The 72,089-nt window shown below is 42.1% G+C and overlaps 1 protein-coding gene and 1 long non-coding RNA gene across 2 annotated transcripts; both read left to right on the forward strand.

Moving 5' to 3' along the window:
• Window positions 1-13,754: 13,754 nt before the first annotated feature.
• LOC147629899 (uncharacterized) lies at window positions 13,755-50,927 on the forward strand. Its single transcript, XM_086811411.1, has 4 exons — window positions 13,755-13,984; window positions 14,058-14,140; window positions 14,227-14,282; window positions 50,609-50,927. Exons 1-4 carry the CDS (start codon window positions 13,813-13,815, stop codon window positions 50,685-50,687), a joined length of 390 nt encoding a protein of 129 aa, XP_086667537.1. The 5' UTR covers window positions 13,755-13,812; the 3' UTR covers window positions 50,688-50,927.
• On the forward strand, window positions 26,459-30,629 carry LOC147629900 (uncharacterized). Its single transcript, XR_015267761.1, has 2 exons — window positions 26,459-29,841; window positions 29,872-30,629. It is a non-coding gene; the product is annotated as an uncharacterized LOC147629900 (long non-coding RNA).
• Window positions 50,928-72,089: the final 21,162 nt, after the last annotated feature.

A 72,089-nucleotide genomic window follows, 5' to 3' on the forward strand; every position in this document is an offset into this window, starting at 1 on the left:
TGAAAAACCTTGAAAGACTAGGTTTTATGGAAACAGGGAATGACACTGCTCATCACATTACCCATGTTGGAGATGTGCCATTGTCTATGCAGGATGGCAAAGTGAAGTACCTTGCAGATGTACTTCATGTTTCGAACATAATAAAGATCTGGTTTTAGTTGGCCAGATGATTGAGTAGGTTTTGCAGGTTCGATTTAACCCTGATGGTTGTTACGTTAAAGACTTTAAAGACAAGTGCAGGTTAGTTGTTGCAAAAGGCAACAGAGTGGGCAGAATGTTTACATTGAATGTAAACATGCCTGAAGTGAGTGCTGCGATGTTTGCAAATGGTTCAAGAATTGTTGCAAACACAGACATTTGGTATAAAAGAATTGGACATGTGAATGAAGTCTATGCAGACTAAAGGAATTGTGACAGGGCTGCCAAAGTTTAAAGTTGAAGGTAGAGAATGAAGTCTATGCAGACTAAAGGAATTGTGACAGGGCTGCCAAAGTTTAAAGTTGAAGGTATGCAAAAAAATATATGAAGCATGCCAATTTGGAAAGCAAACAAAGCATGTATTTCCATGTGACAAAAATGTGAGCAGAAATGCACTAGATGTTGTGCATTCAGATGTATGGGGTCCTACGAAGACCATGTCTATGGGAGGCTGTAAGTATTATGTGACATTTATTGATGACCACACAAGGAAAGTGTGGGTATACTTCATGAAGAAGAAGAGTGAGGTGTTCACTCATTTTCAAAATTTCAGAGTTATGGTTGAAAAGCAAACATGGAAACATGTAAAGTGCCTAAGGTCAGATGGAGGGGGAGAGTACTTCTCCAATGAGTTCTCTGAAATTTTATAGAGAAGAATGGTATTTAGAGACAGTTTACATGCAGATACACTCCGCAGCAAAATGGAGTTGTTGAGCAGAAAAATAGGCACATTGCTGAGATTATTGTGCTGGCATTGATGGGAGAGAAGAATATGCCGCATAGCTATTGGGCTGAGGCTGTTTCTACAACAGTTTACAGCACATGACTCCAACTGCAGCCATACATGATGTAACTCCAGAGGAGAGGTTTACTGGCAGAAAACCTGATTTGTCTCATCTGAAAGTCTTTGGATGCATTGCATATGTGCATGTGCCAGATGAGCTGAGAACTAAGTTGGATCCAAAAGCTAAAAAATGTGTTTATTGGGTATTCCCTTGAGAAAAAGGGATACAAGTGTTATAACCCTGCTACACGTGAGTTGAGGGTAAGCAGGGATGTTGTTTTTTATGAGATGATCAGCTGGTATGCTACTGAAAAAGAAGCTGTTGTTGGGGATGATGTGAGTGGAAATATGGTTGTACAGAATGCAAGTCAGCAATCACAGTTTTTGAGTGGACCAGGAGATTCCTCATCTAGTGGTTCAGCTGATAGACCATGGAGTGGTAGGCTGCGTCATAATACTAGTACTACAAATGTGATTAGTACATCACATAAAGGCAAAGAGAAAGTGGTTGAGCCCCTCAGTATGCCTGACATTTCTGTAGGGCATTCTCATGTTGATGGGGAGAGTCTAGTGGCTCAGAGATGAGCCTTGATGAGGATCTTGGGATACCAGCTATGAGAACACCTGGTGTAAAGAAGGCTATGGAAGCCATAAATGCAAAGCTGCGAGAAGATCTAGGAGAGTGAAGAATCCTATGCAGAGGTTTACCTATGATGGTTATGTGGCACATCACTATGCATACATGGCAAAAGTTATACAAGTTGTAGAGCCCACATGCATTGATGAGGCTGTTGGAAATGTGTGTTGGGAGAAAGCTATGGATGAGGAGATGGATGCACTATATGGAAATGAGACTTGGGATTTAGTGCAATTACCTGAAGGCAAGAAATTCATTGGATGCAAGTGGGTGTACAAAGTAAAACATAACAGTGATGGAAGCATAAGCAGGTACAAGGCTAGATTGGTAGCTAAAGGATATGCGCAGACATATGGCATTGATTATGAGGAAACTTTGAGCCCAGTTGCCAAGATGGCAACATTGAGAGTTGTGATAGTAGTGGCTACGTCAAAGCAATGGTCTTTACATCAGATGGATATAAAGAATGCATTCTTGCATGGGGATTTGGAGGAAGATGTATATATGTTGCAGCCACCTGGTTATGAGGATGTGAGTCACCCCGAGCATGTTTGCAAGTTGAAGAAAGCCTTGTAAGGCTTAAAACAAGCACCAAGAGCATGGTCTGATAAGATTTCTGAATATCTTGTCACTATTGGCTTTCATGTAGCCAATGCAGATTTCTCGCTCTATGTGAGACACAGTGATAGAGGGGTTGTGCTTGTTGTCATCTATGTAGATGACCTGATCATTACGGGGGACCATGATGCAGAGATCTTTGATGTAAAGATCTTGCTTAGACAGAAGTTTGAGATGAAGGATCTGGGGGAGCTCAGATATTTCTTGGGCATTGAGGTGATTAGGTCACCACATGGTATTGGATTATTGCAGAGACAGTATGGCTTGGACATGTTGTCCAAGTATGGTATGACAGGCTGTAAGCCTATCTCAGTGCCATTGGATCAGAATGGCAAGTTGAGTGCAGATTCAGGAGAGATTTTGGAGGATCCTACTATGTGTAGCCGCATAGTAGGAAGCTTGATCTACATGACGATCACTAGGCCAAATTTGAGCTATGCTGTTGGGTTAGTGAGTCAGTTTATGCAGGTTCCTCAGAAGCCGCATTTGGATGCATTGAGACGCATACTGAGATATGTGAGGTCTACTTTGCATTTGGATGCATTGAGACGCATACTGAGGTATGTGAGGTCTACTTTGCATTGTGGACTATTTTATGAAGCTAGGACAGAGCTATGTGTACATGGATAAATAGATGCTGATTGGGCTGGTAGTATCTCAGATAGAAGATCTACTAGTGGCTTCATGTTTTCTTTGGGGAGTGCTGCTATGACTTGGAGCAGCAAGAAGCAGCCTACGGTTGCTCTATCTAGTACAAAGGCCGAGTATAGAGATGCTGCTATGGCAACATGTGCGGTAGCTTGGTTGAGAAAGCTACTTGCAGATTTGGGTCTATCGGTGAGTGACAGACAAGTTATCATTTTCTGTGACAACATTAGCAGTATACAGTTGGCCAGGAACCCAATTTTTCATGCTCGCACAAAGCATATAGAGGTCCACTACCATTTTGTCAGAAAGAAGGTTTTGGCAAGAGACATTGACCTTGTTTATGTCAGCACACAGGATCAGGTCGCTGACATCTTCACCAAAGCATTGGGTATAGAGAAAGCTACTTGCAGATTTGGGTCTATCGGTGGACAGACAAGTTGTCATTTTCTGTGACAACATTAGCAGTATACAGTTGGCCAGGAACCCAGTTTTTCATGCTCGCACGAAGCATATAGAGGTCCACTACCATTTTGTCAGAAAGAAGGTTTTGGCAAGAGATATTGACCTTGTTTATGTCAGCACACAGGATCAGTCATCGCTGACATCTTCACCAAAGCATTGGGTACAGAGAAGCTCCGCAAATTTAGGGCTTCGCTTGGTGTACATGAGATGGAGTTAAGCTCGAGGGGGAGTGTTGAGATATCGAGCTCATCTAGTGAGGCGGTGGACACTGATGACCCGCCTGGGGGATAGGCCCCACACTTACACCACTAGCATGGTTGGTGAGATCATGGGTGATATGCGGCTAGTGGGATGACATGTTGTGTGACAGCCATTCTAGAGACTAGCATAGTTATAGTGCCAGCTCATTTAGTTGGGTTCACATTATAGAGAACCTTAGTATATATTTGGTTGAGTATCTTTTCATATAGTGTCTACTCTTATCTTTGTATATGGTGTCTACTCTTATCTTTTCATATAGTGTCTACTCTTATCTTTGTATATGGTGTGTTGAGTGTTGTGTGAAAAAGAAGAAGATTTTCAGCCTCTCACCTTGTGTGTTCTCTTTTAGGGTTTTGTGAGTGTGTGTGTGCTTGCAAGAGCTCAAGCTCTCTTCTCCCTTGCATCTTTTCAATTATTGGGGTGTAGGATTTTGAGGGAAGATGCCTTTATTATTGACATTATTATTTTAAAAAAGGTATTTTTTTTGTTTGGTACAAAGGAAGAGTACACCTCTCCCACTACTATAAATACACAAATAGCCTCTATACAACTTTGTTAACCACCATTTAGCTTAGCATTCTTAGTAAAGCACACCACCCCAAAACCCTCCTTCATATTTTTTGTGATAGCCTTATCAAAAATTAGCATTGAAGTTGTTGTTGCACGTATTGCTAGGGAGGCCACCAATGTGGAGGTCAAAAACAAGACCGTAGATGGTGCACAATCATGGAAAGCTCTCACATCCTTACCATTTCTTAGTGATGATGATATTTCTCCAAAACAGACCAAAGTGGTGGAATAAATTATTATATGGTGAGCCCATGGTTTTATTTGATGATGCGTCCAAGCGTCTCTTCTTAGAGGAAGTGCAAAAGGGAATGAACACCGTTCGCTTACTCTGTGCCTTTACCCCAGCGGATAAGCGACGCCCATAGAACTCTCAATGGTAGTGAACAACAGTTATGATAGAAGAGTTGTATTTAGAAGAGTTGTGAATGAGCTTGGTTTTATTTGTAATTGAAATTAGTATTTTTTATCCTGAGGATGTAATGTTGTCATATTGTTCTCTCTCTTACTCCCTCTCACTGTTGCTCCCACTCTCTCCCTCCCTCTTCCTCTCAAATAATTATGCCATGCCTCTCTTTCCCTCTCTCTCCCACTCTCTTTGCTCCTCTCTCTCTTGATGGAGGGGGGAGGGAATCTCTTTATTTCAAAAAATCAAGTGGGAGTGGGGGAGAGAGAGAAAAAGAGTGAGGGATAGGACAAAGAAGGAGAGAGAGAAGAGGGTGGGAGAAGGGGAGAGAGAGGGAGAGGGCAAAGAAGGAGAGAGGGAAGAGGGTGGGAGAAGGGGAGAGAGAGGGAGAAAGAAAGGACGACGTTGGGAGGAGGAAAGAGGGATGAGGGTGGGAGAAGGAGAGGGATGAGGGAGAGGGAGAGGGGGAGAAAGGGATGACGCTAGGGGAGAGAGAGAGAGAGAGAGAGAGAGAGAGAGAGAGGGAAGAAGAGCAATTGAGAGGGAGGGTGGGAGAGAGATAGAGGGAAGAAGAGAGATTGAGAGGGAGGGTGGGAGAGAGATAGAGGGAGAAAGAGTAAGAGGGAGAGAGAGAGAGGGGGGGGAGGAGGAGAGATTATGCACAGGGAGAGGGAGAGACAGAGGGAAGAGGAGAGGAGAGATTATACATAGGGGGGGAGAGAGAGAGAGAGAGAGAGAGAGAGGAAAGTAGAGATTATGCATATGGAGAGGGAGAGATAGAGAGAAGAGGAAAGGAGAGATGATGCATAGGGAGGGACAGGGAGAGAGCAAGAGAGGGTGGGAGAAGGAGAGAGAGAGAGGGGAAGAGAGAAAGGCAAGAGGTTGGGAGACAGTTAGAGGGAAGTAGAGACGGAAGGACAAAGAGTGAGAGGGAGGGTGGACAAGGGAGAAAGAATGAGAGGGGGAAGAGGGTGGACAAGGGAGAAAGAATGAGAGGGGGAAGAGGGTGGGAGAGGGATAGGGAGGGAAGAGGGTGGGAGATTGGGAGGGAGAGAGAGACAGATAGACATACAGACAGACAGAGAAAGGAGGAGCTAAACTGGGCTAGAGGGGAGGGTTGGGCTGAGTGGTGGTGGTGGAGGTTGTAGGAAGATAGTGGTGGGTTGGGTTGGAGGTAGTGGTGGAGGGTCTGGAGAGAGAATATCCACATTTTTAAGAGAGAAGAGTTGCTAGTAAAATCTCCCTCCACCAAGCTCCCTCAAAAGACACACTCAATCTGAAGGAGTGTTGCCTTCTTAAATAGGGGAGCACTCTGTAATGTGCCAGGTTGTTTTTTTGGTACCAAAGGCTGGGTGGATTTGAAGAGGTATGATTTGATATACATGACTATCATTTCAAACACTTAGTCTGGACCGAGTTTGCATCAAACGGTTTCTTTGTGGGGAATCGATCAATTGATCTCTAGTGTATAGGTCTAAATGGTTTTAGTCATGTATACTACCTAAGTTACAAAAAATAAGTTTTTTTCGTTTGAATTTTTTTTGGGTTTTTTAAATCTTTTTTTTTAAGTTAACTCATGTCACACTTGGTTCACTTATGTCTCATGTATGCCTCATTGCTCACGTCTAATGGTGGGTTAACGTCTCATGCCTCACTACTTATGTCTACTCGTGGGCAGCAAATTTAGAGTAACTTGTCTCACACAAAGCTGTGGGCTCACATCTCACAGTTAGCTGGTTCACATCATGCATTTTATATAAAATTACTTACATCTTATGTCTTGACTCACATCTCACATCTCACGTTCACAATTAGTTGGGATCACAGAGACTCACTTTTCATGGTTTTTTATGAAATGGTAATTTGGAGCTTATCTCACGTGAAGTTATGGGCTCACATCTCACCGTTAGTAGCTGGTGCACATCAAAAAAATTTTGAAATGACTTACATCTCATGTCTGTAAGAAGTCGTGAGCTAGACTCATGGCTCACGACACATCTCACATCTCTTGTTTCACAATTTTTATGAAATGACTTACATCTCATGTTTGTAAGAAGTCGTGAGGTAGACTCATGGCTCACATCTCACATCTCACATCTCACATTTCAGGGCTTATGGAGGCTCATTTCTCACATATTTTATGAAATGGCTCATGTTGATTTGGTAAAGCTAGACTCACTGCTCACATCTCACATCTCTCACTTTTTGTGGACTCGTGTCTCATGTTTGGTTAGACTCATGGAAAATAGGTCCATGGTCTAGTTAGATTCATGGAAAATAGATCCACTAATTTTTTTCTTTTAAGAAATAGGCACAATTGGGCATGGATTTCAAGTAGTGTGTGCTTGCGCCTCAATTAGGGCTGGCGTGAGCAATTAGTAAGCAATAATTATTCAATTAAATGACCAAAAAAATCTTGATAGGACATGGATAGGTGTGCCTTTACAAGTCTTCAAGTTAAGTTTAATTAGATGGTACAATATTAGGTTCACTCACACTCACGTCCTTATTGACTACAATATTAGGTATGCCTTTACAAGTCTTCAAGGCAAGTTTAATTGGCTGGTACAATATTAGGTTCATAATATTGACTATGATATTAGGTGTGTCTTTACAAGTCTTCAAGGCAAGTTTAATGAGCTGGTATAGTATTAGGTTCACTCACACTCACGTCCTTATTGACTACATCTCACATCTGTTATAGCCCATGCTCACGTTTGTTATAGCTCACGCTCATGTCTATTCTAGTTCACACTCATGTCTATTCTAGCTCATGCTCACACTTCACCTTAGTTATAGCTCACGCTGACAAATTTTTTGCATGTCAATGTGGAACCACCTCTCCTACCTGAGAGGTGGTTTGGCCTGTTTATGGAGTTTTTGATGCTTTTTTGGACTTGATCGATGGTAGGTTCTTAATCCTACTGTAAAATGTTTATACAAGTGATTCAGTATTTTTTGATTATTTTTGGTTGATTTTTCATTGTCTATGCTACTGATTTCAACAATGCATGAAAAAATATAAAATACACGAACAAAATTTAACTTTTGTACTCTAAGCCACACCTTATGGAGCTCAAAGCTTGTGTTTTTCAGAGTGGATTCCACTCCTAATCACAATTATTTTTTGATTATTTATGGTTGATTTTTCATTGTCTATGCTGCTAATTTCAACAATGCATGAAAAAAATTAAAATACATGAACAAAAAATAACTTTTGTACTCTAAGCCACACCTTATGGAGCTCAAAGTTTATGTTTTTTAGAGTGGATTCCGCTCCTAATCACAGGTGCTAAGCTATTTCTTGATTCAATACAATGAAATATAAGGCTCGTGGGCTTCAAAATCATACAAATCATGAAGAATCTAGGGTCTTCCTTTCAACTAGAATACCCTAATACAAACAAGCTTCCAAAAAAAGAACAAAAACAAAAACTCAACACATCCAAAGTTCCAAAACCATATGTTTTTTGGAGTGTGACTTCTTGATAAACATCAGGCAATATCCTAATAGATTGGAATGGATGGAAGAATGGAGCTAACCCCTAGACTTTTCCCCATTAACAATGCTAAATATGTTCAAGTCAAGAGCTTACATTTCCCTTGCTGAATAAAGTGCTATTTGATACTTTATTTTAGAGCCATAAATGTAACTTCAAGTGTGGGTATGTTAGCTTCTCCATCATGTCCTCGCTTTGTTGTCATACTAGAATGCTCTTTTTCTACTAAGGGGTTTAAGGTAAAGCTTCCTTCACCTACATGGAGGTAAGAAGGAGATAGTCTTTGCAGTGGTTCTCTCTCATAAAAGGCAAATGGAGAAGAATCTAATGAGAGGGAGAAACCTACAATCAAACCTATCTAGTAATCATCTAATACTTGTAACTTGTAATTATTTCAATTTTGGTTGTGCATCTGAATGTATAACACCCAATGGCCTTGTATTGACATGCTTTTTAACATGCGAGAAAGCATGTTTGGCCTTCTTTTACCAAGCTGGCATGCTTCACATACTTTATGCATGTCATCAACCTTAAACTTCAGCAAACCTACAATAATGTTTCGGCTCTACATAAACTTTAACCCACTGTATATTCACATGGCCAAAATGAGCTTGTGCCACATGTTAATATCTGTAATGACACCTGTCCTAGGCATGTTAACATCCAAAGTAAACATCCTCCCATTTCTGTTACCCTTTGCAATTTTATAACCAAGCGGCATTGATTTTTGAAGTCTTTCACAAAATACCCTTAAGGGCTGAACCTCACTTATAGACCTTGCTCAAATAAAAACCAGGTTCTTTGTAATATTTGGAACATGAGGTACACGTGACAAGTACTTTATTTTGCCATCTTGCATAGACAATGACACTTTACCAACATACGTAATAGGGTATGTAGTATTATCATCATCAAATGTTTTTACATAACCTAGTTTTTCTATTTTTTGTATATCTCTAAACCACTTATCATGATTGGGATATCCCTCTACTTTTTATAACAATCCTCTGCAATGTGTCCTAGTTGCCATAGTAATAGCACTCCATGCTATTCCTACTTTAATTTCTTTGCCAATCACCTCGGACCCTCTGGCTCCCCCTACCTCTAGAGTGGCCTCTTTCACCTATATGAGATTGATTTTCTTGTTATTATTACTGACGTGCTAGTTTTGATTTCTAAAACAATCACCACCTTGTCCGCTAGATGACAACGTGCCTCTACCTCTACCTATATCTTCATAAAAGGCATGTTCACATGTATTTCCAAATGAACCTCCCCTAATATTCATATGCAATTAGTTCTTGAAAATCATCCCCTAATATTCATCACAGTAATCAGTTCTTTAAAATTAAGAAATATTCATCCCCTAATATTCATCCACAATCAGTTCTTAAAAATCAATAAATTCTCTCAAACTATAATGGAGGTCCGAAACTGGATGTATTCTTTGCCAAGACCATTCAAGGTTATGACACTATATCATCATCATCCAATATAAGCAAGGGTATTTGAAAGCCCTTTGATCTTCACCAAGTAGTCATTTATACTTAGCTTCCCTCTGGTCACATTATGCACTCATGATGCGTCTCCTACTTTAGTTGCATCATTCGAGCTTAGGTGTTTATATTGTACATCTTTCGAGCTTAGGTGTTATACTATACATCTTCTCCAAGGTGTCCTAATGTGTTTGTACTATACATCTTCTCCAAGGTGTCCCAAGTCTTCTTACGCATTTGTATATGCACAATCACAGAATCTGCCACACTGACAGACAACCAATATAACACCTTTATGGCTCTTTCATGCCATGCTTTATATGCATGCACCTGCTTTGGGGTCGAATTTTCTTCATTAATCTCTGGCTCCTTTTCATCACCTATTATGAACTCCCAATATCCTTTTACCATAAGGAAATTGGGCATCCTAAATTTCCATGCCTGGAATTTATTCTTATCCACCTTCTTGCTCATAATCTGCGGCTATTAGAAATCTTTACTTGTAGCAACTAAGAACTTTTAACTTCTTCACTTAACTTGTAAACTCTAACAATCCATACCATAAACTTGTTATAATGCCACTATATGTGAACCAATCTCATACACGTACATCCTAACACGTGCAACATATGTGCACAAATTGTTTGCACACCAAATTTGCACCTACTACTTTGTAAAAACTAATGTTTGGGTAAAAACAGTCCCAAATCATCACTTTTCACACTGTTTGTAGAAACCTTGTAGTGCCTATGCAATCAAATCAACAAAAAACACAAGCTTAAAATTAGAGATCTCTATAACCAATCCAAAACCTTGCCTAAATACTCTAAATCATGAAAAATTGCAACTCCAAACATAAATCAAAGCAAAAAACTTGAAAACAAGAATGAAAACACATCAAAGCTCCAATCTCATACACCATTTGGAGTGTGACCTCCTAATCGACGTAATGAAATATTGGGTAATCCCAGTAGCCCTTTGCATGGAGATTGGACTTGAGGCTAAGCCGTGGGGCTAGTCCCCAATAGTGGGGTGACATTCCAAGGCTATTGATGAGTAATCCCTGTAGCCTTAGAATGGAGATTGGACTTGAGGCTAAACCTTAGGGCTCTTCCCCTACAAGTGGCTTCATAGGTGTTTAGTTCAAGAGCTTACCGTGCCTTTGTCGAAACATGTGTCCTTGGGGACTTTACCGAAGAACTACAAAACATAATTCCTGATGCTAGCCACTTGCACGAATCTTCACTCCATAGTCACAAGTAAGAGTTGCATGTAGCAATGGGGTGTCGAGGAGGAGCTTCAATTGCCTTGATGAAGATGAGAAGAGGGTTTCCTTCACGGTGGTTCTTACTCATAGAGGCAATGTGAGAGGGGGAACTTATGCAAGAGAGGGCTTGTAATCCAGCCTACCTAAGCATGCATCCATTAAGAAAAAGAGAGCAGGGAGAAGAGGGCAGAGAGCTCACACAATGATCCATTATTTATTGTAAAAAATGTCTTATAAACAAGTGGCTACTAGTGTTTACACTTGGTCGGCCATAGTAAAAAATACTCCATGGTATATACAAGTAGCTACTAGTGTTCACACTTGGTCGGCCATAACTTAAAAAATGGTTCATGGTACATATGAGCCTAAGAAAGTACATACATGAAGTTTGAGACTTCCCCCATTTAGTGTTAAGCATAGAGTAAGGCCGTTTTATATGTTCTAGTGCCGTCTTGCAAAAGATACGTTTTTGTCATAGAAAGTTAAGATGGCAAATCGCCTTATAGAGTAGGACTTCCCCCATTTGGCATTATAAAGTAAGGCCGCTTTATATGTTCTAGTGCTGTCTTACGAAAGATATGTTTTTGTCATAGAAAGTTATGATGGCAAAGTGCCTTACAAAAGAAGGATGAGCGAGAGAAGTGCTACATCAATCCTCAAATAAAGAAAAAGAGAGAACTACTATCTCAACAAGAAAACAAGATCATAACAACATGTAGCTCTTGGGTCACCTCTCAGCTTACAAAAGCACAGTTAATCTTTATAGCAACATAGCAGCAAATAGTGTGTGTACTCTGTGTGTGTGTGTACTGTGTGTGTGTGTGTGTGTGTGTGAGAGAGAGAGAGAGAGAGAGAGAGAGAGAGAGAGAGAGAGAGAGAGAGAGAGAGAGGGATCTTAAGACTATATTCAAAACCTACCATGCACAAGTTATAAGTTGCGCAACATATTGCCATGGAGATGGAGAGAGAGGTATTTATATATAGAGAAAGAGAGAAAGATGTGCACGAGAGAGAGAATACACTCCCATGTAAGAAACTTACTATATAAAGAAGATCACAATGCACATAATATTACTGAAGATGTGCATGAGAGAGAGAAAGATGTGCATGAGAGGGAAAATGCTCCCATGTGTAACAAACTTACTATATAAAGAAGATCATAATGCACATAATATTACTTATATTACTAAAATTAAATCTTTAAATTGAACTTGGGAATTTTTAAAAAGGTTATCGATATCCCAAGTTAATTAATCAGAACAATAGTGTGGTTATTAACTTATTTAGGGAATATATACTTTATTGGTCGTGTCATTTTGAAGGAGATTGTTAAGTTTTTTGATGCTTATCAAATGAATTAGTCAACATCCTCCTTTGATATAACAATGAATGATTTCTTGACATTTATTTCATTTATATCATGGTGTTGCTATTTATGTATTGTTTTTAACATACAATGTTTTACAATTTGTCTCTTTTGAAGTGGGGTGTAGGTGAGATTAGTGCTAGAAAAAAACCATCCTTTAGTGTATTTTGCACCAATTAAATTTCAAATAAACCGATTGAATTTGCTCTTGTCATTACACAGATCGATAAAATTTATAGGTTTGTAGTTATAAAAATCGGTTAATAATGAGATTTTGAATAAGGGAAACTCCAACTTGTCTTTTTTCTCATTGGCTGAGGAAAACGTTTTTCTCTAGCATTGGGTAAGATATATCTTGTGAGTTGGCTACCTACTCCTTTGGTTCACTTTGCTCTCTTCAATGTTTAATCTCGTTTACTAAATTCACATAAAGCTTGCATGTTTGACAACTCCTTTTGCTCAGTGTTGACTTGTCCATTTCACCTAAACCAAGCTGAACTATAGAATTTACCATGATGCAATTCATCTGATGTTGCTTTTTGTATACTGTGCAATGTAGCATTCTAGGGTGGCTTGCAAAGATTAATTTCTCATTGTCAATCCTTGGTGAAGATCATTTGTGGGTCTTGCATGGTGAATAATGCTTTAGTTAGCTCCTTGCTAAAGCTTCACGATTTATTGGGACGTTAGTTGGGATCTATAATATTGACGCTACCCTAGTAAATGTTTTTTAGTGCCTTTGTTCCTTAACAGTCTACCTAGCTCACCATACATGGAAGTGGTAAGTCGCTTAAGGAACTATAGGTAAACAAACACACACACACACACACACATGATTACCTCTCATTACTCTCTCTCTCTCTCACACACACACACACACACACACACACACACACACACACACACACACACACACACACACACACACACATCTCGAATGAAAATATCAAGTCAAAGCTTCAAAATCAGATTAGATTGTTACAATATGCAAGGAATATGTTGATTCAACCAAACAATTGAGTTAAAATTTTCAAGTGGAGAAGATTATACTACTAGAACACCTTTGCAAATGGCATCTTGCAACTTGTTTTTCTTTACATTAGGGTAGTATATGTGTATAATCTACTTGTTATTATACACAACTTACTCCCTCTCCACATGGCCAAACAAGAGGGACCAGTTAAAAGATTTTTGAAATTTGAAATGAAGATGTATTTTTTCAAGCTTGGGTTTACGCTTAGGAAAGTATTTTTTGTCCCCTGTGTAGTATAGCATTCCTAGATTCCCATATCCTGCTTAGTATCAAGCCTCTCAGTGTTTGCCACACTTGATATATGGCAGGGTTCATCCTGCCCTTGCATCCAATAGCTCCATAGGGAGAGTAAGGGGTAGAAGGTCTTGTACTACCATAAGCTCCAGTGTTCACCTTAGGGTGCTGTATCTATTTTGATACTTAATATAAATTTCTTTGCATTAAAAAAGAAAGAAAGTATTTTTTGTTGGGAAGCTTTATGTGAAGACAAAGCAACATTGACACGCGTCTTATTGTATGCACACATAATAGTGTGAACTTTGAAGTTTTCAGGAGACGGAGAGAGAGTCATGGCTTTGCAGTGGGTAATGTTGGGCGTGGTGGCCACGGCGGAGGCTGTGCTGGCGCTTCTGCTGACTGCGCCCTACCCTGCCCCCCTACGCCGGCGCCTGGTAGCCCTGGTTGCCTCGCTTCTTCAGCCCGCCCTCGGCATTCTTCCTTTCGCAGCCTTCCAACTCCTCGGTAAGCAAAACTTAACTCAAAATCAACCCCAATCCATCCTAATCCTAACCCTAAGTGCCACCCTGTTCTGCAGACATCTATTGGAAAAACGAACATCGCTTGAAGTGCAGCTCCGAAGTCTGCACTGTGCTTGAGCGGGACCGATACGAGAGATCTGTAAGTTCCCTGAGTCCTTTTTTGGAACCCTTCTTCTTTTTCGGTTTTTCTGCTGTGATCGGATTTTATTTTTGACATTCCTGCAGGTATTCAAAGCCCAACGCAATGCCCTCCTTGCAGTCGGAGCTTGTTTGCTGTACTGGTCAGTTCACATAACCCTGTTGATGCTATATTTGTGCAGCAAATATGTGTCCTTTTTCGACCAAGACAGGAATCTCTGGAGAAAGACCTGCCCCATTTTGACTTATATGAGTATGTGCGTGCTATTCTGAAAAATGTGTATGAATGATGTGTGTGTGAGAGAGAGAGAGACAGGGTGGGGACTTACGAGAGTCTAAAGGCGGGGATGGGGCCTTTAGTAGTGAGGGGTTCCAGGCTCCACCTACTGTTGTTGCTTGTGAGATGTAAACAAATTCAATAATGAATATGAATATTCTATTAAAGTAACCTAAAGAATTAGTATTCTTCCAAGTTATATCTTGACTGAAAGGCAGAATTCCTCGATCATCCTGCATTCCCAAAGTAATCCATTTAGATTCTACTCTTTCTCCTTATGCAAATAATAATATCCAAAACGTGGGTTCACAACCCAATAATACGAACAGATCCATACTCTACATATAGAAGTTAACTCTTATGTATAACCACTAAGGTAAGATCTACTTTGTATGGTGAACTTTCATACACCAAACATTTACTGTGGAGGCTACTAATTCCAAAAATTTCAAAGTCAGGACTTAGAACCATTTTGGTTATTGGAACTCTTGTACACGAGAGAAGGCAGTTCTCTTGAACTCTTGGCTTTACCAAACTCTGCCCACTAGAGGGTCTCACTAAAATCCAACTTTTTCTCCATAGACACAACTCTCGCATAAAATCTACTGTCACACTCCAAATTCGTTGAAGCTACTTACATCTCGGCAAACATGGTATTTTCTTTGAGATAAGCTTTTTACATTGATGTAAGCCAAAGTTACCTCTTTTGTGTTTTTGGTACTCCCACTTGAGATGATTTGGGGTGTCATGGCACTTTAAGAATTTGTGATCTGCAAGGTTGGGGCACTAGGGGGCCTTTTCAGAGAGATCAATAGCACTATTGGGGTCAAATAGGGTTGCCCACTCTCTTCAACACTTTTTGGGGTACACATTGATGAAATCTTGGGCTTTATCGATTGATTGGGCGACGCAGACTTGTGGCTAGCATAGACGATGATACCTATTGTCACATGCACTCTGCACTGTAGTGCATGGTGACAAACTGGCTCATCATCATCAGTGTAACATTGTAACAATATTAGTACCATTCAGGATGATATTTGTCGTACGTTGTGATCCCATTGTAATCCTCAGTCCAGGTTAAGTCAGGCACGAGCTACGTAGGTCATTCTCAGCCATAGCAAGTCAGTCAGTCAGTCTAAGTCCCTTAACCCACTTAAAGAGACGCATTCATGCATATACAGTCAGTAGAAACCTTAGGGTTTGCATCAGAAAGCATTCTGCACATTGCACATCATTCATCCATTGCATCTAGACCATGGCAAACACCCTAGATATCATCTAATATTTATCAGGATATTTACTAGGATTTTTTTGGGATAATTTTCTCATCATTTTTAGCATTTTTCACATCATTTATGTATTTATGGTGGACATGAACAGTTGGCCAGCTCAGTAGCTAGCCGATTGGCTCCTTGTGTCCATATAAATAGATCATTAGCATATTCAACCACTCATTCATTACATTTAGCAAAGGAGCATTCAAGCGCTTGTCATCCTCAGCACTAGGAGCATAAGCGATTGCAGTTTCAGCCATCTTCTCTCAGCGTTTTCCTTCTACAGCAATAGGTGCATCAACGCATGAGCATTCAGCCCCTGCAGCAGCAGAACGCAGTAGTTTCAGCATTCAACCAGCATTCAGCCTTGCGTTTTTTGCATCCATACAGTTTGCGTTTTTTGCATCCATACAATTTTTAGCATTCATCTATTTATCGTTTTGCTCCAGCCACTTGGTGAAGGTAAAACGTAGCATTCATACTCAGTCTAGAACAGTCCCAAACAGTACACCAAAGGGAAAAGGAGGCCATTCATCTTATTAGATACTAGCACCTCTCTTTAGCATCCCCCGCCTCAGGTGCCACCAGCTAGTAGTCCGCAACATCAACTACCGTCATTCGCAATCAACCAAATTTCAGTAAGTATGATGGTAAGTGTGATCATTTAGCAGTTAATCAGTTTATTAATCAATTTACTGCTCATTTTTCATTAGCTAGGATCACAGATCGTTAGGATAGAGTCCACGTAGCGGCTCGCCATCTCACTGGTAAGGCAGTCACTTGGTGGTAGCATTGGTCTAATCTTTATACAGACCAGACCACAGGTGTCACAGCTTTTAGTTGGGATACATTTGTCCATGACCTGAAGACCAGATTCCTCTCAGTACATGAGTGGTCTGGTAGATGAGTTCTATGGACTCAGACAAAATGGATCCCCAGTGCTTCAGTTTTTCGGCAAGGTTATTACTGTAGCACAGTAGTTAGAGCTATCTGCGCAGGCCAAGATGGAGCAATTCATTCGTAGATTGGATCTTAACATTCGGTTCACAGTTCGCAACTTTGAATCCAGTACATATGACCAGGCTTTGACTCTCGCTCAGAATGAAGAAATGAAGATGAATGCCAAACCCCAGCAGTAGCAATCCATTGCACAGTCAGGGAAAGGTAATGCATCTTCTAAAGATGTTAAGAAGGACGGCAGTAATAGCTCCAGTTCAGGGGGTAAGAAAGATAAAGAATCTAAGCCTAAGAAAACCCTCGATAAAAAGGCTAAAGTAGGCATTATTGGAGGTTATCTTCCTCCAGAGGAGCAAGAGAAGTATTAGTCAGAAAACAGATGTTTTTTCTGTCACATCATAGGGCATGGTAAGAAGGATTACCACAAATGGCAAGCGGAACAAGCCCCTAAAGCCCCTTTTGCCCACAGTTGCCATAGCATCCCCAGCTTCTCTAGTCCCGTCTACTACCACCAATACGGTTCAACTTTTACCTTCTATGCATCCTATGCCATCCCTGGTATTTGATGCTAAGCAGGAGGGTGAGAGCGATGCTGCACAGAAAAGCCTCATCCGAGCTTATGGCTCTGCCCAGGGCCAACAGTTTGTAGTTCTTTTTGATATGGGTAGTTCTAAGGACGCCATCTCTCCCCAGTTGGCTAACAAAATGAGTTGCACATTAGTCCCATATCATCTGGATGTGGACGGGTTTACACTTGGTCTCTGCACCCACATTTCTCTGAAGGCATAGCAATTTGCCTTTGATGTTCAAAAGGCCTCATTTTAACGAGATTTCATTGTCTTGCCTCTGTTGGGGTGTGACATGATCTTAGGAATTCAGTGATTCTGTCAGTATGAGCCTATTCCCGATTGGGGACATGACACTTTTACTATCTGTAAAGGTTTTCCTGAGCTTGTCATGATTCGTGGGGATAGAAGCATTCTTGGTATCCCATTGATTTCGCATCTCCAGGCCCGACGAGGTATCCGCAAGGGAGCAGAAGGAGCACTACTTTACGTTCGTGCTCAAACAACATCCATCTCATCGGTAGCATCCATCTCATCTTCAGTCCCTGAGTTAGCAGACCTCTTGTCCATACATCAAGACATTATGCTCAGGGACGATCTCTCGCCCAGTCTCCCACCCTCTCGTCTTGAGGACCATCACATTGATTTGATCCCTGGATCGGATCCTCCTAGCAGGTTTCCCTATCGTCTTTCCAAGACTTTAGAGGGCGAGTTAGAAAAACAGTTATCTGAGCTGCTCCGAGCCAGATTTATTCGGCCTTCTTCCTCACCATTTGCTGCACCCATCCTATTTGTCCAAAAGAAGGACAAGTCTACACGCCTTTGTGTAGATTACAGGGCATTAAATAAACTCACCATTAAGAAAAAGTTTCCTATGTCAAGGATTGAGTACATTTTGGAGCGTTTAGACGATGCTAAGTTTTTCACTAAGATCGACCTCAAAAGTGGTTACCATCATGTCTGCAATTTCGAAGGTGACATTCCAAAAATAACTTCTAGACAGAGCGTGGTCATTACGAGTTCGTAGTCATGCCTTTTGGGCTTACAAATGCACTCGCAACCTTCAACAAAATGATGTCTAGGATTTTCGCAGTTCTCATTGGGAAGTGTGTTTTCATATTCCTTGATGACATACTAGTCTTCTCAGCCACTGCAGAGCAGCATGAGAAAGATGTGGAGAAAGTCTTGCAACTTTTGCGAGATAATGAGCTCATTTTGTCAGTATTCCACCTTATAGGATGAGCCAAGCTGAGGAAGATGAGTTGGCTAAACAACTCGAAGATTATTGGAGGATGGGCCAGATCCGTCCAAGTAAATCACCTTGGGGTGCACCTGTGTTGCTTAGGAGAAAGAAGGACAATACTTGGAGAATGTGTATAGATTACAAGAGATTGAACAAGCTGACCATTAAGAACTGTTATCCTCTCCCTAGATCAGATGACCTGATTGACCGGTTAGCAGGAGCGAAATATTTCACGAAGATAGATCTACGTACTGGCTATCACCAGATACGTATTCATGAAAGGCATGTCGAAAGAACCGCCTTTCGGACTAGGTATGGCCATTACGAGTTTCTCGTATTACCTTTTGGGTTAACCAATGCTCCAGTCACTTTCTAGCAAATGATGAACGATCTTTTTCGTGAACATTTGGAAAAATTTATGGTGGTGTTCCTGGATGATATTTTGATATATAGCCGTACTCTTGAGGATCATGTCAGACACCTCACGATTGTCTTGGCTATTTTAAGACAGAATCGACTCTATGCGAAGTTAAGTAAATGTGAGTTCTTTATGAGCGACATCATTTACTTGGGACACAAGATCACTAGAGATGGATTGAGCATTGACTATGACCGAGTTCAGAAGGTTTTGGACTGGCCTATACCACGAACAGTGAAACAACTTCGTTCTTTTCTCGGTTTTGTTGTTTTTCTTCGGAAATCTGTACGGGAGTACTCTCAGCTCACACTACCGATGATCGACTTATTGAAAGGTCGTGGACGTAAGTCAAATCAGCCTATCACTTGGAATAACGATTTGGATATGGCCTTCAGACTTTTGAAAGATAAAGTCAAGGTAGCATCTATCTTAGCATTGCCTGATCCTAGTCGGCCTTATGTTCTTGAAACTGATGCCAGTGACTATGCTATCGGGGTTGCTTTATTTCAAGATGGTAGACCGGTTGCTTTTGAAAGTAAAAAGCTAGACGACACTCAATCTCGTTGGCCAACCCTTGAGAAGGAGCTTTATGCTATGATTCATGCTCTCAAGGTTTGGAGACATTATTTATATGGCTCCAAGTTTGTGGTATTGACTGATCATCAGTCAATCAAGTATTTGTGTGATGCGGATGATTTGAGAGGCAGGAAAGCTCGTTGGACAGAGTTAATGCAAGATTTTGATTTTGAGATCCGTTATCGGAAAGGATCCATGAATAGTATTGCAGATGCGCTTAGTTGGATTAGAGAGGTAAATACTTTGTCGTTCACCGAGATTTCTACTGACTTATTTCAGTCATTGATAGGGCTTTGCAGGACTGATAGTTATTTTGGTCCATTTTGGCAGAAGATCTAGGACGGGAGCTCATTGATTGACCAAGACTCGATGACTGAGTAGTCTACCATTCAGGGTGCAGGAGGCCAATGGATGATTTGGAATGGTTTGCTATTCCGTAATGACAAAATTTGTGTACCACAGAGACCCCGGACATTAGGTCCAAGATTCTTAAGGAGTATCACGACGTCCCTTCTGCTGGACATCCTGGGGTACACAAGACGCTATCATTAGTGAAGCACACTTTTTATTGGCCGAAGATGAAAGGGTATGTAGAAGATTATGTTCTCAAGTGTCAGATTTGTCAGGCAAATAAAGCTGAACGCTTTAGACAGGCTGGGTTGTTGCATCCTTTGCAAATCCCAGGTAATAAATGGGAAAGTATTTCCATGGATTTTATTACCGGATTGCCAAGAACACATCAAGGCCACGATTCTATTTGGGTTGTGGTAGATCGCTTGACAAAAATGGCTAGATTTTTACCGACCCGGAAGACTATTACAGCTACGCAATTAGCTTGGCAGTTTATCGAGCAATTGTTTAGACTGTACGGTTTACCGCAGGACATAGTCAGTGATAGGGACTCTAAGTTTACGAGTGATTTTTGGAAACTTGTTTTTGAGAAGTTGAAAACAACTTTGAATTTGAGTTCCTTAGATCATCCTCAATCTGATGGCCAGACTGAAAGAGTGAATCAAATTTTGGAGGATATGCTTCGAGCATATGTATCCAAAAGACAGAGTTCATGGGAGGATTATCTTCCTATGTTAGAATTTGCATATAACAGTACTAAGCATACGAGTACAGGGTTTAGTCCTTTCATGCTTATGTATGGTTTTCAACCAAGATCACCTGTTACTGTAGGATTCTTAGGACTTCAGCATGATGCAGCACGTAATTTCCTTTGCAAAATATGCAGGAAATGTTACAAGTTGCAAAGGAATCTATTAGAAGTGCCCAAGACCGAGACAGGTTTTATTCTAATAGACATCGTTCACCGAGAGAGTTCTCTGAAGGAACGATGGTGTATTTGCGAGTTCCGAAAGATTCCGAGACTTTACGGACAGGTCGATCTCCGAAATTATCCCCTAGATACTGTGGACCAGTTGCATATGAATTGGATTTGCCTTCTCATGTGAAAGTTCATCTTGTATTTCATGTCAGTAGACTTAAGGAAGTACTGGTTGGAGCAGATCAGTTAGTTACTCCTCAAGAAATCATAGATGTCCAGGACATGACATTTGTTCCGCACGAACCTGAAAAGATTCTCGGATTTCGTGAACGAAGATTACGTCATACGCTTATCACGGAATACAAGATCAAGTGGAAGGATCGTGTTGAGGAGGACGCTACATGGGAGACATTGACTTCTCTTCAGAGAGATTACCCTGGCTTTTTAGTGAGCTCAGGAGTGAGCTCTTAGAGGAAGGGGAGTATGCCATGTGCACAGTGTGTATCTACCGTGTGCTACACGCACGCAAGACTAGTTTCGAGACTTGGGGAAGCTTGGAACTAGGCAGGCTGATTGACGAGCGAAATACTAACGGACGGCACCCAAGTATGGACGGGCGGGCGGCCAAGTGTGGACGCCCGATGACCGGCCAAGAGCCTATAAAAGGGTGGCCAAGGTTAGTTATTGGGATATAGAGAGTCTCGCGAGTTTGTGAGAGCTCTATGGTCTTGGAGCTTGGATCTAGTGCAGACGTGCACCTGCTTTATGCAACCGAGGCCGGCAGCAGTCTCGAGGCCCGCGAGGACAGCTTCGTGGCGGTATGGGACGTCGCGAGGAGGAGATTGGTCGGTATGTCATCCTAGTTAGCTCAGCTCGTGGCTCGGTGGGGACAGCCAAGACTGTGGGCTCGCCCACGGCTGTCATGGTTGGGAGGTGAGTCAGGCCTGCACCCCCTTGCTTGTTTGTTTGTTCGTTTGTTTGCAGGATTCGAGTTTCGAACCAAGATCGATCACGAGGGGATCCGTGGGGATTTGACAATCCCCACCTAGAGGTAGTGCTCCCACATGTAACCTTCTGCATACATCTTTCACATTTTTTGGAGCATGTGCACATTTATCAACACCATTGCCCACAATGTTCAAGATGTGAGCACGTATGCGCAAAGGCCCTCCAATTCACTTGTGGGGACAATATTTACATTTGCAATGATACAATCCCCTCCCTTTCTGCTCCAAACGAGTGACAAACTCCCACTCAGGACCAGATTTTTTCCCCATTCTTGAAGCTGGGTGATAGGATTTGATTCCTGAACAACCAAATGGCAAACAAGAGGTTTCAATTTTCAGCATTGCAAAAAGGCCCAAATTTGGGGAAAAATGTGTTAAAAAAAAGGCCCAAATTTGAAAGAGCACCTGCACATTGCACGTGCTCTGTCAAATTTGGGCCTTTTTTTCAACACATTCATTACTCAGCCTATAAAATGTGTTTTAAAAAAAAGGCCCAAATTTGACAGAGCACTTGCAATGTGCAGGTGCTTTGTCAAATTTGGGCCTTTTTTAAAAACACATTTTATGTATTACAAATTACAATTTGCAATTTACAATTTGCTAATTGCATTACAATGTAATTTTCAGTACCTCAAGCCCTGTGCTAATTGTATTACACTTTGCCAATGCGCAATGCCCAATGCCCACTGGCCTCTGCCCACAAGCTACAGCCCTCAGTGCTTAGGAGTCAACCTGCACTCCACACTGCACAGCCTTGGCCCTTCAATGCTCACTGCTCAGCCGGCTCAACCCGCAAGCTCATGCTCACGAGTCACTGCTCAGCCCGTTGCCCACTCGCGAGACGCTGCCCAGTGCCCATGAAGTCGTCGCACGCAATATATAACACAAAACGTTGAAAAAAACGCAAAAACGGCCAAATTTTGGCCCGGCCAAAATTTTTAATGGGAAAAAAAATCCACGTTTGCAAAGGCCACGCATTCGCAACCATGCTTCAAACGTTTGCAAACGTCTGCATGAAGGTGCATTCGCGAATGCAGGTAATTATGACTCAAAGATGAGCTTAGGGAGCGCGTCAAAATGTGCAACCATTCCTACAATATGCCAATAAGATTCTGAACTTATATTTGCAATTGGGCATATTTGACAAGGGCAAGAAAGGGCAGTTTCAGAACCTTTGCTTCAGTCAGCCATAGGCGCCTGCATTCAGCATCACTTCAGTCCCTGATTCAGCATACAGCCCAGCCTCAGTTCAACGCCAGAATTCAGCAGCAGCATATCTGCGTTTCTGTCCAGCCGTACAGCAGCATATCTGCGTTTTCTGTCCAGCCGTACAGCAGCAGCCTGCGTTTTCTGTCAGCATCAACATACCTGCGTTCTCAGACCAGCAGCATCCCTGTAGGTCTGCGTTTCTGTCTACAGCAGTTCTCAGCCCTGAATCATCAGTTTGCATCAGAATCCAGCCTTCTGTGCATCATCCATACATGTAGCAGTCATCTCGTGAAGGTAACACAGCATTCATAAGCATTTTCAGCATTCTAACATAGCTTAGAACAGTCCACCATCTCCTTTTCTCAGCCTCTGGTGTGCAGCCCTTCCTCATGCCCTTGGGAAGAGTGCATAGGCTCGAGATCAGGTCATCGAGGTGTTGCTACAGCCGTGTACAGTTCAGCCAATCTCCGATCCTCCGAGATCTTGCGTTTGGCTTATCTACCGTCCACAGTCATTCTCTCTAAAGAAATCAAGCAAATACTATCTCGTTATCGGGACAGGGGGACCCTTCAGTGGGTAATTCGGGACCCAATCTGGTGTACAGTTCTCATATCTCTCTCTCATATCTCTTTAAAGTTTGAAGTATTGAAATGGATTGCTAAACTCACGAAACTCAGGATACAGAAGACGGTGTGAGCATTTGTGTGATAGGATCTTCCAATACAAAGACTTCCGCTGCATATCACATTGGTATCAGATTCAGATTGTCCACACACACCGTATCCTAGCATGGGGGCATCCTTGGATGGTTAGATTGCGTTCTGGCACGACCACCAACTTCAGCATCATGTCTACAGGAGAGAGTACTCATCAGCCAGAAGACGTCTCCCCTGAAGGAGACCTTGTTATTCTTGATCTCCCACCCAATACCCCACAGTTAGCAGAACCTCCTAGCAAGTTTCCCTCTTGTCTTTCCAAGACTTTCAAGGGCAAGCTAGAAGAGCAGTCAGTTCTCAAACATTTGAAACATGTTCCTTATGGACACATTTTCACAGTCACCATAGACCACCAAGCACTTAAGTGGCTCCCGACGATGCCAAGTGCCCAGTGGAGTGCTCGACACACTAGACAGGGTCAGCTCTTCCAACAAGTTGGAGGAATGATTAAGTACATCCCTGGTCAGCATAACCTAGTAGCAGATGTTCTTAGTAGAAAGACCAGCATCCCGACCAGTCAGGAGTCTACCATTCTCAACATCTCTGGAAAAGACTTAGAAGATCAATATGTCGATTCCGCAGAGTTTGGTACTCAACCCACTTTGGCCTTCAATTTTGAGCCTGGCTATCATTCAGTTTACAGACAAGCATGTAAGTTTAAAGGAGATATCCACTTCAAGGAAGGGGATTGGGTCTCTCAGTGCATCACGAAACAAAGATTGAAACAAGTGGGAAAACATTGTCCCAAGCTTTCATTCCATAGTTTTGGCCCTTTTCCAATAGTTAAGAAGTTAAGTGATGTCTCCATGAAGTTAAAGTTGCCTGCGAGTTGGACAATGGATGATGTTTTCCATGTTTCTTGGCTAAAACCATATGTTGGTCCAGAAGTGTTTGATATTTCAGATGAACAGCAGCCAGACGTTGTAGACGAGGCAGAAGTGATTGAGCCTGAGCAGATCCTTCTTCATCGATGGAAGCATGGTTCCGGTCGACGGATTCGTCAGTTCTATACGAAATTGCGAGATCGAGGCACCCACGAAGCCGTATGGCTCGAGGATGAGTTCTTCCAGGAGTACCCCCAGTTATTGGCGGGCTACTTGGAAGCCATGAACCTACCTCCAGTTATTGGCGGCTTACTTGGAAGCCATGAACCTACCGCCAAGCTAATCAGGAGGGAATGTCACATGCATTCTGCACTCAGTGCATGGTGACAAGATGGCGCATCATCATAAGTGCAATAGTTGTACAGTTTTAGAACCCAATAGGATGATATTTGTCATACGCCGTGATCCCATTGTACATCCTCAGTCCAGGATAAGTCAGGCACGAGCTACGTAGGTCATGGTCAGTCAGTCAGTCAAGTCCCTTAACCCACTTGGAGAGAATCATTCATGCATGTAGAGTCAGTAGAAACCTTAGGGTTTACATCAGAAAGCACTCTGCATCTTGCATAATATGCATTCATATGCTTGTGCATCATTTAGAACATCCCAGAAGTCTTAGGGAATTTACTAGGATTTATCTGGTAATTTTTTCATATTTTATAGTATTTATTTAGCATTATTTGCATTATTTGTCATTTATAAATATAAACTTTATTAAATGACCAGCCAACTTGACCAACCTCCAGTTAGTATAAATAGGCTTGCATAGGGCTTAGTTTCTCATTCAGTCTTCATTGTGCTAAGAGCTCTCCTCCTCAGCCCTAGGAGTACCCTTGCCTTCAGCACTAGACTAATCCAGCCCTTGGAGCTTATGAGCTTGCTTCTCCAGTCCCTTGAGAACCTTTGCTTCAGTGAGCCCTAGGCGCCTGCATTTAGCATCACTTCAGTCCCTGATTCAGCATACAGCCCAGCCTTAGTTCAACGCCAGAATTCAGCAGCAGCATATCTGCGTTTTTGTCCAGCCGTACAGCAGCATATCTGCGTTTTCTGTCCAGCTATATAGCAGCATATGTGCGTTTTCTGTCCAGCCGTACAGCAGCAGCCTGCGTTTTCTGTCAGCATCAGCATACCTGCGTTTTCAGACCAGTAGCATCCCTACAGGTTTGCGTTTCTGTGTATAGCAGTTTTCAGCCCTGAATCATCAGTTTGCATCAGTATTCAGTCTTCTGTGCATCATCCATACATGCAACAGTCATCTGGTGAAGGTAACACTGTAACTCGCAGCGGCGGTGCCCGGGGGACTAGGGCCTTTGACACACTTGTTGATACCATCAATGCATATTAAAACATTTAAACATGGCCACAGCCTTAACACATATCCATCATCACTTTGCATAAAACATAAAGCTGGACAAAACGTCCACAAATGCTGAAAATGGAGCTTGCACGTGTGACACCGCATAGAGGCCGGAATGGGCCGACCCCCCCCCTTGGAGTATTTTATTACCCAAGGAGAATAATATCATGTACAAGCTTTGAGGGCCTTACTCTCCCCACGGGAGATGCCGGATTATCCCTATACAAATGCCATAACACAGCCCAACACAAGGCTACCAAGCCAGAACATAGGCTGTAGAAATGCCGAGCCAACAATATAATCCATATATCTCCGTGTGGGTACTGATTCTTCCCCAAAAACCACGGGTCTTCATGCAATAGAGAGGGTACATCAAGTACAACTCTCCATTCAGCCGGTACAGCAGGTACAATGGCTGGTACAGCCGGTACAGTGGCTGGTACAGTAGGTACAGCAAGTACAAATGCTGGTACAGCAGGTACAGTGGCTGGTACAGCAAGTATAGTGGCTGGTACAGTCGGTACGGTGGTTGGTACAGCAGGTACAGCAAGTACATTGGTTGGTATAGTCGGTACGGTGGCTGGTACAGCCAGTACGGTGGCTGGTACAGCAAGTACAAATGCTGGTACAACACATACAATGGCTAGAAATCATAATAAATGATTGAATACCCTTGCCTTTAGTATTTCTTCGCGATGGAAGCCTCCAAAACAGTCCCCAACAGCCGGTATTCTTCATGGGCAGCCTTCAAGTGAGAGAGAAAGAGAGTAGCCATCATTAAGGCAGTCTGTAACGGTGGTAGAGGCTAGTGTGCAGCAAGAGAGCCTCTATTAATGAAGAGAGAGGGCTCCAATTTATAGATTTGGGCCTCCCATGAGCTAAAATGGCAAGAGAAGGCTACAATGACAAGTGGAGAGCCACACAATAGCTGAAGTGACAAGTGTGAGGCCACTTGTCTCATTTTGATCCATTTTCTAACAAGTGTCAGGCCACTTGTCTCACTTTGATCCACTTTCTTGCCACATGTCCCAATCTAAGAGATGGATTCTCCCATAATCTTTAGCTCTAAAAATATAACAACTAGTAGACATTCTGTCATAGGCACTTTGCCAACTCTTGGTATCTGCTCAATTCCAAATGTAATGACGCGAACAGAATTTCCATCGGAGTCAGGCCAAAAATAGCAACTCTCCTAAATTTTAGGAGTGTGGTCCTTTGTATTCTAGGATAATCCCCCATTCCCAAAGCTTGTACTTTCCAAATATTTAAACATCCTGGAGTCCACCAGACCCCTTTCAGACTGGGAAATGTCCAGGCTGGTGACATCCTCCCCAACTTCTTAAAAGTTGTCCGCAACTTTAAGCTTCAAGCCATATATTCAAGATATAATCATGTCCCATCGATTGGGCGAGACGAGACAGTCTCAAAAAATCCAATATAACTGAAGAATCCATGTCCCAAAGAAATGGGCGAGACTAAATAAGTCTCCATAATACCAATATCAAAATCATGTCCCGAGATAAATGGGTGAGACAAAACAGTCCCATAAGTCCAGATAGCATAATCCATGTCCCAAGTAAATGGGTGAGACAAATCAGTCCCATAAGTCCAGATATCATAATCCATGTCCCAAGTAAATGGGCGAGACAAAATAAGTCTCCTGCCAACAAGACATCGGTCCACATGACCCTTGGCATAGACATAAGTCCCGTCATGTCCACTTTACCACTTGCACTCCGTGTTGGTACTCTGACCACACACCTTGGATGAGAGGTGGGCTTACAAGAGACACACAATGAGCCAAAACGGCCGACCCCTCCCTTGAGTAAATTGTATTACTATTGGAGAAATTCAATACATAGCTTCACGGGCATCCATTGCCAAATCCTCCATGCCAATGCATATGAAATTCAGCATTTAGAAAACAATGGTATGTCGATGTAGATCACCAAGGAGCTGCCTTGACGCCCGGCCCGACTTCAGTGCCCATATTCTCTACCATTGGCTCTATGTTCTACCAAGCAAGGTAGCAATATCTTGAAGAGCACTTAGGTCAAGAGAAATACTACACAGGGCGGCTAAACAAGGAGTCCTGAAAACAATCACTCGCAGGCATAGATAACCTGGTGTTCCATACGCATTTCTGCTACACATAGTTTATAGGCATTTCGGCCACCAACTCACACTACCCTCTCAAGTGCCCATGTTCCCTTCCATCTGCTCTCTATTGTTCCACCCACACATGGTAGAAACAATCTTCAAGAGAGCACGTAGGACAAGAGAACACTACATAGGGTATGTTGTGCTTGTCACTACCCTTTGAAGTGTCCATGGTTCCCTTCCATCTGCTCTCTATTGTTCCACCCTCACATGGTAGAAACAATCTTCAAGAGAGCATGTAGGACAAGAGAATACTACACAAGGTAAGTGAACCATGAGTTCCATAAGTCCAATGCATCCCAAATAAAGGGAGCCAAAAAGAATAATCCATAAACCTGAGGATGGATCCAAATTCCTAGAAAAGAAGTCCGGGAATCCATACACCTGTATACCATAATCCTTGTATACCATAACTCTTACCACATACTCCGTGCTAACCACACACCTTGGAGTAGAGGTGAACTTAATCCATAAAAGCATCATATCCATGAGATAACCAAAGATTTCTTCTCTATAAACTCGAACAGATTCGTGCATAGAAATTGCCTGTTAAGCCCAATATCTATATAAATCTCGTCCAAGAAAGAAATCTCCATAGATATATTCCATCCCAATAAAGGGAGCCATGAAAAGAATTCATCCCATTAAAGGGAGCCATAAACAATGTTTCCCTGAAACCATCTCAAGGCAAACAACAACACCTTTCTCCTTGCATAGCTATACAAGGGTTAGTGAACATCAAAAACACTTCATAGTAAATAGCAAAAGCACCAACTTTGCAAACTCAAAGTATACTTAGCTGTTTTTTGCCAGGTTGGTCATGAAGCCAAAAGAAATATCTCCTCACCATATCCTTAAGATATCCCGAGATATATCTCCATATAGCTTGCCTGTAAGCTTGATAATGTAATCCATGATATCCATATGAAAAGAGTGCTAAACGTGTGCACATAAAGCCAACTCCATACTTCCAAGATAAATTTTGTGAATTCATAAATCCTTAGATCAACAAGCTGTCTACTGCTCATGTTCTTGCTTCATAAGCTATGAAGCGGCTGGCCATGCTTAACAGCAATGATGGTAAGTGTGGTCCCCACTTGAGATCTTTTCTCTTCCTTATTGATAGAAGGAAGCCTCCGCTTCCAAGAAAGCCTATGCTCTGATACCAATGTAACTCGCAGCGGCGGTGCCCGGGGGACTAGGGCCTTTGACACACTTGTTGATACCATCAATGCATATTAAAACATTTAAACATGGCCACAGCCTTAACACATATCCATCATCACTTTGCATAAAACATAAAGCTGGACAAAACGTCCACAAATGCTGAAAATGGAGCTTGCACGTGTGACACCGCATAGAGGCCGGAATGGGCCGACCCCCCCCTTGGAGTATTTTATTACCCAAGGAGAATAATATCATGTACAAGCTTTGAGGGCCTTACTCTCCCCACGGGAGATGCCGGATTATCCCTATACAAATGCCATAACACAGCCCAACACAAGGCTACCAAGCCGGAACATAGGCTGTAGAAATGCCGAGCCAACAATATAATCCATATATCTCCGTGTGGGTACTGATTCTTCCCCAAAAACCACGGGTCTTCATGCAATAGAGAGGGTACATCAAGTACAACTCTCCATTCAGCCGGTACAGCAGGTACAATGGCTGGTACAGTCGGTACAGTGGCTGGTACAGCAAGTACAAATGCTGGTACAGCAGGTACAGTGGCTGGTACAGCAAGTATAGTGGCTGGTACAGTCGGTACGGTGGCTGGTACAGCAGGTACAGCAAGTACAGTGGCTGGTACAGCAGGTACAGTGGCTGGTACAGCCAGTACGGTGGCTGGTACAGCAGGTACAGCAAGTACAAATGCTGGTACAACACATACAATGGCTAGAAATCATAATAAATGATTGAATACCCTTGCCTTTAGTATTTCTTCGTGATGGAAGCCTCCAAAACAGTCCCCAACAGCCGGTATTCTTCATGGGCAGCCTTCAAGTGAGAGAGAAAGAGAGTAGCCATCATTAAGGCAGTTTGTAACGGTGTTAGAGGCTAGTGTGCAGCAAGAGAGTCTCTATTAATGAAGAGAGAGGGCTCCAATTTATAGATTTGGGCCTCCCATGAGCTAAAATGGCAAGAGAAGGCTACAATGACAAGTGGAGAGCCACACAATAGCTGAAGTGACAAGTGTGAGGCCACTTGTCTCATTTTGATCCATTTTCTAACAAGTGTCAGGCCACTTGTCTCACTTTGATCCACTTTCTTGCCACATGTCCCAATCTAAGAGATGGATTCTCCCATAATCTTTAGCTCTAAAAATATAACAACTAGTAGACATTCTGTCATAGGCACTTTGCCAACTCTTGGTATCTGCTCAATTCCAGATGTAATGACGCGAACAGAATTTCCATCGGAGTCAGGCCAAAAATAGCAACTCTCCTAAATTTTAGGAGTGTGGTCCTTTGTATTCTAGGATAATCCCCCATTCCCAAAGCTTGTACTTTCCAAATATTTAAACATCCTGGAGTCCACCAGACCCCTTTCAGACTGGGAAATGTCCAGGCTGGTGACAAACACAGCATTCATAAGCATTTTCAGCATTCTAACATAGCCACCATCATTCGTAGTCAACCAAACTTCAGTAAGTATGATGGTAAGTGTGATCATTCATCTATTAATCAATTTATTCATCAGTTTAATGCTCATTTTCCATTAGCTAGGATCACAGACCCTCAAGACAAAGTCCACTTAGCGGCTCCCCATCTCACTGGGTGAGGCAGTCACTTGGTGGCAGCATTGGTCTAGTATTCATACAGACCAGGTCACAGGTGTCACAGCCTTTGACTGGGACATCTTTGTTCATGACCTGAAGACCAGATTTCTCCCGCCCTAGTACATGACCGGTTTGAAAGACGAGTTCTATGGACTCAGACAGAACGGATCCCCAGTGCTTCAGTTTTCCGGTAAGGTTATTACTTTAGCACATCAGTTAGGGTTATCTGAGCAGGCTAAGATGGAGCAATTCATTTGTGGATTGGACTCTAACATTCGGTTCACAGTTCGTAACTTCGAACCAAGTACATATGACCGGGCTCTGACTCTCGCTCAGAATGAAGAAATGAAGATGAATGGAGGCAAGCCCAAGTAGTCATCTCAGTTCAGTACCAAACCCCAACAGGGGAAGGGTAGTTCGTCTTCTAAAGACACTAAGACAGACAACAGTCCTAGCTCTAGTTCAGGGGGTAAGGAATCCAAGCCTAAGAAGATCCTTGAGGAAAAGGCTCAAGCAGGCATCACTGGCGGCTATCTTCCTCCAGAGGAGCAAAGACAGTATCAGTCAGAAAACACATGTTTTTTCTGTCATACCATTGGGCATGGTAAGAAGGATTGTCCAAAAAGACAAGCGGAGCAAGCCTCAAAAGAGCCTTCTGCCACAGTTGCGGCAGTATCCCCCGCTCCTCCAGACCTGCCTACTACCACCAATGCGTACTTGATGCTAAGCAGGACGGTGAGGTAACAACCACACAAAAAAGCCTGATCTGAGCTTATGGCTCTGCCAAGGGCCGACAGTTCATAATCCTTTTTGACATGGGCAGTTTCGAGGATGCCATCTCTCCCCAGTTGGCTACCAACATGAGCTGTACCTTAGTGCCCTATCATTTGGAGGTAGACAGGTTTACACCTGGTCTCCGTACATCTCAACAGGCACAGCAGTTTTCTTTTCAAGTTCAAAAGGCCACATTTCAACGAGATTTCATCGTCTCTCCTCTGTTGGGGTGTGACATGATCTTAGGAATTCAGTGGCTCCGTCAGTATGAGCCTATTCCCAATTGGGGGCAGGACACTTTTACTATTTGTAAAGGTTTTCCTGAGCCTGTCATGATTCGTGAGGATAGGAGCATTTTTGGTGTTCCTATGATTTCTCATCCCCAAGCCCGACGAGCTATGTGCAAGGGAGCAGAAGGAGTATTAATTTATGCTCAGTCAGCTTCTATCTCATCAATAACCGCTGTCTCATCATCTTCAGTCCCTCAGTTCGCAGATCTCCTTTCTCATTCAGACATTTTTAAGGATGATCTCCCACCCAATACCCCACAGTTAGCAGAATCCTACCAAGTTTCCCTCTTGTCTTTCCAAGACTTTCAAGGGCAAGCTAGAAGAGCAGTTAGTTCTCAAACATTTGAAACATGTTCCTTATGGACACATTTTCACAGTCACCATAGACCACCAAGCACTTAAGTGGCTCCCGACGATGCCAAGTGCCCAGTGGAGTGCTCGACACACTAGACAGGGTCAGCTCTTCCAACAAGTTGGAGGAATGATTAAGTACATCCCTGGTCAGCATAACCTAGTAGCAGATGTTCTTAGTAGAAAGACCAGCATCCCGACCAGTCAGGAGTCTACCATTCTCAACATCTCTGGAAAAGACTTAGAAGATCAATATGTCGATTCCGCAGAGTTTGGTACTCAACCCACTTTGGCCCTCAATTTTGAGCCTGGCCATCATTCAGTTCACAGACATGCATGTAAGTTTAGACGAGATATCCACTTCAAGGAAGGGGATTGGGTCTCTCAGTGCATCACGAAACAAAGATTGAAACAAGTGGGAAAACATTGTCCCAAGCTTTCATTCCATAGTTTTGGCCCTTTTCCAATAGTTAAGAAGTTAAGTGATGTCTCCATGAAGTTAAAGTTGCTTGCCAGTTGGACAATGCATGATGTTTTCCATGTTTCTTGGCTAAAACCATATGTTGGTCCAGAAGTGTTTGATGTTTCAGATGAACAGCAGCCAGACGTGGTAGACGAGGCAGAAGTGATTGAGTCTGAGCAGATCCTTCTTCATCGATGGAAGCATGGTTTCGGTCGACGGATTCATCAGTTCTATACGAAATTCCGAGATCGAGGCACCCACGAAGCCGTATAGCTCGACGAGGAGTTCTTCCAGGAGTACCCCCAGTTATTGGCGGGCTACTTGGAAGCCATGAATCTGCCGCCAAGCTAATCAGGAGGGAATGTCACATGCACTCTGCACTCAGTGCATGGTGACAAGATGGCTCATCATCAGAAGTGCAACAGTTGTACAGTATTAGAACCCAATAGGATGATATTTGTCATACGCCGTGACCCCATTGTACATCCTCAGTCCAGGATAAGTTAGGCACGAGTTACGTAGGTCATTCCTCAGCCTTAGCGGGTCAGTCAGTCAGTCAGTCAAGTCCCTTAACCCACTTGGAGAGAATCAGTCAAGTCCCTTAACCCACTTGGAGAGAATCATTCATGCATGTAGAGTCAGTAGAAGCCTTAGGGTTTGCATCAGAAAGCACTCTGCATCCTGCATAATATGCATTCATATGCCTGTGCATCATTTAGAACATCCCAGAAGTCTTAGGGAATTTACTAGGATTTATCTGGTATTTTTTCCATATTTTATAGTATTTATTTAGCATTATTTGCATTATTTGTCATTTATAAATATAAACTTTATTAAATGACCAGCCAACTTGACCAACCTCCAGTTAGTATAAATAGGCTTGCATAGGGCTTAGTTTCTCATTCAGTCTTCATTGTGCTAAGAGCTCTCCTCCTCAGCCCTAGGAGTACCCTTGCCTTCAGCACTAGACTAATCCAGCCCTTGGAGCTTATGAGCTTGCTTCTCCAGCCCCTTGAGAACCTTTGCTTCAGTGAGCCCTAGGCGCCTGCATTTAGCATCACTTCAGTCCCTGATTCAGCATACAGTCCAGCCTCAGTTCAACGATAGTATTCAGCAGCAGCATATCTGCGTTTCTGTCCAGCTGTACAGCAGCATATCTGCGTTTTCTGTCTAGCCGTACAGCAGCAGCCTGCGTTTTCTGTCAGCATTAGCATACCTGCGTTTTCAGACCAGCAGCATCCCTGTAGGTCTGCGTTTATGTCTACAGCAGTTCTCAGCCCTGAATCATCAGTTTGCATCAGTATCCAGCCTTTTGTGCATCATCCATACATGCACCAGTCATCTGGTGAAGGTAACACAGCATTCATAAGCATTTTCAGCATTCTAACATAGCTTAGAACAGTCAACATCTCCTTTTCTCAGCCTCAGGTGTGCAGCCCTTCCTCATGCCCTTGGGAAGAGTGCATAGGCTCGAGATCAGTTCATCGAGGTGTTTCTACAGCCGTGTACAGTTCAGCCAATCTCCGATCCTCCGAGATCTTGCGTTTGGCTTATCTACAGTCCACAGTCATTCTCTCTAAAGAAATAAAGCAAATACTATCTCGTTTATATCGGGATAGTGGGCCCTTCAGTGGGTAATTCGGGACCCAATCTGGTGTACAGTTCTCATATCTCTCTCTCATATCTCTTTAAAGTTTGAAACATTGAAATGGATTGCTAAACTCACGAAACTCAGGATACAGAAGACGGTGTGAGCATTTGTTTGACAGGATCTTCCAATACACAGACTTCCGCTGCATATCACACATCTGCTCTTGACCTTGAGCTTTCACCTTGCGTTAGCTTTTCCCTTGGTTGTCTGGGCCCTTGAGATGCTTGAGCACTTTGTGAATGATGAGATATATGATTGAAAATGTGGTTGGCTTTTTATACTCTCTCATGTACCCAGTCGGCCAGCAAACAGAAGTTAGGTGGCAGCAAAACTCTCCACGATCTGAATAAATAGGCATTTAATGCTTATTAAATCATGTTTTCACACCTTTCTCTAGGTTGGCCATGCACGCACCCAGTTGGGCTATAGTCAAGCACCGAATATTATGCTTATTCGAGATTCGTGACAAAATCCATGGATATATCTTGGAAAGGTCCTTTGAGAATCACTAAAGGTTGTAACAACCCTTTCTTCTTCTCACGAGGAGCTTTCACTTTCTGACAAATGTCACACTGTTGCACATGTGAAAACACATCTTGCCTCATTCTTGCCCAATAATATTGCCTTTCTAACTTCTCTAGAGTCGAATTCATGCCCTGGTGACCACCAGTGATGGAGTCATGGGCGTCATGGAGAAGAGCTACCTTGAATGACTTCATGACACACAGTCAGCCTTTATAGAAATGCCAACTATCGCGTATCAAAAAGTAGCATGGTCCTGTGCTATCCAATGCTTGTTCCCACTGTGTACCGAATTCCTCGGAATCCGTGTATCTGTGCTTCATGTCATCTAGTCGCGTACTAGCGAGGTCGAGACTCGAGTCTAGAGATCTGAATGAAAGTCGCTTGTCCCTTCCTGCTCAAAGCATCGGCCACTGGGTTGTTCTTTCCTGGAAGGTACTCGATCGTATCACCAAATTGCTAGAAGATCTAGTAGCTCCAGCGGTGTTGTCGATCACTCCATTGTGCACTCGGCATGGTCTAAATCTAGTGTAATGCTTGATGGTTAGTGCGAACCTCAAACTCACGGCCATAAAGGAAATGTTTCCAATGTTTCAAGTCTTGAATGACTACTATGAGTTCCCGATCGTAGACTGAGTAATTCTTTTCTAGCGGGCAGTAACTTATGAGACATGTAAGCTATTGGATGGCCATTCTGTTGTAAAACACCGGCAATTGCGATGTTACTCGCGTCGGTGATCACTTGGGAATGGCTCGTCCCACGAGGCAAGCGCTAGACAAGGCGCTTCTGACAAAGCCACCTTGAGGTTCTTAAATGCCTCCAACGTTTGTGGAGTCATTCGAATGCGTTGCCTTCTAGTCTTGACACCCTTTAGCAGATCGGTGAGATCCACCGAGAGGTCAGAAAACTTGTCTATGTGGGTGGAGTATGCCTGGCATATATCCACAAAGGATCTGATGTCAAACGCAGTCTGTGGTACTTTCCAATTGACAATCTCGACCACCTTGGCCGGATCAAGTCGGATGCCCTCGGCACTGAGAATGTATCCAAGGTAATGAAATTTCTACTTCTCATCGGCGTAGAGCTCATTGCTTTCCAGCAACTTCAAGACTTTCTCCACATCAATGTCATGCCGCTAAACCATAGCTGAAAATACTAGTACGTCATCCAAAAATATGAACACACACTAGTATGTCATCATCATGCGGTTGAATGTGGGTGGGGCGTTCGTCAAGCCAAAAGTCATGACAACAAATTCATAGTGGGCCCGTTCTGTATGGAAGATTGTCTTGGGGATGTCCCACTCAACAATCCTCACGTGGTGGTAGCCACTCTTCAAGTCTAATTTCAAGAACACCTTGACTCCATTCAGCCTCTCGAGAATGTGGTCTATTCGAGGCATCGTGAACTTACTCTTGATAGTTAGCTTATTGAGTGCATGATAATCGATACATAATCGAGAAGACCCATTCTTCTTCTTGACAAACAGGATCAGAGCTGCAAATGGCGACACATTGGGATGTATGAAGCCAGATTGTAAAAGTTCTTGGAGTTGGCGGTCCAACTCCGATTCCATTGTCTTGAAAAGGCGCTATGGAAACTTGGTTGGGGGATCCAAGCCTGGGAGGAGGTCTATTCTTGTAACGCGCGGAAGCTCTGGGTAGTCTTCTTTCAGCCCTAAACACTCTTGGAAACCTTCTGATGCAAAAACGCACCATCTGATGCAAAAACGCAGGTAGAGAGAGAGTAGAGAGAGAGAGTGAGAAGTGCTGGAATTTCAGTATATATTATGGTACAAAAAGGTACATATCCTTGCAGCCATGGGCTGCCTTCATAAAAAGGTTGTTAACCCCTAAATCTGTCCCCTATGGGACCTCCTATGATCCAATCCCCTAGTGGGAGAGAATAATCCATGCTATGAGCACTTGATGCCTTTTATAGGCTTCTTGGACAAGGTAGGAGCTGGCCGACTGCTGGTCGGCCAGTTCTGAATTTATTAAATGTTTTTTCCCTCAGCCGACTTGGGTATCTTGTCTTGCCTTCATGCGCCTTACTTCCTGGTTCAGCCGACAGCTTCTGTCCTCAGCCGACTGCTCCCTGGTGCTTCTCCAAGTCCAACCTGTCCACTACTGCATCTTGTGCTCCACAGCCTGACTCTATCTGGTTCCTAGTCTTTATCTGCTTGCCTCTTCTGGATCTAGCCCTAGAAATGTCCATGGCATCTGTGATGCACATGACATCCCCCTCTGCTAAACTTGATGACGGGAATCCAACCTGCTCTTGGATGACTGTCATCATCCCAATCCTGTTCTGAAGTCCCTCTGTCATCATCCATCCCTGGCAAACCTTTTTCCTCTGAAAATCCGTTCTGTTCTCCAAACCACTCTGTCTCTGATGAAGATCTATGCATCTGGTCTTCCTCTAGTCCACAATCCATTCCTGCCCTGACTTTGAACACCGTCTTGGTCTTCGTTCCTGGAACTGAGTCTGGCACTCTCACATCACCCTTGGAGGATCAACCTCCCTTGGGACCGTTCCCTTAGAACCCATCTGCCTCACGGAACTGCCATCCCCATCTGGCACTGTGGAACACCACCAACACACCTCCTGGGAATTCTTCCCGATCTGTGTTCCCGCCTTGGGCTTCGAATCCGTGTACTTTCCTGTACCTTGGACCTGTACACCATCATCTGGGACTGAATCAGTGTTTAGCTTGGCTGAGCCTGATGCTCTGATACCAATGTAACGCGCGGAAGCTCTGGGTAGTCTTCTTTCAGCCCTAAACACTCTTGGAAACCTTCTGATGCAAAAACGCACCATCTGATGCAAAAACGCAGGTAGAGAGAGAGTAGAGAGAGAGAGTGAGAAGTGCTGGAATTTCAGTATATACTATGGTACAAAAAGGTACATATCCTTGCAGCCATGGGCTGCCTTCATAAAAGGGTTGTTAACCCCTAAATCTGTCCCCTATGGGACCTCCTATGATCCAATCCCCTAGTGGGAGAGAATAATCCATGCTATGAGCACTTGATGCCTTTTATAGGCTTCTTGGACAAGGTAGGAGCTGGCCGACTGCTGGTCGGCCAGTTCTGAATTTATTAAATGTTTTTTCCCTCAGCCGACTTGGGTATCTTGTCTTGCCTTCATGCGCCTTACTTCCTGGTTCAGCCGACAGCTTCTGTCCTCAGCCGACTGCTCCCTGGTGCTTCTCCAAGTCCAACCTGTCCACTACTGCATCTTGTGCTCCACAGCCTGACTCTATCTGGTTCCTAGTCTTTATCTGCTTGCCTCTTCTGGATCTAGCCCTAGAAATGTCCATGGCATCTGTGATGCACATGACAATTCTGTGGTCCTTTGGTCTGGACGGAGGGAGCTGGGGAGGGAGATTGTCCCAAAGAAAAATCTTATGGAACTTGTCATGGAGAACTTGGTACTTCTCTAAAGCCATGGCCACCAGTTTGGATGTAAATCATCGTACGCTGTGCATCTTTCCTGATTTCTCTTTTAGCCTATAATGGTTTATGAGAAAAGTTGGGGATTCTTGGTTCACACTGAATGGTCATTGGGGCTTTAGACACATTCCGATTAATCACGAAAGTGTGCTTGTCGTACTTGATATCTTTCTGGAGCTTGTGAAACCATTGAATGCCCAAAATTATGTTTGCCCCTCCTACAAGAGGGGCAATCATAAAATTACACACAAACTCTATGCCTTGAACGACTGACTTAGCACCTTGAGCTTCAAACTTGATGCTCGTCGTCATGTCTGTGCTAAATCCCTCAACTTTCTTGTCCACCAAAGTCAAAATGAAACGGGCTCGCCGAGCGACTTGTTTCGTGACCACATCCTCCATGCTGCCGCTGTCCAAACAAGACGACTCTCTGGCCACCTATGTAGCCAAAGGTCTTGAGCAATTCGTTGTGCTCATACTCCTGGTCATGGGCGCCCTTCTGCTTATCTTCGAGCACCCGGCTAACGGCTGCACCAACCGAAGCACTGGGATCTGAAGAACTAGGGACAACCATGGGGATCTGTGTAGGTGTCACCATTTGGCCACCCAATTGGTCCACTCGTGCTTTCTCATCATGTATGTACATTGGACTGGTGTCTATGGCAGTTGTATATGCCGGGAATTGATGCCACTCATGTGATACTGTGGACTTGGCTTTCCGTTGGGACTTGTGCCTCTGTGTACATGCTCGGAAATGCTTGGTGGATTGGTGTTCCATTGGGTCTGGTACCTTGTGTACTTGCCTTGAGCACGTCTATTTGGGTATAGTCTCATGAACGGGGATTGTCCATACCAATGCTGCATTGCATAGCATCTTTATGTGCTTGCTTGCAATTGAAATTGCATGCTGTTTTCATGCTTGCTTGACCAATGTGTAGTTTTGGGTAAGGGGACGCCCGCCCGCGAACCGTGCGTGTGAAACTGTTTGCTGACATGGTTATGTGGCATGTGACAGGTGGTAAGTATTGGTCATAAACCTAGCCTTTGGAGTTAGCACTAATTTATAAGTGAGTGTGTACACACTTCATTAAGTTTTGGGCGACCAAAACTCACTTATAAATTATGACCAGCCCGGTGTTCACACATTGATGTCCCGGGGTGGAATGTCCACCGCCCAGACCTTATCCTCTTTGTACAAAGGGAGTAACCAGCCATGTGTCCACTCTAGCTTGCTCCACAAAGCACCTGCTTGCCACCTCTACTGGACAACTCACCACCTCACTCCTCCTCCTCTCTCTAGAGATTGGCGCCTCCTTCATGAGGGCTGTTGGGCTGCATTTTCTGCACTTTCTCCTTCCCAACTCTACTTCCAAGCTTGCTAAGGTGTTTCTCAAGCTTCCAAGAGTGTTTCAGGATCACTCTCCTACATACTCCCAATGACTGAAATTCAGCAAAACAGCTCTCTTTATTGCTGTAATTTTTGGTCTTTTTGTTGAAAACCCTAATTTCAGCCCTCCTTTCTCAAGTTGAAGCATAGGGGAAGCTTTCCCAAGGTTCCCTTCATCTCTTGAAGACTTTTATCGCGAAGAAATGCGACAAATTGAAGATCTCATCACTCCAAGGACTTCTATCGTGAAGACTTCCGTTGTCATCGACTCTACTTGCAATTGGTAAGCTTTTATGCTTACATATGGAAGCAAGTAGCAAGAGGAAGGAACCGGATTACAAGATCACATACCCTGTGTAGTGTTCTCTTGTTCTACGTGCTCTCTTGCTGATTGTTCCTACCATGTGTTGGTGGAACAATAGAGAGCAGATGGTAGGGAACATGGGCACTTGAGAGGGTAGTGTGGATTGTACTTGATTCTCCCAAGATCAATATACTTTATTTGAGGGAGGGGTTGGCCGTTCCGGCTCATTGTGTGTCTCTTGTCAATTCTGTTGGGGTAAAGGCATAATGCCCACCCTTATAGTGTGTACAAGCCCATAAGTTATAGCACATAGTACACTTAGTACTTTTAATGTACTAAGTGCACTATGTGTACTAGTGCAATATACATGTGTGATAGGGGAGTCACACACTCAATCTCATGAGTTGACTTATCTCCACAACTCTCTCTCTCTCTCTCTCCCTTCTTCTCTGTGTATGTCTTCATGAAAACCTAACCCTAATTACCTCTCCCATTCAACTGGTATCAGAGCCCTGGTTTTAGGGTTTTGTTCTCAAGTGCTGCATCGCTGGAAATCAACTGTAGAAGAGCTGCGTGTGGTGCCGCCTGTTTGTGCTCCTTGCGTGTGCTGTACGGACTTCTTTGCTGCGTGTGTTGAACTAGTCGCAGGCATGTGGGCCTTAAGCAGGTAGGCGAAGGCTTGCTACCCTCAAGGGTCCTATTCAGCACGACTCTCCCATTCACTCGAGCTGCTGGTGAAAAGCGGAGGCCTTTAGGTGGACTTCGTGGGGAAGCGTGTAGCGCTACTAGGCGAAGGCGAGCGGCGCTCAGCAGCGAGCGAACACGTCTATGAGGCGAACTCAGGCGAACACGCTCCAGACACGCTTGTAGGCGTACGGTGTGTGCGCTTACAGCTTGTAGTTCCCTCCGTCGGCGTCCCTGGTGCTTTCACGCCACGCAGGCGTTGGGCGGATACGCCTGGCCACAAGGCGTAATATTGCTGCGAGCGCTTATTGCTCAGACTGTGAAGCTAGGGGGGCAGCATGGCAATCTGGTTAACCAAAGACCTTCCCATGATGTAACCAGGCGCAGCCAGCGCTTCATAGCAGCAGCAGCCAGCTATCCGTACAACTGGTAAGCGTGAGGAGTCCTTCATCAGCACAATTCTTTCTGCAGCAGCATCAGCAAACCCCCCTTTCCTGCAACAAAAAAATCAAAAAATTACCTGAGGTATTTGCTTCAATTTTTTGGAATTTGCATGTCCAATTTGCAATTGAGCAGGTACAATCATCAATTGAGCAGGTCAGGTGCTGAATTGCTCAATTTTTGAGCAAAATTAGCAAAATTGGGTGACATTGGTCACAATCAGGATCAATTTGCAGGAAATTGGATGTCGAAATTTGGGGCTTTTGATGTAATTGTGCAATTAAGCATTCATACATGCTGTATGGTGTGAGAAATCGTACATTTGGGCAAAATTGCAGAAAATTGCAGTGCAAATCAAGGGGCTTTTGTGCCGATTGGATTGATTTGCATGCAGGCAATCGCATTTGATGCTTTGGGCAATGTGTTGATGCCTGACAAGCACTCAATGTGCCTGTAAATCAAGGGGCTTTCATGTATTGGATGTATATGTGGCCAGGGGGAAGCATCGTGAAGACTCTGGATGCCTCCATGTGCGTCAATGTACCATGTATGATCAGAAATTGATCTTAAATCAAGGGGCTTTTCAAGATTTTATGCTTGTTGAGCTTGGCAAAGCAGCAGGCAAGACTTTTATGCCTTGAATCCTCAGAAATCAGCTTGCAGTCAAGGGGCTTTTGCCCAATTTCTGTTCGGAACTGTTGTATGAAGTGTTCGGGACTGTAAAAGTCTGATTTTCACTCATTTGGACAGCCAGGAGAGCATTTATTGCTACTGTACCTGCTGGTACAGATTTGGCACAGCTTTGTGCAAGTTTTGGCATGACTGTACACTGATTTGAGTGAGGAAAAGGTTCAATTTCAGCTGTTGTACTTGCCGGTACAGGTTTGGTACATCATTGGTGAGCACTTGGTACTGTTGTACAGTACTTTGGAAGGGCAACAGAGCACATTTAAGGTGCTGTCCTAAATCTGCAGCAACCAGATTTTGGTGATTTTATCACATACAGTGGGAGAAAAGTTGCATATTTGCTTCCGCAGTGGGAGATAAACTTTGGGAGAACAACTGTGAGCACTTTGTGTGCTTTTGGTGCAGTGTTTGCACATTTTGCAGGGAGTCAGGCATTGACAGGTTGCATATTGCTATGGCAACCACAGGTGAGAGCTCTTCATTGCTTCACATCAAGAAGCTTGAAGGCTCACATAACTATGATATTTGGCAAACCCAGTGCTATAATGTGTTGCTCCAGAAGAAGCAGCACAAGCCTATCAAAGAAAGGGGTGTAAAGCCCGCTTCTCTTACTGCTGAAGAGTGGGAAGATATGGATGAGCTGGCAAGATCTACTATCATGTTGTCTGTGTCAGACTCTTTACTTTTCAGCATTCGTGAAGAGAAGACAGCTTGGGGAATGTGGCAGAGATTGCAGGACTTGTATGCCCAGCAAAGTGCCTCAAGCAAAGTGTATTGGTTGAAGAAACTCATAGGTCTTCAAATGAAGGAAGGGGCGTCTATGGCAGCCGATCTAAATGAGTTTAATGGTATTGTCAGCCAAGTCATTAATCAAAAGTTGGCAATGGACGATGAGTTCAAAGCCACTTTTCTCTTATGCACTTTGCCAGAGAGTTGGGACACATTCAGGACAGCCACTAGCAATTCGAATGCTATGCTGTCATATGCAGATGTTGAGGGTGCTCTTCTTCAAGAAGAGATGAACAGGAAAAACAACTCAGTTGGAAAGTCAAATGCAATGAATGCACGTGGGAGATCCCAGCAAAGGGGTAAAAGCCAAGAACGGGGAAGGAGCAAGTCCTGCTCCAGAAAGGACTTGGAATGCCATTATTGTGGCAAGAAGGGACACATCAAAAAGCAATGCTACAAATGGAAAAATGATCAAAAGGAAAAGGGAAAAGACAAAGACAAAGACAAAGATGAAGCCAAAGATGTAAAGTCAAAGGGCAAAAGTGGAGTCAAGATTGAAGAAATCAATGTGTCACATGCAGGTGACAGTGAGGATGAGGTCCTATTCACGTCTTCACTTGATGCCCATTCACTTCTTACAGGAGATGGTCATGGTATGCACTCATGGATCATTGATTCAGGTGCCTCCTTTCATGTCACAGGTTGCAGAGACTTGTTTGTTAGGTATACTGCTGGCAATGAAGGAGTAGTTTATTTGGGTGATAACCATGCATGCAAGATTCTTGGCAAAGGTGATGTGAGGCTTGTGTTTTCAGATGGCTCACAGCTTATGCTCCATGATGTCAGGCATGTGCCTGAGATCAAGAAGAACCTGCTTTCTACTGGACAGCTTGATGATGCTGATTATGTTACCACATTTGGTCGTGGAAAGTGGAAGATTAGTAAGAGCTCACTGGTTGTTGCCAGAGGCTCTAAGGTGGACACTCTTTACTTCATGCATGCAGGTGTTTGTTACCATGCAAATGTAAATGCAACCGAGCTGCCGGAAATCTCTATGTGGCATAGCCGGTTGGGACACATGAGTGTCAAAGGAATGGAGCAATTGTCTCGTTTTGGTTACTTGCCTTCTCTAAAGTTTTCAAGTTTTCAGTTTTGTGAGCATTGTATATATGGCAGGCAACTCCAGTGTCCCTACAAGAAAGCTCTTGGACAAAAAGATGCTCAGTTAGAGCTTGTGCATACAGATGTATGTGAGATGCCTCAGCTTTCTTTGGGAGGGGCAAAATACTTTGTGTCTTTTATTGATGATGCCACACGCAAGGTGTGGGTTTATCCTTTTCGTTTGAAGAGTGATACATTCTCAGTGTTTCAGAAGTTTGTTGCTCATGTTGAGAATCAAACTGGCAAAACACTGAAGGCTTTGCGTTCCGACAATGGTGGAGAGTATATGTCCAAACAGTTTCAGGACTTTTGTGATGCTAAAGGCATCAAGAGGGAGCTCTCTACTCCTTATGATCCTCCACAAAACGGGACAGCAGAGAGGATGAACAGGACCATTCAGGAGAAGGTCCGTTCTATGTTGTCACATGCTGCGTTACCTCATGGTTTTTGGGCTGAAGCTGTTATGACAGCCGTTCATCTTATAAACAGGTCACCTAACACGAGGCTTGGTGGGAAAGTGCCAGAGGAAGTATGGACAGGGAAGCCTCCGTCTTACAAGCACTTGAGAGTGTTTGGTTGCGTTGCGTACGTGCACATACGCAGGGAAATGCGCACCAAACTTGATCCTAAGTCTCACAAATGCATATTCCTAGGATATGGTGACAGAGGTGAAATGGGGTATAGACTTTGGGATCGAGTGAATAGAAAGATTATACGCAGCAATGATGTCATTTTTGATGAAACATGCATGTATAAGGAGCCTGCAAGGCAACAGGAGCCTGGCAGAGTCATCTTTGATGATGATGGACATCATGGACAACAACCAAGGGCTGTAAATCAGCCATTACAGCAGCAAAACCAGCTCTTAAATGGTGCTGAAAATGGTCCAAATGGACAGCCAGAGATGGCAGAAGATATCCCTATGGATATCCCACAGTTAGAGGAGATACCGGGCATGATTTTTCAGCCTTATGGCATGGAACAGGAGCCACCAATAGGTGATATGCAGGCTGGACAGCAACCTGCAAATGATGGTCATTGGGTACGGAGGTCCACAAGACCCTCCAGAGCCCCTGACAGGTTTGTTCCAGGGGTTGACTACCTGATGCTCACTGACTGTGGGGAGCCCTCATGTTATAAGGAGGCTTTACAGAGGGCAGACAAGGCTCTTTGGGAACGTGCCATGAAGTCAGAGATGGATTCTCTGCACAAAAATGGAACATGGAAGTTGGTTTATTTGCCTACAGGCAAGAAGGTTTTGCCTTGCAAGTGGGTTTACAGGCTCAAAGTTGCACCAGATGCAAAGCCAGGTTACAAAGCCAGGTTAGTGGCTAAGGGCTTCAAGCAGGAATATGGTGTGGACTTTGATGAGATCTTCTCTCCAGTGGTCAAAATGACCACACTTAGAGCTGTATTAGCTTTGGTTGCTCATGATGATCTGGATTTGATTCAGATGGATGTGAAGACTGCTTTTCTTCACGGTGATCTCCATGAGGAGATATATATGCAACTGCCAGAGGGTTATGCAGTAAATTCAAAGGAGAAGCTTGTATGCAAGCTGAAAAAGAGTCTTTATGGGCTCAAACAGGCACCAAGGGAATGGTATCATAAATTTGATACATTCATGAAATCCCAGGATTTCAGGAGAAGTGACATAGATCACTGCTTATACACCAAGAAAGCTTTGGATGGCAGTCTATTGATCCTCATCTTGTATGTTGATGATATGTTGATTGCCGAGAAATCTCGTAAGGAGATGGATGCCTTGAAGAAAAGGTTGCATCAAACCTTTGATATGAAGGATTTGGGTGATGCAAATCACATCTTGGGTATGCGGATACTTCGGGACAGAAATCAGCATGTGTTGTATTTGTCTCAGAAGGAATACATTGGCAAAGTTTTGCAGAGGTTCAATATGGACGGGGGGAAGAAGACTAGTACTCCTTTGCCTCCATATGTGAAACTCAGTGCTATGGACAGCCCACAGTCAGATAATGGTAGGGCTGATATGGCCAAGATTCTGTATGCTTCAGCTTGTGGCAGTCTCATGTATGCCATGGTTGCTACTAGGCCGGACATTGCATTTGCAGTGGGAGTGGTTTCTAGATACATGGCCAACCCTGGCAAGAAGCATTGGGAAGCAGTGAAAGGTGTCATGAGATACCTGAAGGGCACACAGGATATGTGCATATGCTTTGGCAAACAGGATGCATTAGTGCATGGTTACACGGATTCGGATTATGCCGGTCATCCAGATAACCGGAAGTCTACTACCGGTTATGTGTTTACATTCACAGGAGGTGCTGTGTCATGGATATCCAGGATGCAGAAGTGCACTGCCTTATCTACTACAGAGGCCGAGTATATTGCAGCCACAGAGGCTTGCAAGGAGGCATTATGGCTATCTCGGTTAGTGGTTGATTTGGGTTATACAGGGGATATTCCATTGTTGCATTGTGACAGTCAGAGTGCCATCCAGTTGGCAAAGAACCCTGTCTTTCATGCAAAGACGAAGCATGTGGATGTGAAGTATCACTTCATCAGAGAGGTGATAGAGAACAAGCAAATTCAGCTTGTTAAGATTCATACGGATGACAACCCGGCTGATCTGTTGACAAAGAGTTTGCCTCCGGAGCGGTTTGCTCATTGCAGATACTTGATGGGCATTGGATGAGGCCAGTTTCAGCCTTGATATGGCCTTGTATATTATCATGTACATGCTGATTTTTCTTTTCCTTTACTTAAGGGCACTTTGCCTTTAAGTGGGAGGTTGTTGGGGTAAAGGCATTATGCCCACCCTTATAGTGTGTACAAGCCCATAAGTTATAGTACATAGTACACTTAGTACTTTTAATGTACTAAGTGCACTATGTGTACTAGTGCAATATACATGTGTGATAGGGGAGTCACACACTCATTCCCATGAGTTGACTTATCCCCACAATCTCTCTCTCTCTCTCTCTCTCTCCCTTGTTTCTCTGTGTATGTCTCCCACATGAACTCTAACCCTAATTCTTCTTCTCCCATTCAACGTTTATATCATTATTTTTTATAGGCGAGCAGATACAGTACGGAAGCAAGTACGGAAGCTTCAGTCGAATGCACAGCAGGTACAGTCGACTGGTATAGAAGCTGGTACGGAAGCTGCAGTCGAATGCATAGCAGGTATTGTTGACTGGAACTGATCAGGTACGGAACACTGAATGATGCAGGTCGCCTGTACTGACAGCTGTACGGCTGTCTGCGCAGGTGAGTACAGAAGCGCTTTCTGTGTACGGAGCAGGCACAGGTGTACGGAACAGTACTGTCCTGCGCAGGTGTGTACAGAGGCGCTGTCTGTGTACGGAGCAGGCACAGTAGCTGCTGTCGGCGAACTCGTACGGAAGGCTGCAGTGTACGGGCTGTTGCAGGCGAAGCTGTACGGTCAGTGCTGTACGGAAGGTGGTGATGAATAGTACGGGCAGGGCAAGGGCTGGCCAACCTGGAGGCTCTGATACCAAATGAAGGCTTTCAGCTGTTAGGTTTAGGGTTTGGAGGTGCTGCAAATACAAACGTGGAGAAGCAGAGAGAGAGAACACGACTCTTGTTGTGTATTCAGTTGCCTAAAAGATGTGTTCACATGTCCGGCCATAAAATGTGCCGGGTGGACCAAAACACTTATAAACTGTTTACAAGTGAAACTAAGCTAAACTGGGGGGAAAAACCTCCACTAACTGAAGTAAAAAGTGCCCCAGTAATCTACTGATGATCACTAGCACTCCTCTGGGTGCATACACAGCATAAAACCCAACACATAAAAACAACTAGAATGCCCAATCATAGTCTACCGCATTGAGGAAAACTTGGCCATTTGGAGCACATGGCAATGACAAGTGCCACCCTCTTGTGGTGGGAAGACCACCTCAAGCACCCTCTGCTACTTGTTGGGATGATTGTCGCAATCATAAAGGAGTTCGCTCCCATGGATTATCAGTGAGATTTGAAGCTTATCACATAAACATGGGGAATTGATAATCAATTATCTTACCCGATTTCGAAAGTTCCTACTCATGCTCTTGAGGACTGTCAGACAATTGAAGTAGGTTGAGTGCTTCACGATCTCTCGAACGTGTAGTACATATAGCTACTACCCTCAAGATGCAGTAGCGACAACACCAAAATCATCTACCCCCACTCTCGCTCCCACTAGTACACAGTTGATCTTCACTTGACCCGATCTAGGAGGATCTCAATAGTCCTTGCTTGACATAATACAGTGATGTGCCAAGGGATGATTCATGGACATCCAGTGTGAATACTCTTTGATGAAGGAGCATAAGAGGACATCATCCAAGATTGTTGGTGAGCCATGATGGACACCAGTGGCGTAGTCCTAGCCACCACCATGAGGAGCGAACACAAGAAGTCGAACAAGTTTCAAGTTTCTGAGACCTTGGAGGATGCCCCGCTGGCTTTTGGGGATTTTTCTTGATGTCAGTCATTCACAATAGCGCCTACGTGAATATTATTCTAGGCCACCCATGGTTGTATGATCATGTGGGTGTGGTCCACCACAAGGAGCACAAATTGACTTTCCAAATACTTTCAACCGACCCTAAGAGGTTATTGGGGAATACTTGCCATCTCACACAAGCCGTGTTGCAGATGTATCCACCCTTCAAATACCACGGGCAATGCAAGGATTTGTCGGCAAATAGGCACAATGCATTCAAGACGAGCATGGTAATTTGTTCAATACCGATTTGCCCGAGGAGATACCTCTGCCCCGGCCCAAGGATCACCGTATTGATACCGGATGAGCCATCCTGAGCGGACAAATCTCAAGCAGCAGTTGGAATTGGTATGTCATGTGCACCTTGCACTGGGGTACACAGTGACACACTAGCATCATCATCAATGCAGCATTTGTACAGTAGTAGTACCTTTTTTAGGAACATTTTTCATACGCCATGACCCCATTGTGATCGCTCACTCCAGGGACAGTCAAGCACGAGCTACATACGTCAGTCTCTGAGCCATAGAGGACAGTCTAGAGTCAGTCCTCTTAACCCACTTGGAGAGCCCCATCAGATAAGTGCATGTAGCAATCAACCAAACTTGTTGCCGAAGTCTGAGGCTGAATTGCACATGCTGGCTAATCCGTGTATATTAGGTTAAATGAAGAAAAGCTCCACCTGCAAGGATGAGGAGTGAGGGATGATGTGGGCTGTTTATAGGTGCTGAATAAATTTAGAGGACAAACCGATTTTTGAAGTTGGTGTTTTTCTTAGTTTTCACCTATTAAAAGGTCCCCTTGGGCTAATCTGTGTGCGATGGAATCCAAATCTACTCCAAGCAAAGCACCAAATCAAGGAGCATGGATTTGAGCTCAAGCATGTACATGTGTGTGCACACACACACACACACACACACACACTATTATGAGACCCAGACACACCCTTAATGAGCATCTTTCTGTCACATAATATAATGATACATAAACCAACCATCCCTCTGCCGTGGAGCCTTCTGGTCGTGCTCTTTGGAGCACAAATCCTTTGATAACTTTCATAAAGTGTTCAAGAAGTATATCCATGGGCTACTCACGACACAGATCCTAGTGAGGGTAATTTCATCCACTGGCTCGTTCATAGATCCTAGTACAAGGAAAATGACTGAGAGGAAGACGTTACTGCTCAGCCACAAACGCACTGCTGAATATCCCTGGCCTGAACTCACACTGTAGAGAAGATGCTCTGTAGAAGTTCAATGCTGATATTTGCAGATTAAAATGACTAACACCAGGGCCACATATATATATGGTACACTGTTGCTGGTTGGCCTGTAGAACCACTGCCGGCCTGCTGCCCGACTTGCCACGTGTCAGGCGGCCTGCCACGTGTCTTGTACCAGGGAAGTGTACTCAGAAAAAATCACAGGGTACATCACAGCCATGGAAGAGGGAAAAGTGCATGCTTGCAAGAGAGAATCGGGCAGGAGAACGTTGTCTTCAGCAAGTCGGAAGCATTGTGAACAGGCTGCATCTACATACTTGTAGTCACATCCTCAGCAAAGGACACTGCTGGCAGGCAGCAGGGGGTTCTTGTGGGTCATAACATTCTGCAGAGGAGACTCCGTTCTGTGATAAGATTATTCAAGATTGACATTCATAGAGCCTTGAGAGTCCGTGTGTGTTGAGACCGAGAGGCAAAACTGAGCTCCCACCAGCACTCAGCCTTTCATGTAGTTCCCCATGTTTCTCCTCTTTGCACTGTAAAGGTGTTGAGTTCTGAGGCGAACAACTGTTCGGTCACCCACTGTATACGATTTTTAGTGTTCAGGGATTGGTCCATTCCATCATCTTCTTTTTCCTCGGTTTGGGCCAAGATCCTCTTGGCTTCTTGTTTTGCTCGGTTTACTTCTGCCAAGGTTCTGTTTCTCTTGCGCCTTTGCGACCTAAAAAGTCGGCGGCTCAACCTTCTCCGGAGATTGGGGTCTCTCGTGTCTTACCAAGGATAGTGACTTTCTCTGTTCGTTGGTGCTGCCTCTCTGCCCGGAGCTTTACCTGGCTAACCTTTGCGCCCCCACCCCCCCTCGAAGGTGATGTGAATGCCCCTGCTCAATGGTAGGTGAGATGCCTCTGGTAGGAGTGCCAACAGGTGGGATTCGAACCTGGGATCCCCTGTTTCCAGTTCGGACCCCCCAACGTTGGGCTACTACATTGGCTTGCCCAGGTTTATTTATTCAGATGGACCTCAAATTTTGAGTTCTGCTTTTTCTGCTCTAGGCAGTGATATGACTGAAAAGTTTTCTGCTTCTTTGCTTCTGAGCACATTGCCTATGATTGTGTGCGCTGTGTGTTGAAATATTTGGAGTGCTGTGTGTATCTTTATACAGGTTGTTGTATCGCATGTGCAAATATTACCGGGAGATACAAAAGCTTGAAGATGATGTGAAGCGTTGGAAAACAGATTAAGGACTTAGTTGCACTTTTTTTTCCAGGTGTTTTATAGTTTTGGTAATTGCATCATGTAATGCATTCAAGTGTTATAAATGTTTTAGTAATATCTGGACTGTTACCAACTGCATATGACATTAAGCATTGGATTTTCTTGTTTACAAAAGAATTTTCTGGCCTTGAAAGAGCTGTCAGAACACAAGCACTTGATCTGATTAGGGGCATGAATGCTAGTTATCTTATTGAGTTGCTTACGTATTACCTTCTCTTTTAACTGATTTTTGATTTGAAGTCTATTCTCTAAATGTTGCAGTAGTTTGTATCCCAATTATACACTATTGTAAAGCTGGTGTATCATTCTTATGTATGGCTCCTAAATTTTTTGCCAAAGTTTCAAACTTAAAACACGAGAAAATACCTCTATAAGGGGCTTGCTTTTTGCTGGAGAGAGAGAGAGAGAGTTGACATGAAGGAGAAAGAAAGAGGCAAGGAGAAGATGCCAAATTCTAAAAGAATCTTCATGACTTTTTCTAGTAAATGTTTAGCTTTAAATTTCAATTCATTCTACTTATAATATTGCTTTTGGGTTTGTCGAGTAACCTCTGATATTAAAGTTTGTTTGGAAAAATCATTTAGTAATTGGAAGGTCATATCAGATTTTTAAAAATACTTCCATCTCTCTCTCTCTCTCTCTCTCTTTCTCTCTCTCTCTCTCTCTCATCACAAGCAATGGATTTCTCCCATCAGTCCTAGCAAGCAGGTCTGCATTAGTCTATAGTCGGTTAGCTTTAGCATTATCCCTTGTTTATGCTCAAAACATCTACATTGTTATTAAGGAAAAAAAGGTCTTACTTGTGAGTGTCTACAATTGTTCCCATAGAGGGGAAAGAGAATAAAAAGATTAGCCTAGTGATGACGAAAGAGAACTTGATCAATTGTTATAAGATTTCCATTGACATAATGCCATCTCATATAATGAAAGGCTAAAATAGAATTCTAAGAGCCAATCATACATTTACATACAATGACTTTCGTTGGATTTTGCAAGTAATCCCCTTTAATTCTTTCACATCTCAGTTTTGATCTAAGAAATCCGAACATTTCTTTGATTTATAGATAAACATTGACAATGTTTTTTCGACCTCGTCATAAATAAGATAATAAAAACATGCAATGGCATAAAGACAACTACTTTCACATAGAAATTTGTTACATTTGGTCTCATACATCTTTGCAGATCTTAGTATATCTTTGGCCATTCTGGACTTTCAAATGAAGGCAGTGATAATGCTTTCAAATATCCATAACACACAACATTATGATATATTGTGTAAAATTTGTCATAAAAGAAAACACTCCTCTGTGCCAAAGACTTGCTTGAGCTTTCTTTGTATAGTTGCTCACCGAATAAAATAGAAGCATGAAACGCATCAAAGATTCCCACTATACTATCTATAGACTGTGAGTTAGTTTATCACGTTTGAAGGATATATATCTATACAGAGAAATACGAGACAAGTGTAAGTGTAAAAAATGAAACACTTTACATATAATGTAAAATCTTTCCAAAAAAAACACACTTATAGTTTGGTCTATGGAGTGGCATGCCATAGGCAAACAGTGTAAACGTAGTTTTGAGTGTATGTAGGTAAGCTATATAAGGACTTCCTTAATGTTTCTACTTGTGTCAGATAGCTTGAAATCTTTAACTGTGCCTTTGTAAGTATCGATGAACTCATTCGTTGCATTTTTCCTCTTTCTTGTCTGTAGCAAAACCCAACTGCCATAGAGATGGTGATAGGAATCCACCTTTGATTATCTATATCAAAGTTGCATACTGTAATAGCTCTAACAAAGGAGTAGGGGCTTCTAGCACGTGAGGTTGCCATTGAAGCAAACACAAGCACAAACACAGACGAAACAAGAGATAACCTTCAAAACACAAGAAGATGGAAGAAGAGAGAACTTCAAAAATGTGCGAAGTTCTTAGAGGGAAATCCATTCATTAAATGAGTTGGGAAATTCGAAGAATTTTTAGAGGGAAAAATATCTTTATTAAATGAGCTGATAACACTCTAGTTTTCATGTACATTAATGAACTGTCAATATAAAGTATGATCTAAGTATTTTGCAAATGCGATTCGTTTTTTACTATTAATAATTTTGCAAATGCGATTCGTTTTTCTCTATTAATAATATATTTATATAAAGAACATCTGAAAAAAATCTAATTATCAAAGTTCCGGTAGGGAGGCTCTCTTGCTATTTTGGTCCAGAACCTTTCTCTCTCTCTAGAAGAAAAAGCCTCTAAATTGAGTCCAATTCTTCCCTAATGGGCTTATAGCTTTTTGGATGGATACTTAGGCTATAATCAAATTTTGATCGCACCTGAGGAAAACATCCTTTGTCAGTGAGCATGGAGTATATGTCATTTGGTCTAACGAACGTACCAGCCACGTTCCAAAGACTTATAATGAATATTGCTTTTAAGAACTTTAAGAAAGTTTCTCGAAGCTTTCTTGGATGATTTGTGCATTCATTCGTCTTGGAAAGAGCACTTAGTATGTCTAAAAAGGTGTTTGAAAGGTGTCACTTTTATCACATATTCTTAAACCTTTAAGAACTTTAAGAAAGTTTCTCAAAGCTTTCTTGGATGATTTGTGCATTCATTCGTCTTGGAAAGAGCACTTAGTATGTCTAAAAAGGTGTTTGAAAGGTGTCACTTTTATCGCATATTCTTAAACCTTTACAAATGCCAGTTTTGGGTAAAACACGGAGTTATTCTTGGGTTTTTAGTGTCAAAAAATGGGATTTCCACTGATGAGAGCAAAATCAAGGTTATCTTGGAATTACCCCCACACCAACAAACTACAAGGGAGTCTAGAGATTCATGGGCCATGTTGGCTACTACCGTTAGTTTATTATTTTCTATGCAAAAATAGCTTGTCCTTTGTACAAGCTATTGATTGTATTTATATGAAATGAGGAGTGTCAACAAACTTATGATGCGTTGAAGAAGCAGGACTTAACCAGTGCTGCTCCAATCTTGTGAACACCTAACTGGGATCTCATCTTTCATGTACACATTAATGTCTCTAATTTCACAATTGGATGTGTCCTAGCACACAGCCACACAGGGGAGCACAAATTGGACTATCCTATAAGTTTTGCAAGTCGGTAACCAGATGAAGCCGAAATCAATTACACCACCACTGAGCGTGAAGGGTTAGTAATAATGATTTATACTATAAAGAAATTTTGGCATTACCTTCTTGCTAATAAATTTGTTTTCTATGTTGACCACCATCAACAAGCCTTGTTGTATCTGATAAACAAACTATGCTCCACCACGGGAAGAATCACAAGGTGCTTGTTAATTCTTCTTGAGTTTAATTTTACAGTGGTTGTGAGGTGTGGCCAGAAATATGTCATGGCAGATCATCTATCTCGCATACCTAATGGTGAAGCACCAATTGCGGTTGATGATGAGTTACCGGCTGCTACACTATTCAAGGTTGAGGTTTTTCTAGAATGGAGTGAGAGAATCACTAACTGTTTAGCTAATGATTTTCCAAGAAGGAAAGGAAATGAGGAAAGATATAGCAAGAAAGTTGCTAAAAGAGAGTGTACCTTACAAACTTATTCCTGGAACACTTTGTAGATGAGGTAAGGATGACATATTAAGATGTTGCCACCAGGGAGGATGAATACGTATACATCATCAAACAAGCACACCAAGGGTGGGTAGCTGGTGGACACTTTGCAATCGATGTTACAGTAAGAAAAGTAATCCGATTGGAGTATTGGTGGCCCACGCTCTTCAAAGATTATGCACTATTTGTCAAAGGATGTGATTAGTGTCAACATTGTGCAAAGTCACAGAAGAAGGACATGATGCCACTACATCCTGTTAGAGTCAACCAATCTTTTTAAAAATGGGACTTAGATTTCATTGGCCCTATTAGTCCTACTACACGTGGCATACAAGCACGCTTCATCATTGTTGCCACAAATTATATAACCAAATGGGCTGAAGCAAGAGCTTTACGAAAAGAAGATGCCATGGTGACTGCTAAGTTTCTCTATGAGAACATCATTATCCGATTTGGATGTCCATTTGAGCTAATGAGTGATCAAGGTAAGCATTTCATCAATGATGTTATAAAAAATGTCACTAACACATTTATGATCGCTCACCGTAAGGCAATGCCATATTACCCATAGGCAAATGGCTAAGTAGAGAGCACTAACAAGGTTCTTATTTTGATATTGACAAAGACTGTTGAGGCGCGATGCACTGACTGGGAGTCTAAGCTCACAGAGAAGCTTTATGGGCCTATCGCACATCATACAAAGTTACAATTGGTTGCACACCATTTAACATGGTGTATGGACTTGAGGTAGTAGTGCGGAGTTCATGATCCTTAGCTTAAGGGTAGTTGTAAAGTGAAAATTTTGATGGTAATGAATTGGCTGACCGGTTATTTGTTTTAGAACTTACAGATAAATTGCAGTGCAAAACATGCTGACCGAAAAGGATCGAAGAAAGAAGTGGTTTGGCCAAAATCTCATGGATAAGGAGATCAAGGTAGGAGATCTTGTACTTATGTATTGGGTCCTTAGTGAAAAGAAAAAGCTTAAATATACTAGAAAGGACCATTTAGGGTTTGTGAAGTTACTCCACAAAAAGAAGGTACTATACGTATTGGTAGTAAGTTTAAAAAATACTATGGACCTCTTATTGAAGAATCCTTACTTGCTTCTCATGTCAAGAAAGCCGCTAAGGAAAGGGTTGCTCAAACGAAGACCCAAGCCCAAGAGGAGGCAAGGGAAAGACGAGCCAAACTTCAACAACATTGAAAAGCTATTTTGGGATTCATACAAGACTTTGTTGGAGAGGTTGAAGGAGACACAAAGCAGCACATAGTAGCTCTACGAGCATCCATTCAATTGCTTAGCCCTTATGGTGGTAAAGTGCTTAATAATGCATTACTTGATACGGGGGTTAGTCACAATCTAATTTCCTTCAATGTATGGAACCAATTGGGAAAACCCCAACTCGTAGATACCTCTTTAAAGGCAAAAGATATCCATGATAGGAATACCAAGGTTCTTAGACTACTACAAATAGAGACATACTATGGCAACAAGTACCTAGTGGTAGACTTTCTAGCTATGCCTGCAACAAGAACATTACCCAAACTGGTAATACTTGTTTGCACATGGATGAAAGTTGCAAGATGTATGATTGATTGGTTGACAAGGTGTGCCTTTGTGGGTGAAACCACAACTAAACAACCTACTCATAAACCCTTGCCACCTCTCACTATTATTGAGGCACGCAACAAGGAGGAAGCTTCAACATCTACAAAATCTTTAAAAACTCACTCCACTATACAAAAAACTCTCGATTCTTTTACCTTTGCATAGCAAACACTTGCATATAAAAAGAACAAGCAGATACGACGAGCTATAAGGTGGCAACCCAAATCTACCTTGAAACGTGTTCCCAAGATTTCTCCATCAATACCACCTCAATCGACCAAACAAGGAGGACCTTAACACAAGAATCAACATAAGAATTAGGACCTTAACACAAGAATCATCATAGGAAGCATGAGTTACAAGTTACCATGAAATGGATACCCAAACGCTTATTCAAGGCTAATACAAGGGTAACAATTGTATTTGGATACCAAAACATAAATGTGTATCACTAGTCTCACTACTGCCGCTTACAAATTTCCAAGTCTCCTTAGTGATGGATAAAAGATTCAATAGCTCAAATGCCATTAAAGGGAAAGCTATTGTAAAAGAACCTTCACCACCAATGTCCAAATAGGTATGGATCCCAAAGAGAAACCCTATCACACAAGACATGGTGATTTTGATGGTGGTGAAGCTTCTACATCACTAAAGGTTACAACACCATTATTGGCTATCCAAGTCCCAACCCCATTGGTTTCCCTAGATTGATCCACTATGCAAATGTCGACTCCATTGCTCATCTATAAGGGAGAACCCATAAGATCCATCTGATCTTATGAGAGCCCTTTGCCTCCATTGCTCATCTATAAGGGCGAGCCCATAAGCTCCATCTGATTGGTTTCCCTAGACCGACCCACTACGCAAGTGTCGACTCCATTGCTCATCTATAGAGGCAAACCCATAATCTCCATTTGACTTATGGGAGATCTTTGCCGCCATTAAAACTAGAACTTGACATGCCGACAAGGAACAAAGGGCGCTCCTAGCCAACAAACAGTGATGGAGAACAAAAGATGGTTATAAAAAACCTACAATACCTTCTAACGAGAGATCAAGGTATGATAGAAAGTAGGAAGGGGGGACTTATGCTAATATCATTACTTTTACCCTCCACATTTTGCCCCTTGACAAAGTTCATGTCCATATCAAGAGGGAGCCTATTAGAAAAAGCTACCCCATGAGATAATATAGCTTGCACCAACATGTACAGCAATATAGAACCTATACACATACTAAATATTCGACTAACCACCATTAAAAAAAAAAGACAATGAGAAAGAGCACATGTCAAAAAAAAGAATGAAGTATAACTCTATATTATAGGCTGTGAGCATGGACCTTCCATGGATTGACACAAGTGACTCTGTCGTAGATCGAGATTGCTAGGAATGGTACTATCGAGGGAAGCTAAGTATTCCTCCTTTCTAGACCCACTGGGGAGAGACATTATGGAGACACCCTTTTGGATCTATCTACCTATAGTTCCATCCCTCGCACCATGCTTTACCTGTAGGCATTGCATGTTCTACGCATTATCCTACTTATGTTGGCACTGTGTAGTAGAACTTATTTTATGCTTTATGGGACATGACTATCACAGTCCATGATAGGAAAGACACCACAATGACATGATCACGCGAGTGTACATTACCCAGTTGGAGGACCCTATCAAGCTAGAACTATATAGGAACTACTTGTAGAACAAGGGAGGAGGGAAAGAACTTATGGACTTACACCATCATCTATTGGAGTAATATTTCCAACTCTTTGTCTGTTCTGGAGCATGGTGGGTGATTTTCTAGATAGCTTAGCTCATGGTATCTACTTAGCTCACTTACCTATAGTACCCATGCCATATCCTAGTGAGGATGCACTCAGACCGTTGCCTAGTATACTAGAGGATACATATATATATGAAGCACACCTAAGTGAGGAGAAATATCAACCAAGTGACGAAGAATCAGAGTATGCTTTACGAACTATGGTTATCTAATGATGAGCTTGCTAGATGAGTTTGTTTTATAGTTTATTGAGGTGCAGTCATGTATTTACAACATGCAGTGGATGTGCAACCTCGATATGAACATGATTTTCTCATTACCCAGGTGTATTCTAATCCATCCTCACGTTTTACTATTGTTTAAATCTTTTTTATGATTCTCCATTTAGTGTTTGTTTGAGTGCTTGCTTACATCGTTATGTAACTGGTCTATCAATTTTCTAGTTATTACTTGGATAACCATTTAGGATTTGGTCCTAGTTCAATCCTCCCTGAGATTGACCTTAGAGTACGCCAAAGGAGTATGCCAAGTACTCCACCTTCCTTAGTGTGGCCTCTTTAGTTAGAATAGAGCCTTCTAGGGGAATTGTGAAAGTGAAACTGCTTTAAAACAAATAAAAAACAAAGTAATAATACCAAAAAATCCACAAGAAGATAACCATCACATGTGCAATCGAGGTAGGACTTTTGTCTCTTAGTGATGGAGCCTTGGGACCGTAGCCTTGATCTCCATGGGATGGGACCTTATGGCTCAAAACCTATCAATAAAGGGCTTAAAAAAACACCAACCATCACTGTAGTACTTAGTGGTTCTTAGATACTCTTGTATGAGGTCTCTGGGGGCCATTGGTTGGGTCTTTGCAGGGGTGGTACCCTAATTTTATATTTTAGAAACAAAACAAACGCTTATACTAATCACTTAGGAGTTTCATTTATGAGGTGAGATAATAGCTATAGATGGTCTCACAAGGTGAAAGTGTGTCGAGACTAAGGACATAACCCAAGGCATGCTTTTTTCTCCATCTTAGTTTAGATCGAATTTGGACCAACCTTAATATTATCCTTGTCTTAACTAGAAAATTTAACCAGTCATTCTCACAAAAGTCTTTCTTAACTGCTTGATTGATGTTTGCATTATGCTTGATGTTTCCAAAATAGCACCTTACTCATTGTACCATGTTGCCTTGCTGCAGACCTCCCAAGACCTTCGACATTTCCTCGTTGTACCATGTTGACAGGCATCTAGCAATAACCTCGACAAACCTTCATTGGATATAATCTACATCAAGAAGGGGGCATATTAACCCTCATTGGTGGACACCTCTCCTGTGTTTACGCCATCCATTAGAAACCGTCACTTCATTTGGCCATTGACATAAAATGCTAACATTATATATTTTACGTGTGCGATTGCCACTTGTCTATGAAAGGCACGCCCCGCGGGATTGATTATGGAGATTGCATGCTTAGATTAAGTGTTTGCACAAGCCTAGGTGGCCCTGGATAGCCATGGACCTATTTTTAAAGTATGGTCGACCAAGGTGTGAAGGCTGGGGGCCAAGATAAGGGCTAATTTGTATTCTCACCATTCATTCTCTTATGCAACTAATAGAGTGCTTTTCTTCTCTTATGCAACTAATAGAGTGCTTTTCTTCTCTACTCTCTTGCTCTCTTGTGTGTCTTTCTTGCTTGCCTAATTGAATTAGAGCTATTATATGCTCATTGTCTATGTGTGAGTGCATGTGAGAGAGGGAGATTGAGTGAGGAGGGTCGAGCTTCCTTTGGAGTACGGCGATACAATGATGGAGTGGAGCTTTGGAGTGTGGCTGTGCGGCAAGATCGTCTCCTACAAGAATCCAAGCATAAGCGTTTATTACGAGGTGAGTGACACACCTTGCCCATGCAATTGTGAGCTAGGTTATGGAAGAGTAGCCTCTCGGTTGAGATATTTTATGCTCTCGAGTATGGTTGGGAAAAGCTCCACGGCCTTGGTTAGTTCCTACACTCTTTCTATGGTGCAAGGGATTCCAAAGATTCTTATTACAGTTATTATTACTATCTTTCTATAACTCCTTAGGAACGACACTATTTAGTGACCCCCTAACTCCCTAGACATGAGGTTGTTTATGAGTCATATCATCCATGGAAAGAAAAGTAACATGATTTTAAAAGTATGGTAAGTCATACGAAGAGGATATGTTTTTTATCCATGAGATTCATTTCCTTTACTGGATGGCTATTGTTTAAGAAGGAAATAAAGGATAGCTAGCTTAACTTCAATATATCTTCAACAAACCCTTATGCACAAGGCAAAACATTGGAAGTGCAAGTTTAAGAACTAATTTCAATGTGTTATGTCAAGATCAATCACTTGTAGTGTGGCTATGTAAAAGAAACAACATGAGTAGATCATTGATCCCTCAATAAACAAGAAGAAAAGATAAAATTTCCAACCTCATACAATATGGAGTGTGGCAACATAGCTGCATAACATTGAAAAAAAAGAAGGTAAGTTCATACAAGAATTTATTGTATGGAGTACAAGAATTTATTGCTTTGAAGTACTTGAATTTATTGCTTTGAAGTACTTGAATTTATTGCATGAAGTACTTGAATTTAGGGTGTTAATTGATATTTTTATGGTACAACCAAGGACCACACAAAGCGATTGAGTGTCCTCTAAAGCGAAAAGCTATTTTGATGGTACATCCAAGGACCACACAAAGCGATTACAAACCCAATATGTTTTGATGGTAAATCCAATCCTAAGGCCTTATGCGATGGATCTGGTAATGATCATCCATACAAAGGTTGTACTTTTTTGAGAGCTATAAACCCTATAACACAATAGGGAGTGCAGAGACCACAAGCATAGACATATCAAGCATACAAAGTGGTTTAATAACACCTATATATCTAAATATCGGTACATAATTGTAGGCTAAACAAAAAGGGTGGCTAGAAAATAGATAACCCCATCTTCAAATTTCAAAGAGGTGTGGAAGACCAATGAAGGACATCTAGATGCAACTTGCACACCCAAAGATTTTAGTGTATACCCCAATCCTTTGGAAGAGAAGCATTGCTTAGAGGAGGCACATACCTTGGTCATGGAATTTAGAATTTTAAAGAAAATTAAGGGCTAGAAAAGGTGTGGATATGATCAATCCTAATGCTATGCCAGTAGACTAAGTCAAGCAACAATTGAAAGTTCTTGAAGTGGCCATCAGGGATATCAAAGAAGGATAAAATAGAACTAGAAATTTGGTATGTTAACACACTCTACTCACTGTAGAGTTTAGGGATGATGAGGGGATGATCCAGAAGCTCCCCTTATGGTACCAATCATACACATAAAGAACCTAGTCTAAGACCAACTGAGAGAGAGTAGAAACCTTGATATGAAGTTGGATTCATAATATTTTAAACTATGGGACTTAGGGTACCAAAAACTACCTTGATTTCAAGGCAGCCAAAATATTTTGAAGAAATTTGTAGGATTGATTACACATATGGTTAGAGAAGACAATTGAGCTCAAATTGGCTCAAGGACCCAGTCATGAAACTTGTACAAATGTTGATACATTAGGGCCAAAAATGTAAAAAAAGGGTCGTGTAAGGATTGGATTAACTTTCTTAATCAAAGTGATTTAACTAAAATAGTAGAGACAAATAGCTATATTAAATGCACATCTTTTACCTATATTTAGAGGAGAGTGTTTTTAATATGCCATCCATCACGTATCTATAGTCTTCAATTCACCTATTCTTTTGGTGGCCCTCTTACCTACTCTAGTACACGTTTTCTAAAATAAGCTAATTTCAAATATTTGAATACATAACATACCTCTTTTCCATAGGGCATGACGCGAGTTTTTCCCTCTCTTGTCTTTCTATGTTCTTTTTTCTCTTCCCGCCATCTCTTGCTTTCTCTTTGGATCATTTTTATTGCTATGGCGACTCCAAGAGTTGATCCACACTTATAAAGAAAAGACACCATATCAACTTAGTACTCAATAAAGAATATTTCACATGGAGAAGTATTCATCACAAAGCTCTACATGATGAGGCTGAAGCTTAAAGGCTACATGCATAAGGAAAGAAGCATGTAGATTTGTGGGTCCAAGGAGGTATATACCCGCTTGACCCATCAACAACTGGTAAGCCTCCATTATTTAGCACCTTGCATTATCTCGTTCAATTCATTGGGGATGGTAAAAAAGGCTTATTTGGATATTGCTCAAGATTGAATAATCAAGCTACTATTTTCAAGCAAACTATGCTTGGTGTGTACAAGCAATTTGTTAAAGGACTAGAAGATATCATGATCTCACAAACTCAACGTGTAAATGAGTTGGAAAGGCTACTTTAGTCATCTCAGGAAGAGGTAACAAAGCTTAGAAAAACTAACCAAAAATTAGAGGAACATGCACTCCAAAAAATCCAACTAAAAAGCACTCCTTTAGGGTTAAGAGTGAGATATACACAGTTTAAAAGTGTTACATGCCTAGCTACACATGGAGATGCTAAGAAGAAACTGGGATGAGGCTTGCTCAAAGTTACATGAATAGTGTGGGAGGTTTCTACTTGGATAGTCCTCTAGATAGAATTTCTATAATCAAATCTTCTATAAAAAACAATGACATGATTGAAATGCTCAAGCTCTCGCAGTGTGCAGGGCTTCGAAGGAAGGTATTTAAGGAAGTTTACAATGACTTTTGTGACTTGGTCAAGCTTGATGAGGTGGTGGAGGCATGTGACAAGGTTTCAATAAGCAAAAAGGAATACATAGCCATATCAAAGCTACTCATCCAATATATGAAGCCTCATCGTCTTCATGTGTTCGGCTTACCCTGACCACATACTATAGCAATGGCACGACACCAACAAAATTTGGCTATTCCAGGGTTCATAGGTGAATACAAACACTGACGGTTTAATGACTATAAAGAAGCCAAAAAAAGAAATCAATATTCAACTATAACATGTATAATAACATATTTACGGACGTTAGAAGGGTCCAATCAGCCATGGTGAAGTTCAATCAGTGCACAATAGAGGATTGTGAGGGTAGTCTTATTTTTGTTTTATCAAGCTTGATGAGACACAAATTCTCAAACATCAAAAAATGAAAAGAATTAGTATAGGGCGGATGAACAAAGCTTTAAATTATGCCAAAGATAAGGAAGACCGGACATTACGTAGTGCACAGTCAGAGATGGAACTATGGTACATAGGGGGGGCAATTGTAGTATTGCCAGATGAGAGTCACGATACTCTCAAATGGTTGTTTTGGCACATAGAATTTCCAAGTGTCATTGATGCTTAGAATAAAGGAGAGTTGCTTGTGGTGCTGGGGTAGGAAACTTTATAGAGTTGAGGGCACATGAGTTCCGACTTGAAAGCATTGAAGTGTATGTATGGGGTGTGTGGTGGTCCTAGATATGCAAACCCATGCTTCTATTGCATGGTGGATTGGTACAACCCTACAATGGATTGTACAAAGCCTCCATCCAGAGACAAGACAAAATAAGCAACTGGTGATAAAGACCAGACCAAGGCTAAAGGGAAATCAAAGACTAGGAGCAAGGGTAAGTAAACAAAAATAGCCGAATTCAAGGGTGAACCATGTATTGTGCCTGAGGATCCCAATTGGGATCCCATACTTCCTATAAAGCTACAGAGAGTTCACATTTGTAGTTTACATGCAGAAATGAGAATATTGGATAAGTTATTAAAGCTTCATCTTGACTATGCTTATTCCATTTTGCCATCAGAGTTATTAGATGCATGTTTAGAGCAATGATAGATTTTACTCTCTAACATGGGCTTTCATGGTGGACATGTGCAACTTAAAAATGATGACAAGAAATCACGTACTACTGGTGATGTTCTGGCATATGTGTCAATGGGAGGAGCCAAAGCTAGGAGGTTCTTGTCAAACTATGAAAACAAACAAGTTACAATGATATGGGAATGTTGGAAATCTCTATGCGAGCACACAACTAACCAAGCTAGTGATCCAAGGATGACAAAGCTTCGTATGAGGGTATGGATAGAGATTGATAATTTTATAAAACTCTTATGTAAGTAAACAACTGAAGGCAATTACGCAAGTCAGCAATCAAGATGCTTGTGGAAACAATTGTAGCTGTCTGGGGGAGAACAAGGACATAACCTTCTACCTAGTAAGAGTGTTTGCTTCATGTAATTCGTACATTGACTGATTAATATGATATAAAATGATTATTAATATATTTTTTTATATGTGAAGCATATTTGGTTTGCACATGGCCCATACTTTGCACGGAACAAGGGCCTCTTGCTACATGGAATGCTCAAGGCATGGAAAAATCACACTATGCCGCACGTATCAAATATTTTCGCGTACAACTCGACATGGTGGCGGAAAAACAAAAACAAATGCACTGCGAGAGCTTTTCAACACATTCTATCGAAGGCAAATGCAACGATACAATGAAATTCTTAAGAATCAGGTTAGTTTATACAACACAAAAATAGTCAAACTGTTATTAACATCAATATATTATAAACACTCATCATGCTAAATAAAGTGTATCTTTATGCAGAATGGTGATTGAGAAGGAGAAACAGTCAAAGTGACGCAAATTGTAATAAAAATTATTCTGAATAAAAGTGGGAAAAGACTTTTAAAAAAGTCTTCTTTTTCGCTTCAACTGTTTGTCTTCCTCAAAGAGGCTCCCCTCCTTTTCGGGGCTTTCTTTGGGCATTTGTTTGTCCTCATCTTTGGATAACTGCTTAGCCTCGTCTTTTTCGGGTAGTTTGCCTCTATACCTTAATAGCTTTTGGTGTTGATAGCCTCCAAGAGCATGGGTATTCAAATCAGGAGCTGCCTTTGCATACGTTGCATAACACAAAAAATACCCTGCCCTCGATGCCCACAACCCTAGTGCATATCCAAAAATACGTATAGCTTCCTCCTTCTCTATCAGCATTATCTTTTTTGCATTGTGCTGTATCCTTCCATATCCTAAATATTCTAATAGAACCTTTAAGGCCATCAATGGAATGCGTGGATCATCTAAATATTTTGCATGGTAAATGATCAGCATGCCTGGAGGTATCCTTGAAATATAGTGGCTGAGGGCTGAGTCTCTGCCAACAAAAACTCGTTTACCTCCACCTCCACCTCCACCAAGGAATTCATCTTCATCTGCTATCTCAAGTTGTAAACAAAGGAAAAAAATTAATTTACAACAATAAAAATCTTAAAAAAAAATGTTGTGTATTTATTCTTATAAATACCTTTTTGGTCTACAAGTCGCCTATCCTCCCATAAGTCAATTGAACCTTCTGGAGGCATCTCTTCTTCTGAGCATGGAACCCTTAGTTGATCCTTTCCCATTTTAAAGATTCCCATTGTATCTTGAATAGCTTAAAATTCTTCCTCTATAGGAATAGTGTCTTCTTGTTCTTCAAACTTTTTTATGCACAATTCTATAGCTTTCGGTGCACTGATGAAATTGTCGCTTGCTGCTTCTGTATCTAAAAAAGTGGTAGCTGGATCTAAAAAATTTGATGCAACTTGACATCCATCTGCAATTAAACGAATACAATAGTCCTCCCTTATATTTAACAGCTTTTGGATATCTGTTAGTAGTACAAAACTCTTATTTTCCTTTAATGGGAAGGATGGTAGGCATGGGAGAAGTATCTCCTTCTCTAAATCCCCTATAGAAACATCCTTTTCTTTTGGAAGAATTAAACTTGCCTTAAAATCTACAGCATCAAAATCCCTGCTCATTATTGTTCTTGCTCTTTATCCATGACTGTGTCTACATCATGAATTTCTTCTTGATTTTGAATTTCCTCTAGAAATGCTTCAGGCGGCGCTGGACACTTGAACTCTCAAGGCTACTCCTTTCAGTATCTTCAATTCTTAATTTTACATGAAGATAGAAAAGAAAAGCCACATGATGCTGAAGAAGATTGCATTTCCTACTATGTAATGTGCAATTCTCCATAGTGACCTTCACATGGTCACAAAGTAGGTCATACTTTTTGTGTAATTTTCCCTTTTCTAATGTTGTCTGTGACAACATGCTGAGATGATCAGACCTCACACCTTCAATAAGAATTCCACTATCATTTGTCAATACAGAAAAAGCTTGCATTTCCTCTTCATAATCGTCCTTGAAGTGATCAATCACACTGAGCTCACTTTAAATCTAACATTGAAAGATTCCTATAGCAATTGGATAAATTTTCTACACCTGCAAGCTATAGGAAGTCAAAGAGTCTCTCTGTTGGTGTTTATCCTGTCTCACAGGATCACCTTCATCACCCTCTGAAGCCATATCTTTACAGTTAACAACCCTAGAATGGTGTAGCTTAGGAGCACACAATAGAAACTAAGGGTTGTACAACCAAGAAGAAAATGTGAGGCTTGGGGGGCAGCTGAAGGAAGTTGGGTTATACAACAGGAAATTCTAAGGTCTGCAACATAGTCTGAAGGTAAGAAAGACAACGCGATATGGGAAATCCACTAGGGTAAAATTCTATGTTGGGGTAATATCAAGGGGCTGAGGGGGGCAGCACAGGGGAAGCTCAGGGGGTTGGGGCAGCTCAATGGCAAAAGGCAAAATGGGGGCAACGCATAAGTTGGAAAGACAACACAATGGATGCAATCCGGTGTTAGTAGATGGATGCTATCATGCTGTCTTTCCTAGGCTAGCAGATGGGGCAAGCGATGCTATCTCAAGGGGCTGAGGGGGGAAGCTCAGGGGGTTAGGCAAAGGAAGCTCAGTGGACTACAATGTAGGGGGAAGACAAGCTTAAGGGACTGCAAGGTCAAGTTAGGGGGCAAGGCAGGGGAAATAAAAACTACGGGCAGCTTGGAGGCATAGGGTGCTCGGGCAGCTCGAAGGCATAGGGTGCTCGGGCAGCTTGGAGAGGCATATTTTTTTTAAATTAACAAGCCATTTATAGCTGCATGATGCCACGTGGCCACGCCACCCATCCACACGTGGCCACGCCACCCATCCACACGTGGCCATGCCACCCATCCACACGTGCGAAACCACATGTCGTCGTGTGGTCACACGTGTGAAGCCACATGCAGACGTATGATCACACGTGTGAGGCAGTCGTAACGTGTGCGTACATGTATGCATTAATGCTCGCATAGTGTGGATACATGTGTTGTCATATAGTTTGGTATTTCGTATGCCACATGGCACAATTGAGTTCGTTTATAAATATATTAGTTGGGATAATATTTTTTTTAGCGTGAATAGGTGTCCTTTACCCCAGCTCCTCCTCTTGGTCTTCACCCACACATGCTGTGCATCTTTACCCCAGCTCCAGTGGTGTTCTTTATCCCAGCTCCAGTGGTGTTCTTTATCCCAGCTCTAGTGATGTCTAGCTAAGCTTGTCCCAAGGGAATAACGACGCGATAATCATAGACTGGAGTCATCAGATTTGAATGCACACATTGTTCTTCCACAATGTCAGAGGTGTGCTTATTGTACTCATATTCTAAAGTTTCATATCTGTAATGTACATAATTTGCAAAGAAATCAAGCCTTCTTCTGCACATTAAGGGTCAATCAAGCTCCAGTGGCATTCCACAAAGAGTTCCCATAAAACTATTCTAAACCATTGTAATAGGGTAATTCAACCTTTAGGAAATTTGGGTGAAGGGTTGCTTTGTAAGAAGGGTAGTAGGGTAACTCAACCTCACATGTGTATGGTTTCAAAACTAGCCAACAAGTTTGTAGGGGAGGGATAGAAATAGCACAACCAGCTCTAGTACACATATAACTGATGCCAGCCAGTAGCTCACTAATGTGGTAGAAAAGACAATGCTGCGAATATGAAGATCTAGTAGACACAATACCATATATCGTGCCATCTTTCCATTTGTTGCTTATGCCTCCCACACCACTATCTATGCAATTATATTGCTTTTGCAATGCTTGTTTCTCCCACTGCTCACACCTTTTTCTGCACATGAAGAATCGGTCAGGTGGAAAAGTAGTAAATTTGGCTAGATATTGGTTTCTCAAGAGGCTTTCCCAAAGGAAGACACCACAGTGTTGTAACTGAAACTCTAGTGTGTAATTTTTCAAATATAGCCAACTTTGCAGGGGAGGGTAGGATTTGCACAACAACCAGTAACATATGTATGAGTGAAACGATAGCCAATAGCTTAAGAATGCTTCAAGAAAGACAACATGATTATGTTGATCCGATTACACCCATCATGCTAAATCGCGCTGTCTTTCCATTGTTGCTTGTGCCTCCACCAGACTCTCTATCTAGTCAAATTGCCTATTTCTAGGCAGTTGAATTTTTGTATAATTCTTTTACTTTGCATGTTTGAAGATATAGTATGTACATATAATGCTCTGCCATATCTGAATCCAAAATGAAGCAAGTTCTTATATGAGGTCATATTTGATTATGTGTTGGATTTATAGGCTTAGCTTAGATGGCTAGGACGAAGAAAACAACAAGGAGGGTTGGACCAAGTCCAGGGTTGGCAGAGAAAGCAGCAAGTGAAAGCGCATTGTCGAAGGAAAAGTTGAAAAAGAGAATCAATCAGCATGTGAATGCCCTGAGAGAGAGATAAGGAAAGCCCAAAAAAATGTCGAGTTACTCATACCCAAGATTACCTTCATGAGTAATAAGCACATTAGGAACACTCCATCCTCCACTCCTCGAAAATACAACTCCACATCAGTTTTTCATTTTGCTTGTAAGTTATAATAACATAAATGATAACTTTTAAGTTTGTAATAAAGCTTTAGTTAAAAGTCTAAACAAGGACTATCATTGCTATAGGTTTCATTACAAAGTGATGGAGGTCTTAAATAGTGGTGATCGTTTTAGCATACTCATCAAGCATTATTGGATAAAGACTTAAGCAAATCACCCATCGAAGAAACTAATTTTGGTGGTTAGGTTAGTAGAGATGGAACTATAACAACACCCCTTGGAGTCTAAATAGAGATATTTGGGATGAGTTTTTTGACATAACTTTGTGCTAATGAACTTCAATAGAAAACCTAGGTCACACATGTGATCTTAGGTTAACCTTACATATGAGAGGCTAGATTCGTCCATGGTTAGGTTAGTAGAGATGGAACTATAACAACACCCCTTGGAGTCTAAATAGAGATATTTAGGATGAGTTTTTTGACATAACTTTGTGCTAATGAACTTCAATAGAAAACCTAGGTCACACATGTGATCTTAGGTTAACATTACATATGAGAGGCTAGATTCGTCCATGAGTGGGATACTCACCACATATATCTTCAAAAAGAGGACCAAGGTTTAGGTTGATCTTAGGCTGACCTTACATATGAGAGGCTAGATTGATCCATGAGTGGGATACTCACCACATATATCTTCAAAAAGAGGACCAAGGTTTAGAAGTAAATTTATAAATTTGAGAAAACCATCCGAATGAGTACAGAGGCCTTCTTGTGGAAGAGTTTGACACTAGGGTTGGATAAAAAAAGCTTAAGATATACACTCCAATATCTAAGCTTGAGATATACACTCCAATACCTAAGTACTTTGGAACTTTTGGTAGTTCTAGAGGAACCAATTTTAAAACAACCTCAAGGAGGGAAATGCACCTTCATGTATGCTGAGTGTGTGAGAACTCTTTGAGTTTATTATGGGATCACAGCTTGAAGTGGATCAACAACAATCACTCATTAGATGCAAAAGGCCATCAAAACTTAAGCCTAGAGGAATTAATTAAAAACAAGCTCAAGGAGGGAGAATGCACCTTCATGTATGCTGAGTGTGTGAGAACTCTTTGACTTTATTATGGGATCACAACTTGAAGTGGCTCAACAATAATCACTTATTAGATGTAAAAGGTAATCAAAACATAAGCCTATAAAATCCATTGTACCAAGCGTGATCCTCCATGAAAATTTACTTGCATTGATTATGATATGTGGAAGCTATGGTGGATGCACATGAGGCCTTTTGCCTACGATGGGAAGTTGGATTGCAAAATATTTCCACTAAAGCCAAATTTGTCACCAATAATGAGGAGAGGAAGCTTGAAATAGCAAGTGATGGCTCCAAGCTATTGTATTTCGCACGATGTGAATGCGATAAAGAGAAAGCAAAGGATAAGCATAAAGCCAAACTTAGGAAGAGGTAAAAACTAGGCAAGAAAAACAACAAAATGTAACCTAGCTATTATGCTAATAAGGCCATAGTTGTAGATAAGAACGAGGATGAGATAGAGATTAAACCCCAACATGAACTAGTTTGATATACTAGCCAAGAGAGGATCAATTTCAAGATTAGCCTTGGTAAGATAGTGGGGCAAGCCACAATGTTATATCCCATGAAACATGGTGTACCTTGAACTTACCTCAAAAAAAGAGGAAGTACGACAATAATCTACCACAAGAATCTACTTGCATTAGCCACTTATATTGATAAAAAAAAGAAAAGATGGGAGGACTATAACCAAAAAAAGAAAATGAGCCACAAGAACCTTCTAAATTACACAAAAAAAGAGAAAAGATGGGAGGACTGCAACAAAAAAAAAGGTTATGAGTCACAAGAGCCTCCCAAACTCCATAAGAACCTCTATCTAAAAGAGGTAGAGCTTCGCAAGAACTTGCGTGTTGAAACATGGATAAAGGGAAGAAAGCAACAACACAAGAACCTACTCCAAAAAAGAGGCAGGGCCATATGAACTTGTATGCTCCCACCCTTTAACCTCTTGTAATGTACATACACAAGAACTTACATATGAAAACGATGTTGTTCCATAAGAACCTAGTTATGATAAGATGAAAAATAAAATGATTTTGGGAGTCACATAAGAGCCTTTATCTAGAAGTGATATATGTCTCAATTACATGACATAGAAGGGACACGAAGGGTGGCATTCCCAAATTCCATAATTTCACATTAAGAGAAACCATGCTAGCTCTTATTCACTTACATATATATAGCATGTAAGTTGCACATATTCGAACATATTCAAGCTAATGTACACATTTATTAATTAATGTCCGTAAGGGCCGGCACTAATTAATGTGTAACCCAAGGTTCATATATATATATATATATATATATATATATATATATATATATAAGGTTTGATTATTTAATCAATACCTTAGTATTTCCTAGCTTGCGATGGCGGGCACTAATTAATGTGTAACCCAAGGTTCAAACCTTATATATATATATATATATATATATATATATATATATAAAAGGTTTGATTACTTAATAAATACCTTAGTATTTCCTAAGATACCATACTTGGACTCAGCATCTCTCTCTCTCTCTCTCTCTCTCTCTCTCTCTCTCTCTCTCTCTCTCGTCCCAACCTCCCTTTCCGTGCCTCTGCTTCAAGCCACCCTCTCTCTCTCTCCCTCGTACGCAACACCTCCCATCCCTGATTGGCCTCATACCGTGGCCCAAACGGCGCCGAAGAGGCATGAAAATCGAACCTCCCTTTCCGTGCCTCTGCTTCAAGCCACCCTCTCTCTCGTCCCAACCTCCCTTTCCGTGCCTCTGCTTCAAGCCACCCTCTCTCTCTCCCTCGTACGCAACACCTCCCATCCCTGATTGGCCTCATACCGTGGCCCAAACGGCACCGAAGAGGCATGAAAATCGAATCATGCATGGAAAAATGTGTGGCAAGCAACCCGGATCTTTCTTGTTGTGTTCAGATGCGATTCGGACTCATTTCGGATCCGAAACTCTATTATGGCGATTTTGCATTATCTTCACCGGGACCCAACTTTGACGCGCTGGGAGAACTGATTGCGATGCCCAAATCCATGCACGGAGTGATGTGGACATAGAGCAACTTCCCTAGCACAAGTCCGTGTGGTCCGTTCTCTGATGGGGTCCCGGATCCACAACTTCTAACTGTCCGAATCCGGGTTCTCGAAAAAGATGCACGAGCGTGCCAAATGGCGGAAATTTCCAATCGGCCCAAATGGCGCTGAAGAGGCATGATATTCGTCTATCCCGCAGGGGGAGCGTGGTCTTCTAAAAGTCAAATCACCTATAGGATAATTTATCATAAATTGGGCAACTACTAGACTTGATTTCTAGAGGCAACGCTTTTTTCCTCATCCATGCAAGGCACAGCCGCTGACCTAGTCTTCTAGAATAGAGTTACCCAAGAACCTAATTATCTAGCGTAGGGCTTTCACTTAATCTGTTGGAAAGATACCCGACTAATCGGGTCCACCCATCCGTAGGATGGTGTCGTTAGGGCATTCCATCCTCCCACTTTTCACCCTACTCACGCGTCAATTTGTTTTCTAATTAATCCTACCACACTGTTTGATATAAATAAACATGTTCCTTAATTAAGGCCCTTT

The sequence above is a fragment of the Cibotium barometz genome, chromosome 17 (assembly GCF_041138505.1).
Source record: "Cibotium barometz isolate CiBa-2024 chromosome 17, ASM4113850v1, whole genome shotgun sequence".
NCBI lineage: Eukaryota > Viridiplantae > Streptophyta > Polypodiopsida > Cyatheales > Cibotiaceae > Cibotium > Cibotium barometz.

What these genes read in the sequence shown, in the direction of transcription:
- LOC147629899 (XM_086811411.1), top strand. Translation starts at nt 13,813, where the DNA reads ATGGCTTTGCAGTGGGTAATGTTGGGCGTGGTGGCCACGGCGGAGGCT. An exon ending in CGCAGCCTTCCAACTCCTCG is followed by an intron (nt 13,985 to 14,057) that starts GTAAGCAAAACT and finishes CCTGTTCTGCAG; the next exon opens with ACATCTATTGGAAAAACGAA. An exon ending in GGGACCGATACGAGAGATCT is followed by an intron (nt 14,141 to 14,226) that starts GTAAGTTCCCTG and finishes ACATTCCTGCAG; the next exon opens with GTATTCAAAGCCCAACGCAA.